This window comes from Glycine soja, chromosome 14 (assembly GCF_004193775.1).
Source record: "Glycine soja cultivar W05 chromosome 14, ASM419377v2, whole genome shotgun sequence".
NCBI lineage: Eukaryota > Viridiplantae > Streptophyta > Magnoliopsida > Fabales > Fabaceae > Glycine > Glycine soja.
In genome coordinates this window covers 19,081,863-19,153,951 of record NC_041015.1, presented here as the reverse complement: position 1 = coordinate 19,153,951, position 72,089 = coordinate 19,081,863, and positions in this window count along the sequence as shown.

Here is a 72,089-nt window from a genome sequence, read left to right as displayed (position 1 = left end):
TGATAGGCGGGTCCCAGGTATTAGTACCTTCGAGGGACTCGTCATCGGATCTGGCGTTTTAAAAAGTAAAGAAGTAAACATGCAAATGGATGAGAATGGGTAGAGACGTAGGAACAGATGAAGAAAGATCCTTGTATTATAAATTCAAAACAAAGGACACAAAGCCTTAACAAAAGAAAAACTCTAAAGCCTAGGCCCAACTATAGATTTTTTTAAGACCGTAAAGGTTTACATTATGCTCGTTGCATAAATTTCGGGGCGTTCCTCCACTCGCCAATTTCCCAGCTGGAAATCAGGAGGGCATGGTCGTACCAAATCCAATATACTCGGAACATCATCTTCGTATATCGCGACCACTTGACCTTCGTCCCCCAGACCCGCGCTTATAAAGCTCCTACTTATGTGGTAGGGCGGGCTTCCTTCACCTTCTTGTCTCAACCGCGAGCCTTGACTACCGCTCTTCCTTCCCGCGAGGCTTCTCTTTATATCTGCCTGAGTGGGCTTATAGCCTAACCCATACTTCCCACGATTTCCTTTGGCATTTATCAGGTTAGTTATGCCACCGTTGTCTTTGCCTAAACCCATTCCAGGTTCGTAACCGTTCCCCAACATAACCCGGGCCATCATTATTGCTGCATCGGACAGGCAAGGCTGCCCAGAGAAGGAGTCCATGGAGGAAATGCTTACCACCTCAAAAGACTGGAAAGCGGTTTCTAATGACTCCTCTGCGGCTTCCACATAAGGCATAGAGGATGGGCAGCTCACCAAGATGTCTTCCTCGCCTGATACGATGACCAGATGCCCTTCCACTACGAATTTCAACTTTTGGTGGAGTGTAGAGGGAACAACTCCCACTGAGTAGATCCACGGACGCCCCAACAGACAGCTGTAGGGGGGGTTAATATCCATTATTTGGAAGGTAACTTGATAGGTGTGAGGGCCTATCTGTACTGGGAGATCGATCTCCCCCCTTACCTCTTGGCGGTTGTCGTCGAAGGCACGAACCACCATTGAACTTGGCTTTAGGTGGGAAGCATTGAATGGTAACTTCTCCAAAGTGCTCTTAGGCATCACCTTTAAACTGGAACCATTATCGATGAGCATTTTGGCTACGATATGGTCCATACACTTGACTGATACGTGCAAAGCTTTATTATGCCCTCTCCCCTCGGCGGGGATTTCTTCTTCGGCGAAGGTGAGATAGTTGTTGGCAGTGATATTATTGACCAGCCCTCTGAAACCTTCTACCGAGATGTCTTGGGCCACATGGGCCTCGTTCAGAACTTTTACTAGCAGAGCCCGATGAGGCTCGGAGCTCATGAGTAACTCCAACAGCGAGACCCTGGCTGGAGTTTTGTTGAGCTGTTCAATAACCTTGAATTCGCTCTACTGAATTATACGGAGGAACTCACTGGCTTCCTCTAGCGACACCTCCTTTTTACCATCCCTTTTCTCCGGAAGACCTTTTGCCGAAATATCTTTATTCGAAGCGAGGGGTGCTTTGTCATCTTGTTTCTCCACCACTTTTCCTCTCCCCTTGACGTTCGCGGGTTGGACTGGTAGGTCTGGAGGTGCAAACACACGACCGCTACGGGTCACACCACTCAGTCCCGTGATATTTGTTACCTTAGCCGACAACGAGCTGACATCGGTGGCTTCTTCTTCCTTCTCCCTCGGAGGTGTATATCTCCATGGGACTGCGTGGCTATTTTGGTATGGGAAAGGAACAGGTTTAGCTGCTAAGGGGTGTCCGGGTTTTTGCGAAGCTGTGCCCTTGGTGAAGTATATCACCAAGGGTTTGGGCTTTGCAACACTGCTCCCATCTGTGGACTGCATGCATATATGCTGCTCTTCTCTTCCTTCACTGCCAACTTCCAGTCGACCTTGATCTATCATCCGCTGTAACAATTCCTCTACTCCCAAACACGTTTCCATGTCATGCAGCTCGCCGGAATGCAGCAAACAGGAATCCTCCTTACGCCCACTATGGGGAATCACACCTCCCTTTTGTAGGGCCTCAAAGATAAACCTCCTAGGGGTTGCCACATCCTTTAAAGGTTTAGACCTGCGCGGCCTATCGGACTCAACGGCGTTAACCGCTCCCCCTCCATGATTGGCGAGCGGGTTGGTTCTCACATTGGGCCGATCCTCTTGGAAAGTCAGCCATCCAGCATCTATCAAATGTTGGACCTTGTATTTAAGGGCCAAACATTTTTCAATGGAATGCCCCGGGACACCCCTATGGTACTTGCAAGTTGCGTTAGGGTCATACCACTTTGGGAAAGGGGGTTGGAGGACCTTTCTGGGAGTTACCACGGCCAAATGGTTGGCGATGAGGGACGGCAAGAGGTCTTCATACGTCATTGGGAGTGGGGTGAATTCTTGAAATGGCCTCGGAGGGAAGTTCCTTGTTGCGTTGGAATTACCGGCCGGGCGAGTTGTGTTCGGAGTTGGAACTTGGGGAGCTTCCCTCTGGGTGGGTGCCTTAGGCTGCACAGGTGCCGAACTAGAGGCGTTCCCGGTATGAGCCGAGAAGCTCGGGTGATGTTACGCGTACTGATGTGTACCATGAGGTGTCTGCGGGGGTTTGACCCACGCGGGTGTTGAAGAGACGGCATGGGCATCTCCTTCCTTCCTTTTTGCCCCCGTTGTCCCGATTCTTTTGGCATTCGCACTTGTGGAGGAAACGTAATCGAACTTTCCTCTTTTCAACCCTACCTCGATTCTTTCCCCGGTGAACACTAGGTCCGCGAAGCTAGACGGCATGTAACCTACTAGCTTCTCATAGTAGAACACTGGCAGAGTGTCTACCATCATGGTGATCATCTCTCTCTCAACCATGGGAGGAGCCACTTGTGCCGCCTGGTCTCTCCACCGCTATGCGTATTCTTTAAAGGTTTCGCCCTCTTTCTTGAACATATTCTGCAGCTGAGTGCGATCGGGAGCCATATCGGAATTATACTGATATTGCCTTAGGAAGGCAGTAATCAGATCCTTCCAAGTACGGATACGGAAAGCTTCCAAATTAGTGTACCAAACTACCGCGGCTCCGGCCAAGCTATCTTGAAAAAAGTGTATTAATAGCTTCTCATCCTTAGAGTGTGCGCCCATCTTGCGACAGTACATCTTGAGATGGTTTTTGGGACAAGTCGTCCCTTTATACTTGTCGAAGTCCGGCACTTTGAACTTTGGGGGGAAAACAACATCGAGTACTAAGCAAAGATCTGTCATGTCTGCGAACGGATAGTCCCCAAATCCTTCCACGGCTCTCAATCTTTCCTCGAGGAGATCGAGCTTCCTCCTTTCTTCAATTGCCGGGGGTGGTCCTTCCGTGGAAAAAACTATTGGTTGTGTCGCGATGTTGGGCTGAGGCAACATGCTGGGCGCCGGCCCTTCGGGGATCGGGGGATAGAACTCGACATCCCTTCAAGCATAGTCTTGAGGGTCTTTGTGGACCTCTTCGGGCTGTTGAGGAGGCTCTCTTTCAAGGACGGGAGAAGCAATATGGCCCGCATCGTCTTGCAAGACGGGTGGTGAGTAGTTGGGCGGCAATCCATAAGGGTAAGCCGCTCGATTGTATCCCAGATGAGGGTTGCCCTCGTGCCCCAGTGTGTCCCTTCCCCGTCCTACTATGTTTGAGGGAGGATGGTGCGCAGTTTCCAAGAGAGTTGGGTCTGCTTCGGCAGCCGAACTGACAGCGGCAGCAGTGGCCACGTTTTTCTCCATGAGCTGCCTCATTCCTAACATGGCCTCCATCATGGAAGCCATCTGTTCTTTCAAAGCCGACATGTCGGCTTTCATCTGTTCCTGTGTCTCCTCTTGATCACCCATCGTTCTAGATTTGGATCTGGTGCGATAGGGATGCCTTGTGGCGCGTTTAGTTATGGTGTTTTTTCCCTAAAAAACCAAACATGAGGAGTGGGTAAAGAAAGAAAGAATGCATGCTAGAGATAAAATGCAGGAGTGATTTGATTTGCACAAGCTTTTTTGGAGTAGAAACATGGGACCAACTCATTTTATTTCAAAAAGTCGTATCTAGTCAAGGTCTGAGAGACCATACAAGTTTCCTAGCGATTTCTAATTATGTGGGTCATTAAGTCTATCATATGCTGACAATAGCCGAGAAGCCCATGAATTTCTTCGGGGGCGGAGTAGGTGTCCGCCATCGCCTTGGCCTTGGCTAACAATCGGGGAAGTTCTTGACTCCCGTTCAAGGTAAGAGCAAACCGATCCATCCACATGGTTGCCTCTTGGTGTAAAGAGTCGATCACCCTTCCTCTAGCCTCTTTTTCCGCGTATACTTGGGCATACTCGTCCGCGATCCTATGCTCGTGGGCCGTGGCTAGACCTAACTCTTCTTGGTACTTGGCGATGATAGCTAGCATGTTGGTCTCCGTCTCGCATAAACACTGAGACAAGCTCCTTTTGGACCTTGAACAGGCAACTAACTCCTCTTTCAAGACCATGCTATGCACTCGCGATTGGTCCCTCTCTTTCCCTTCGCAGCTTGAGTTCATTGTTGCTACCCCACAGAGCTCCGCGAAATTTGTTACGGCCATACTCTTCCTTGCGAGCCCTCTTGGCTCTTGTTCAAGGGCTCTTGTGGTAGTTGCATTCTCTTCCCGTAATCCGGCACACTCCTTCCGGATGTGTGTAGCGGCCAACTTGAACTTCTCCTTGGCAAGTTTCGCCTTTCCTAACTTGCTTTTGAGAGCTTGGACTTCTTCGTCCTCTTCCGGTGCTTCAAAACTCTCTTCGCTGACGACTTTTAACTTGGCGAGCCAATCTAAACCTCGTATATGGACTTTCAGCCATTCATGGTAACCACCAATGATGCCATTACGAATGCCCCTAAGTTCTTGATCTTTCCTTAACGGGGTTTCCCATGCCTTATGGATTCTTTGTATAGCCTTGAAATTTTGTGCGCCGAAATCCCTCACAAGGAAAGGAGACATGCTTTCTTTCATCGGTGCTCCCCTCATGGGGTACCCTAGTTGTCTTATAGCGAGCGCGGGATTGTAGTTAATACAACCCCTCGTTCCTATTAGCGGAATGTTTGGGTACCCTCCACATGAGAAAAGGACTCCCTCCTTTCCTTCCTTCCATCGGGGGAACCAATTGATTGTTCTACCTCCTATCCCAGCCAAAAGCTGGTCCCAATCTATTCTCCTCTTTTCAGTACACGAGCGATGGCTCTGGAGCGGACATGGATGCCTCGTGTCTTGCTGGAACAAGTGTGAAACCAACCAAACACAGAGGGCGGGCAAGCAACAGATGATCTGTGCGCTACTCTTTTCACACCTTCGGTTAAATGTGTCAAATAAATCTACCAAGACAGCTACCACCGGACGTTCCTTGCTATGGTGGTATGCAAGGAAGGCGTCGATTGCTGCTAGGTCCACCAAACCATCTACGTTTGGAAAGAGGACGACCCCAAAAATTAGCAAAGCTAACACATCCATAAACGGGACCCAATCTCCTTGATTGGCCATACCCCTCGCCTTGTCTTCTAGGTACCTCCGTGGTAGGCCCGCTATGCCGTTCCGAGTCTGTTTTATGCGGTCCAAACCTCTTGCTGAATCCTTGACCACAGTTGCAATTCTGCTCAAAGAGGGGAGACACCCGGAGGAAAGGTATGGTTTTCTTCCCCCGAGAGGACATCCTAGAATTTCCTCAAATTCTTCAATGGTTGGTACCAACTGGAAGTCTCCGAACGTGAAGCATCTCAAAGGCTGGTCGTAGTATTGGGTGAGTGATGCAATGGCTTCTATGGATATCTCTGCTATGGTCAACTCTAAGATCTTTCCGTAAATCTTGCGGAAGGCTTGTATTTGGAGAGGTTCCATCAACCGCCCTAATTCCTTGATGCTGGTGGTATCTAGGCCTTTAACCTTGACTTGGTAAAACCTCTTGCCGGTTTGATTTGTCCCCATGCTTACTAAAGTGAGACAAAAAGTTGGTGCAAATCAAAACTCCGATATCTCATGGGTGGAATGGATGAATGCATGAAGGAATGCATATGACACAGATGTAATTTAAGAATGCGGGTGCCCGGGACATTGTCTCCTTCTTAGACACAACGTCTAGGGGTAGCAAAGTGCCCCAACGTATGTATTTAAAACGGTGACCCGGACCCTCCGTTGATTTGTCTATAGAAGGGATCAAGACAGAACCCATATGCGATGCATATGCAAAAGGCGCAATGCGGGAATGTACATAGTACGACAATATTCACTGAACATAAGCAAAAGGGTATATGATACTTATGCATGGCAGTGTGAAAAATGGCACGCAGCATATTTGCTCCATGCCCTTATTTAAGGGACCTATAAGGGAGAGAACTAACTAGGCATTTAGTGATAACCCCCAAGGTAGTCATATCTCTCTTGATGGTTTCTAGAGGTATTATCCCCTTCGTAGAACATACAGCAGCAGTAGGGACTACTAGCAACAATATGTTTTCAAAGAGGAAAACTCTAGATGAGGGTTCACTGTAATCAAGCAAGTCGGAGACCTAGCATGATCACAGATTCACCTCCACTCCTTATGTTCCTATGAACCCGGGTATAGGGCCCTTTTTTCAACTCACGGTGTGTGCAAATAGTGTTGGTGTTTGTGTGCATCAAATGAATAAATATTTACCTCATGCATACATTTTAAAGCGCACTAAAAGCAATAAAGAGTTTGTATACACAAGAACATAATGAAGGGAAACCAACAAAGGAGTAAGTCATGGTAAAGCATTGCACAAGATTAAATGGCCTAACTCTCTAAAAACTGTCCCCAGTGGAGTCGCCAACTGTCACAACCTACCCTTCAGCGGGAGGGCGACGCGTGACTCGTGGGATGCGTGTTCCACCAAAGGAATACGCGCGGAGTCGCCACCAACGTTTATTTGAGGAAAACGTCGGAAAAACCGGAAAAGACGTGATCTACGAACTTTTAAGTGAAAGGTTCGGGAGTTGTATTTACGCACGGGGAAGGTATTAGCACCCCACACGTCCGTCCCAAGGGACGGCAGCCTTTAATCGAATGTGCAAATATGACCTTGATTTTTATATTCCCTTTTTATGTCTTTATATCCTTTATACCCTTTTTATATTTTTTTCTCTTTTTGTGGTCGACAAGGGTGTTTCCCTTTGCTCCTACGTATTCCTCAATTGCGATGAGGAAATCAGACCTACGTAGTTCTTTTTTATCATGTGATTCTTTTTTACTTAAAAGGTGATCATTTTAAGGCGTTGGACCTTGAAAATGATCCATTTTACTTAGTAAGAAATTGAAATGACAAACTTCAAAAAACTATTTTTATGGACGAGCTTGACTAGGCGAGTTGATTTTAGCCTTAGTTTCACTTTAGTTATTAGTCAATTCAATTAAGAATGAGAAATCCCAAAGAGAAAACGTCCGATTGATTTTCCGCTTTATTTTACTAAAAGACGTTTTTTTTATTATTATATTATTATTTTACCTCTTTTTTTATTTCCAACGTGGTTACGGCACGACCGAACGGTCGGAATTCATTTTAACCGAAGTTAACAGATAATACAATTCAAACGATCGGTGGAAATTTATTTTATTTTTAGGTTAAGCGAGAAATGACTTAAATAAAATGGCTTAAGCACGTTAAAAGGGGGTATAAAAAGTAACTGAAACGAGAATAAAAATACACGAAACACAATGTGGACCACCACGGGTCCATAGAATGAATCGAAAAGCTTGGTTCGAGGTACTTACCCGTTGAAGATCGAAGAACGATGAAGAACGAATAAAGAACGTCGAAGAACGGTCGAAACCTTCGCGAAATTCCTCACGGAAACGTTACGGAAACGTTTCGGAAGCGCCTCGGCTTGGATTTTCTTCACGGAAACAATTTTTCCAAGCAAATTCGAAAGAGAGAGAAGTGCCTAAGGGGCTGAACCCTTTTTCACTTCACTTCTCCCCCTATTTATAGAAAATTGGGGGAGAAGCTTGCTACCTAGCTCGCCCAGGTGAGCTCAGCTCGCCCCGGCGAGCAGGGTTGCTTCCTCCAGAAGCAACAGCCTTCTGGAGGAATCTTCTAGAGGGCCCAAGTGGGCCTGGTTGCTATTTGCACCCCCATTTTTACTAAGTACACCCCCCTGCCTTTTTTTGGTGATTCTTTTTTCGTAAAGTTATGGAAACTTACGAATTTCGTAACGATACTTGTTTTCTTTCCGTAATGTTACGGAACCTTGCGGATTACATAACCATCCCCTTTTTGACTTACGGAATGTTACGGAACCTCACTAATTGTGCAACGATGCTTCCATTAGATTTCCGGTGTGTCACGGAACCTTACGGATTGTGCATCAATATTTTCTTTTGTTTTCCGGCATGTCCCGGAATTTCACAAATTGCCTAATGATGGGTGCCAAGCACCTCACAAGGACCAAACAAAAGTCGCATGTCATCAAGCAAAGGTCCCCGGACGAAATTAGGGTATGACACTAGGCCTATAAAAATACTCTTGCAGAATTTCTAAAGTCTTTTTCACACCAAAATGTCCCATCATTCCACCACCATGACTTTCTCTAACTAACATTTCATGCAAGGAACACTTAGACACACAATTTATTTTTCTGAAATAAGAAACCATCATGTTTATAACAATTCCCAAAAGCATGTTTAGAACAAGAATCCCATACTTTGCCAAAGCCGAAATTATTACCATACAAGTCCTTCACAAACTCAAAACCAAGCAATTTAGTTTACAAAGAAGTAAGCAAAGCATACCTTTTGGACACAACATCAACCATTATGTTTTCCTTACCATTCTTGAACTTGATCACATAAGGAAACCTCTCAATGAATTCCAACCACTTGGCATGTCTCTTTTGAAGCTTACCTTGAGATTTTAGAACCTTCAAACTTTGATGGCCAAAATGAATTATGAATTCCCTTGGCCACAAATAGTGTTGCCATGTCTGCAAAGCTCTTACCAAAGCATACAACTCTTTATCGTACGCGGAATAATTCAATGTTGCCCCATGAAGCTTTTCACTGAAGTATGCAACTGGTTTAGAGTCTTGCATTAGTACAGCCTCTATTCCAACACCAGAAGCATCACATTCAATTTCAAAAGCTTTATCAAAATTAGACAAACAAAGCAAAGGTGCATTGGTCAGCTTATCTTTCAATAAATTAAAAGCTTTCTCATGCACATTAGTCCACTTGAACACTACATTCTTTTTTACAAGTTCAATTAAAGGTGCAGCAAGTAAAACTAAAGTTCTTCACAAATCTTATATAAAAACTTGCTAAACCATGAAAACTTCTTGCCTCATTTTCATTCTTAGGTACAAGCCATTTCCTAATTGCCTTTACCTTTTCTTCATCCACACTTATTCCTTTTGAGCCAATGACAAAACCCAGAACACAACAGATTCGAGGCAAAAAAAATACTTTTTAAGATTGGCATATAATTTATTTTCTCTTATAACATTAAGAACAACATGTAAATGATCAATATGTTCCTCTAATGTTTTGACATAGATCAAAATATCATCAAAATACACCACAACAAATTTCCCAATGAAAACACGCAAAACATGGTTCATTAACCTTATGAAGGTGTTGGGTGCATTAGTTAAACCAAATGGCATCACCAATCACTCATATAAACCATATTTTGTTTTAAAAGTTGTTTTCCATTCATCACCGTTTTTCATACGGATTTTATAGTATCCACTCTTAAAATCTATTTTAGAAAACACACACGAACCATGCAATTCATCAAGCATATCATCCAATCTAGGGATATGATATCTATATACTTTAGAGTGATTTTATTTATGGCTCGACAGTCTGTACACATGTTCCATGACCCATCTTCTTTGGAACCAAGATCATAGGAATAGAACACGGGCTAAGACTTTCTCTATCCAATCCATTTTGCAAGAACTCATCAAGTTGCCTTTGAATCTCTTTTGCTTCTTCTGGATAGACATATAGGCAGGCCTGTTTGGAAGTGAAGCACCGGAAATGAAGTCAATTTGATGCTCAATACCTCTTAAAGGAGTTAATCCATAATTTCTTTTGGAAAAACATCAACAAATTCTTGTGACAATGAAACAACCTCACAAGGCAAAGAAGAGTTAAGATCGTTAGTAAAATAAACATCCTTGTACATGAGTAAAAGTAGTTGCTCTCTAGCCACCAAAGCACTCTCAACCTCTCTTTTCTTTGCAAATGCACTCACTTTCTTATTTTTCTCTTCTATTTTCTTTTTTATTCTTTTCTTTCTTTTGCTCACTCTCATTTTTCTTTTACCTTTTTTTCTTGAATGCTCCATTGTTCTTCTCTCAACTTACACTCTCTTACAATTCTGATTTGATCAGCATAGGCTTTAGCGGGCCGAAGAGGTGTTATCACAATGGTGTGATTGTTCAAAACAAGAGCATATCTATTTTTGTAACCATCATGAGTTGCCTTTCTATCAAATTTCCATGGACACCCTAGAAGTATATGCCCAACATGCATAGGTACCACATCGCAAAGAACTTCATCCTTGTATTTACCAATGGAAAAAGAAGTCAACTCTTGCTTGGTCACCCTTATGTCTCCACAATCATTCAGCCACTAAAGTCCATATGGATTAGGGTATTTTAATGTAGGCAAACCCAATTTCTCAACCAACAAGATGCTAACAACATTAGTACAACTTCCACTATCTATGATCAGATTGTATACTTTGTCATCTTATATGAAAAATATACTCAAGTTGCTCCTCGTCACCTCCTACCTTAGGTTGCATGTTAAGAGCATGGCTAATAACAAGCACATCTCCATTTATAGGTTCGATGACATCATCACTACAATCCTCCAATGGTGGTGTCGCAACGTGCCCTTCGCGGGCGAGTGAGGGCGAGGCTCACGGGTGCGCTTTCCAAAGGAGGAAAGATGCGCGGAGTCGCCACCAACGTTTATTTGTGGGAAACGTCGGAAAAACCGAAGGAAACCGGTCAAAATGAAAATTCTAAGTTCGGGAGTTGTATTTACGCTTGAGGAAGGTATTAGCACCTCTCACGTTTGTCTCAAAGGACAACAGTCTATTTTTTAGAATTGTGGAATTGTGTTATCTTAACTTTTATTTCTTTTTATTTTTTGAGGTCGACAAAAGCGGGGCTTTTGCTCCTACGTACCCTCCTTTGGAGAGGAAATCAGACCTACATAGTTCTTTCTTATGCGTGAATCAAGCGATTCTTTTTACTTGAGAGGTGATCATTTTAAGGCGTTGGACCTTAAAAATGATCCCTTTTACTTAGTAAGAAACTGAAATGATAAACTTTCAAAAAACCTATTTTTGTGGACGAGCTTGACTAGGCGAGTTTGATTTTAGCCTTAGTTTCACTTTAGTTATTAGTCAATTCAATTAAGAATGAGAAATCCCAAAGAGAAAATGTCCGATTGATCTTTCGCTTTTATTTTAGTAAAAGGTATTTTTTGATTATTATATTATTATTTTTACCTCTTTTTTGATTTCCAACGTGGTTACGACACGACCGAACGATCGGAATTCATTTTAACCAAAATTAACGGATGATACAATTCAAACGATCGGTGGAAATTTATTTTATTTTTAGATTAAGCGAGAAATAACTTAAATAAATGGCTTAAGCACGTCAAAAGGGGGTATAAAAAGCAAATGAAAACGAGAATAAAAATACATGAAACAAAATGTGGACCACCACGGGTACATAGAATGAATTGAAAAGCTTGGTTTGAGGTACTTACCCGTTGAAGACTGAAGAAAACGAAGAACGAACGATGAATCTTGAAGAACGATCGAGGATCTTCGCGTAATTACTCACGGAAACGTTACGGAAGCGCCTCGGCTTGGATTTTCTTCACGGAAATAATTTTCCTCGGCATTTTCGAGAGAGAGAGAAGTGCCTAAGAGGCTGAACCCTTTTCTTCTTCACCTCTCCCCCTATTTATAACAAAATAGGGGAGAAGCATGCCGCCCAGCTCGCCCAGGCAAGCAAGGTTGCTTCCTCCAGAAGCAACAGCCTTCTGGAGGAAGGGTCTGGAAGGCCCAAGTTGGCCAGATTGCTATTTGCACCCCCTATTTTACTAAATGCACCCCCCTTTCTATTTTTTTGGTAATTCTTTTTCCGTAACGTTACGAAACTTTACGAATTTCTTAACGATACTTATTTCCCTTCCGCAAGGTTACGAATCCTTATGGATTATGTATTTACTCTTTTTTAGCTTTCGAAGAAGTTACGGAAACTCACGGATCGCGCAAAAACACCTCTTTTCGACTTCCGCCACATTACAGAATTTCACGGATCGCGCAAGCCTACTTCCTTTTGATTTCCGAGACGTCTCGGGACTTCATTTATTGTGCAACAAAGGACGCCAAGTACCTCAAAGCGGCTAACCAAAGGTTGCATGTCATCAAGTAATAATCCCCGGACGAAATTAGGGTATGACAGTTGCCCCTCTTTACTTACCTCTCATCGGAGATAAGAGGAAAGCAAAGATAGGACACTGATTTCGTCCGTCCTGCCCTTTCCGTGATGACGACTCTCGTCTCTACTCCTTCTCTTTTTCTTCTGCACAAAACAAAATACAAACAACAACAAGAATAACGAATATAATATACATATACACACATACACATATACACATATTTGGCGAAGGAACCGATCCGGAAAACAACAGAATAATGTGTTTCCCAGTCACCAGAGGCTTCGCGCTTGACAACGGAGGACACATGAACAGCGCTAGGCAATAACATTCATGGGGCTCTGAAAACGGGTGAGAATGGAGGATTGCCTTGAGGGTCCTCACTTAGGCAATCATGAAACACAGCTCCAAACTCGAAAGTGGAGGACACATGAACAGCCCTAAGCAATAACATTCATGTGGCTCCGAAAAAGGGTGAGAATGGGGGATTGCCTTGAGGGTCCTCACTTAGGCAATCATGAAACACAACTCCAAACTCGAAAGTGGAGGACACATGAATAGCCCTAAGCAATAACATTCATGTGGCTCCGAAAAAGGGTGAGAATGGAGGATTGCCTTGAGGGTCCTCACTTAGGCAATCATGAAACACAACTCCAAACTCAAAAGTGGAGGACACATGAACAGCCCTAAGCAATAACATTCATGTGGCTCCGAAAAAGGGTGAGACTGAAGGATTGCCTTGAGGGTCCTCACTTAGGCAATCATGAAACACAGCTCCAAACTCGAAAGTGGAGGACACATGAGCAGCCCTAAGCAATAACATTCATGTGGCTCCAAAAAAAAGGGTGAGAATGGAGGATTGCCTTGAGGGTCCTCACTTAGGCAATCATGAAACACAGCTCCAAACTCGAAAGTGGAGGACACATGAGCAGCCCTAAGCAATAACATTCATGTGGCTCCAAAAAAAAGGGTGAGAATGGAGGATTGCCTTGAGGGTCCTCACTTAGGCAATCATGAAACTCAGCTCCAAACTCGAAAATGTAGGACACATGAACAGCCCTAAGCAATAACATTCATATGGCTCTGAAAAAGGGTGAGAATGGAGGATTTCCTTGAGGGTCATCACTTAGGCAATCATGAAACACAGCTCCAAACTCGAAAGTGGAGGACACATGAACAGCCCTAAGCAATAACATTCATGTGGCTCCGAAAAAGGGTGAGAATGGAGGATTGCCTTGAGGGTCCTCACTTAGGCAATCATGAAACACAGCTCCAAACTCGAAAATGGAGGACACATGAACAGCCCTAAGCAATAACATTCATGTGGCTCCGAAAAAGGGTGTTTGGCGGGACTGAACGGTTCACCGGGTTTTTCCACCTAAAAGGATAACATTCTTTTTGCAAAGAAAAATAAATCATTCGCGAGAGCACCACATCTTAGAGAAACAATATACTTGTGCCAAGGGTAATCTTCCTTGTAACCGAGAATGAAGGGTAGGATGTCAACTTCTAGCTTTCAAATGAACACGCAGGGGAAACATCGGGCTAAGCTGAAAATAAATCACTCATAGTGTATACAACTCACAAGGCAAGTGTTTTATCCTATTTCCAAACCATAACTGCACCATGACTCTATTTTGCACGCGACTTCCTATCGAATCAAAGATCAAACGTACGATCACGGACCAATAGGATTTTCTCTAGGTCAACATTTTTGGAGAGGAAGCTGGGTGTTTCGGTCCTTTCCTCTTTGTTCATGTGGGGTGGAATATTGCCAGTCAAGAATGATTCTGAGTGGCAATTCTAGCTTTGGAGACTTTCTATCCTCTTTCTTTCATTGATCAAGAATTGCTTCTTTTCCCTTTTCACTTCTTTTCGATCTTTGATCGGGAATCCTTCTTTCCTTTCTTTTGTTCTTTTCTTTATTTTCATCTTTTTCTTTTTCTTTCTTTCCATTTCTTCCTTTTCTTTCTTTTCACTTTTCCTTCCCCATCCCTTTCTTTGGGAAATCGGGTTTTAGCATTCTATTTGCTCTCCCTTGAGGAGATTCCACTGTCCTTTGCTTCGGGGGAAGGAATGAGGATTCCTTTTTTACAGGCCAAGGTTCAAAAAGGTCTAAGGTGGTGTTTCAATGGGGTCTTTTATCGTGGAAACCCAATCTTGATATCTGGGGCGAAACAAATTTGGGTGTCAAGGTGTCGCTCTCAGCCCGAACTTCCATATTTTTCCATAAGGCACGCGTGACAATGATGATTTGAAAACAACGTGCAAAATTAGTCATGGCTACAGCCAAGTGGGCACTCAAGCATCCCGTTTATGGCATTGTGATACTACGGTTGGGAATTTACACAGACAGACCCAACGTTTCCAAGTTATGTTCTTTCATCAGTTCAATGAATTCATCCATCCTTATCTCGGTTCATTCCGGAAAATAAACTCTTAGCATCAGTCCCTTGTTTCCAGAAGATGTGTTTGCTCTTTACGAATGATTTATACTTCTTAACTATAACATGTCGACCTTCGCGGTCTTTCTTTCTCTTTACTTTTTTGTTTTATTTTTATATACATTCACTACAACTATACACCTGTGGTCCTTTATGAGGAAAACCTTCTTTGTACATCTACATTCTTATACATGACAAACTTTTTCTGTACACGCATTAGAACTCTTCTTTTTACGTCACACGGTCTATATACAAACCCTATTTACATTCAAAGATTTTTCATTTTTCCCCACACACACTTATGGTTCATACAAAAGTTTCTTCATATACACTCGTTGCTCACACACACAAGAATTCCTTTCCACACATCATTTACACACAAAGACCTTCTATACACATTTTCCTTTTACATACATGTATAGATAAAAACTTTTTTCTTTTCTTTATGAACATGACTTTTATTCACAACGCTTCTTTATTTTTCTTAGGATTTTTGGTTCATTTTATTTTTAGGACGACGTTCCTAAATGAAAAACTCTACACGGTTCCGAAATTTGAACAAACACTATTGACAACAACGAAACAAGTACCGACGTAACAACTCAAATGATATGTATGTACAAAACAAAAGTCAAAACATGAAACAAACGTTAGTCCCTTAGTCAAACAATAAGATGATATGTAACAGAAAAAACAAATGGAAACAAAAAGAAATATGGATCGAGAGATCTCCCAATCATGTGGCCCCGCTCCCTCCTAAGAAATCCAGTAAATCGGTCATCTCCTCGTCCTCACGGGCCTCATCTGCCTCGTCGGGAGCCTTTGCTGGTGCCTCTCCTGCCCGGGCCTCAGGCCAATCTCCAGGCCATGCGACCTCTGCCCTGAATTGGTCCAGAGTAGGGCACGGAAAAGAAGTAAAACCCTGGCTCTGCAGGCTGAGACTTATCTGATAAAGACAATCATGGGTCTGTACATGTGCCCGGTGGTTGGCCGCCTGCTAGCGAACCAAATGCCGCAAATATTGCTCCGTGTAAAATGATCCAACTGGACCAACCTGATGTGGTGGCGGCGCGTCCACGGCCTGTGGTGCATCACCCTGGACCTGTCTCTGCGTGCAGTACTTCTCAATAAAAGCTCGGGTGATGGGCGGCCGAATCACCTTGCTAGGTGCGACGGGGATGCCGAACGAATGACAGAGTCCTGTGATCAAGGCGGGAAATCCCAGGGCCCTGTTGGACTTATCCGGGTCCAGAGGGTGCCTAGTAGGCTCCATACCTGCAAATATATAGATGGCATCAGCGATTAACTGAGCCACATGAATGCTCATCCGTGTCAGGATGGCGTACACCAGCTGACACTTCGGCAGGGGGAGGTCGGAATTATGATCGCTGGGCAGGATGTTGCTGAGTAGCAAAGTCATCCATATCTGAGTCAGGGTGGTCATGTTGGTGCGCATGATCCGCACCCGTCTCCCGGCAGCAGTCCGGGCAAAATCTTGCCCCGGTATACATAGCAACTGGGCGATGACCTCCTCATCGAACCCATCGGACCGGTTCCTCCTCTGGCCATACTCGCACTCCTGGCCCTCTTCCAGCACTAAAGGATATCCCAGGAGCTGGCCGATAGCATCTGCATCAAACGGGATCCACTGACCCCTCACCCAGGACCTCATATCACGCACGCCCTCCTCTGTTGGCCAAGCATTAGCATAAAATTCGAGGACTATGTCTGGATCGAACTTGGCCATGGGGGTGACCAGCGATGCCCACCGCCGGCGAACTATCTCCTCCTGGAAATCGGTGTACTCGTCGTCCCTAAGCTGGACGCGTCGCTCCCAGAGAAATGACCATCCCTTGATGGCCTCGAAGCGCTGCTGGTGTTCAGCGCTCCTAAAGCGGTGACTATCATACTCGGGAGCGGAACTAGTTCCTTCGGCTGCTTTATCCTTCCTAGATCTCTTTGAGGCAAGTTTCCTCGGGGCCATTTCCTGCGAGAACAAACATTCAGAAGTTAGCTTTACAACATAACGCTTATCTTAATGCAAAAAGGTCGTGCTAATCCCTCTAATTTAGACCAAACTTATGTAATCCATTTATGCACACGCGCATGTGTAGAATATCCTACTATTTATATCAACATAGAGGCCATCCAACACATTCTAATTGTCATGCATATGTATGCATTTTGAAAAGAACACACATTCTCACGCTTAAGGCATTGCGTCAAAATTTACACTTAACTATGTCCTAAACATTTGCTATCACAAACTACCTACACACACTCAAAATATATATACCATACAAACTTTCATTGTTTCACTCACACTTATGCATATTGGCAAGATATTTAACATTATGCACATACTTGCATTGAAAAGGGAATCTCGTGCTATCATACATTCATTTAGGAAGTGACCTCAATATTCCTTCACCCTTTGCAAAGAATTTCATGCCCTTTATATTTACACATATATCTACACACCATTGAAAAGCATTTCCCATGTTACTTAGGTGCAAAGTACCAATCATGGGGCAGCCCAAATTCTTACAAACAAGTCCCTATTTTCATGCTTTTCTAATCCTAAAACCAAATTTTGGATTCCAAGCCATAAGCATGTTTCCTTGCATTGAAGCTACAAGTTTAGGCTCCTAAGCTTGGGATTGCATTTGGGCATCTATTTTGACTTTCCTATGCTGTCTCTACCTACATAAAACAGCCCCACCATCCCAATTCATATTTATATATCATTGGGGCATTTCAATGAGCACTTGGTGGGCGCACGTTTAGACATAAATTGCAAGAGAATGGGAGCAATGTGGCATGCCCCATTGCTTCAGAATACAACCTATGCCTAAGGCCTTTTCATTCAAATCCTCAATTCAAGAAAACAAGCACCAAAGCAAACCAAAACTGCCTCACAAATATAAGCATGTTCTCACAATTTAAGGCACCAAAAGATGAAGAAAACACATCAATGGGAAGCAAAAACATCAAGGATGGAATACTTACTTGTTGGAGTGAATTGAAACACCAAAAACGAAAGCAAAACGCGATTAAAAGTGGCTTAGGGGAGCAAGAAACCGCAAGCCTTCGTGTTCTTTATCTTTTGAATGAGGGGGGGGGAATTTTTTGGATGCCAAAACGTTTCCCTCCCTCGTTTTTTATAATTTGGGTGCAGGGGTTGCTCGCCCAGGCAAGCTAACCTGCCACTTTTTTTTTTTTTTTGAGGGGAACATTAACCATGTCCCCTCCTCCCTTACGGGCTAGCGTTTGCCTACTTGAACCTACTTAAACTAGAATTAGGTGTCGATTACTTATTTAAAACAAAACAATAGTAAAAGAAACTGCGAACGCAAAGGATACTGGGCTGCCTTGCAGCGACGTCCTCTGCTTGTTTAGCGCCGGGAAGGGGTGGCGCTTGGTCGGTCGTGACCCTATCCCCACTTGCATCCGTCCCCATGTACCTGCAAGTAGGAAACAAAATTCGTGGCCAATCGTGCCCGGTCATCGTCTTACCTTGGTTGATTTCCGCAGCCAACTTGTCTTGACTTCTAACTGTGACCTGAGACGATTCTGCTCCTTGCTATCACAAGATATGCATGTGCATGTGTATGTATGAATGTTTCTAATGCGATGATTTTATTTTAGTGAAGGCTGGTTAGGTTCAATTTTAAATAAGCGTTTGGGGCACCCCATACACCGAGCGAAGAGGGCTCATGCTTATAACAAATCTAAAACACAAAGTTTGAAACCAAAGGGAGGACTAAAACCTTGCCTATCTTTTCCTCTTTTTAAAAGAACAAGACAAATACAGAGGAAGGGAATCCCTGGAGGAAACCAGGAAGAACAAAAACTCAGAATTAAAAGAACATGCAACGGTCCTCTCGATTGCCCCAGATTTCAAGCGTAATATCGTTTAACTACATCGGAGTTCACGGGCGAGGGAAACTCCTCGCCATCCATGTGGGTGAGTATCAGAGCACCCCCAGAAAAAGCTCTTTTCACCACGAAAGGTCCTTCATAATTCGGGGCCCACTTGCCTCGATTATCTTTAACAGCGTGGGACATCTTCTTCAGCACGAGGTCCCCCTCGTTGAACTTGCGCGGGCGTACCTTCTTGTCGAATGCATTCTTTATCCTTCGTTGATACAAACGCCCATGGCTCATGGCGGCCAAACGCTTACCTTCAATAAGGTTAAGCTGGTCGTAGCATGCTTGAGCCCATTCTGACTCTTCTAGGCCTGACTCCGCCATTATCCTCTGAACCTCTACCTCAAATGGGAGCACTGCTTCCATCCCATAAACCAAGGAATACGGCGTTGCCCCAGTAGAAGTTCGCACCGAGGTTCTGTACCCGTGTAGGGCAAAAGGCAACATCTCATGCCAATCTTTGTATGACACTGTCATCTTTTGAACAATCTTCTTGATATTCTTATTCGCAGCCTCTACAGCCCCATTCATCTTTGGCCGATAAGGGGTAGAGTTATGATGCTGGATCTTGAAGTCTTCGCACATCTCCTGCATCATCTTATTGTTCAGATTGGTGCCATTGTCGGTAATGATCTTCCTGGGGAGTCCGTATCGACAAATCAACTCCTTCTTTATGAATCTAACTACCACATTCCTTGTGACATTAGTATAAGAAGCTGCTTCGACCCATTTGGTGAAGTAATCTATCGCCACAAGAATGAAGCGGTGACCATTTGACGCTTTGGGTTCTATGGCCCCAATGACGTCTATTCCCCACATGGAAAAGGGCCAAGGGGCGGACATAACATTCAGAGGATGTGGCGGAACATTCACATTGTCCGCGTATGCCTGACATTTATGACATTTCCTTACATGAGTGCAGCAATCGCTTTCCATGGTGAGCCAATAATAACCGGCCCTAAGGATTTTTCTGGCCATAGCATGCCCATTGGCATGTGTCCCAAAGGAACCCTCGTGGATCTCCTCAATCATGAAGTTCTCCTCTTTGGCATCTACACATCATAGGAGGGTCATGTCGTGGTTTCGTTTGTATAGGATAGTACCACTTACAAAGAAACCAGTAGCCAATCTCCTCAACGTCCTTTTGTCATTGTTAGAAATCCCTGGTGGGTATTCTTTGTTCTCGACATACTGCTTGATGTCGAAATACCACGGTTTCCCATCCCGCTCTTCCTCTATTGCATAACAATATGTCGGCCTGCCTTGAGATTTGAATTCGATGTACGGCAGATCCCCGTGTGGGGCGAGTTGAAACATGGATGCCAGGGTGGCTAGTGCATCAGCCATTTGATTCTCTTCCCGAGGTATGTGGTGGAAGGAAATGTCGTCAAAGTACTTGGCTAATCTCAAGATGTGAGTTTGATAGGGTATCAACTTCGGATCCCTAGTTTCCCATTCTCCTTTCAACTGGCGTATTACCAAAGCTGAGTCACCATACACCTTGAGTAATTTTACATCAAAATCAACGGCCGCCTGAACCCTGAGGGCGCATGCTTCGTACTCGGCCATATTGTTGGTACAATCAAAACCTAGTCTAGCTGTGAAAGGAATACACTGATCATCTGGGGATACAAGGACTGCCCCTACTCCGTGGCCCAAAGCATTGGATGCCCCATCGAAGCAAACAATCCATTTGTCTATGTCCTCGTGCGTCCGCTTCTCTTCAAAAAGGGCCATGATATCTTCATATGGGAACTCGGGGTGCATCGGCCGATAATCCTGGAGGGGTTGCTGGGCCAAATAATCCGCTAAGGCACTTCCCTTTACCGCCTTTTGGGTGACGTAAACGATATTGAATTCAGATAACAGTACCTGCCACCTAGCGATTCGTCCCGGGAGGGCCGGTTTCTCAAAGATGTATTTCACGGGATCCATTTTGGAAATAAGCCACGTGGTATGGCTGAGCATGTACTGCCTAAGTCGATGTGATGCCCATAGTAGAGCGCAACATGTCCTTTCCAGCATTGAGTAATTCATCTCACATGCGGTAAACTTCTTGCTCAGATAGTAGATGGCTTGCTCCTTTTTCCCAAAATCATCATGCTGACCCAACACGCACCCCATTGACTCGTCCAACTCGGTCATGTATAGGAAAAGAGGTCTTCCTGTTACAGGTGGCATGAGCACCGGGGGATTTGCGAGACTCTGTTTGATCTTCTCAAAGGCCTCTTGGCAGTCACTGTTCCATAGGACCGCCTGGTTCTTACGTAACAGCTTAAAAATGGGCTCACAGGTAGGGGTGAGTTGCGAGATAAATCTCGCGATATAATTCAACCTGCCCAAAAATCCCCGAACCTGCTTCTCCGTGTGTGGTTCTGGCATTTCAAGGATGGCCTTTACTTTCTCGGGATCTATCTCTATCCCTTTCTGACTTACGATAAATCCTAGCAGCTTCCCCGACTTCACCCCAAAGGTGCATTTTGTTGGGTTTAGTTTTAATTGGTATTTCCGCAACCTTCCAAACAGCTTACGCAGATTGACAAGGTGTTCGTCCTCAGTCCGAGACTTGGCAATCATGTCATCTACGTAGACCTCTATTTCCTTATGCATCATGTCATGGAACAACGCCACCATGGCACGCTGATAGGTTGCCCCAGCATTTTTCAGCCCGAAGGTCATCACTTTATAGCAGAATTTCCCCCATAGGGTGACGAAAGTGGTCTTCTCTACATCTTCGGGTGCCATCTTTATTTGATTATACCCCGAGAAACCATCCATAAATGAGAAAAGGGCGAATTTAGCTGTATTATCTACCAATATGTCAATGTGTGGCAGGGGAAAATTGTCTTTTGGACTGGCCCGGTTCAAGTCCCGGTAGTCTACACATATTCGAACCTTGCCGTCCTTTTTCGGGACTGGACAATGTTGGCCACCCACTCCGGGTACTGCACCACAGCTAAAAATCCTGCATCAAACTGCTTCCTTACTTATTCTTTAATTTTTAAAGACATCTCGGGTTTCATTCTTCGTAACTTCTGCTTAACCGGGGAAGACCCAGGATTCAAAGGCAACTTATGTTGCACAATGTCGGAATCTAGACCGGGCATGTCTTGATATGACCACACGAAGACATCTTGATACTCTTCAAGAAGGGTTATCAAGCCTTGGCGGATAGGCGCAGTCATACCGATTCCTACCTTCACTTCTTTCTTTTCCCCTGTGGTCCCCAAGTTTACCAATTTGGTTTCTTCTTGGTGAGGCTTCATTTCACGTTCTTCCTGAGCGACCAACCTCTCCAACTCTGGCGACAGGACGTCCTCTTCCTCTTCCTCGTTTATCGTTTGGCTTATATCTCGATCGAAATCGATTGTCAAACCCTCGTTGTTAGGTTCCTCAAAGAATCGACCCTCACATCTATACCAAACAAGACAAAAGAAACAAAAACATGCAAAATGATATGAGAAAGGGTGGTACTGCAAGAACAGATGAAACAAGATCTCTTTGTTTATTTAATAAGGTAGGTTTCACAAAACAAAAGAGAACGGAAATCTATAGGCTCTAATTACATTGAATCAGCGGTATAGACTTCTGACTGGCTTATCACGTGCCAGTTCCCCACTTGGGAATCGGGGTGGCATGGTTGCACAAAACTTGGTGGGTCTTGAGGGAACTCCTCTTCTATTGCTGCCACCTCCTCCTCGGACACCATTCCAGCGCTGGTGAAACACTGGCTAATATGGCTGGGCCATACCCTATCTGCCCGAAATCTTGACAGCACGTTCCTCCTCCCCGGCATCCCGGGTTCATACCCTAATCCATACTTGTATGGATTTCCCTTGATATCGACCACGTCGGCATTCCCGAGGCAGTCCTTGCCTAGACCCATTCCGGGCTCAAATCCGTTCCTGAGCATAACACGCACCACCATTATGGCCGCGTTGGAGAGAGAAGGTAGCGACGGGCTTGGTTCCACAGAGGCGCAGCTCACCACCTCAAAGGATTGGAAAGCCGTTTCCAATGATTCTTCCGCCGCTTCTACGTACGGTGCGGAGGAGGGGCAGCTCACTAACATATCCTCTTCACCCGACACTATCACTAAAAGTCCACCTACCGCGAACTTCAATTTCTGGTGAAGCGTTGAAGGGACCACTCCCAGAGCATGAATCCACGGTCTTCCCAAGAGGCAGCTATAGGCGGGATTTATATCCATTACTTGAAACACCACATTGCAAGTGTGGGGGCCTATCTGAATGGGAATGTCGATTTCCCCCATTACTTCCCGCCGAGTACCATCAAAGGCTCGCACCACCATCGAGCTCGGTTTTAAACGTGACGCACTAAAAGGAAGCTTTTCCAAAGTGGTCTTCGGCATTACATTTAAACTTGATCCATTATCGATAAGTACTTTTGCGACAACGTGGTCCATACATCTCACCGACACATGTAGAGCCTTGTTGTGTCCTCTTCCCTCAACGGGAATCTCTTCTTCCGCAAACGCGATGTAGTTGTTGGTGGTTATATGATTAATGATGCCTTCGAAACCCTCCACTGAGATATCATGTGCTACATGGGCATCGTTAAGGACCTTCATCAACAGCGCACGATGAGGCTCGGAGTTTATGAGTAGTTCAAGCAAAGAGATCCTTGCTGGGGTTTTATTCAGTTGCTCGACTACCTTAAACTCGCTTTGTTGGATGAGGCGGAGGAACTCTTGGGCCTCTTCCAAGGTCACTGTTTTTCCTTGAAGTCCTTCTTTCTTTTCGGCCCCTCTTACTACTGGAGGATCTACTTCTTTCGAGGGGGTGGCTATGTCTGTGGGCTCTTGGACCATGGGCGCTTTCCCTTTGGAGGGCAATTCCGCCGGGTGAGGGGAAGCGAACACCCGACCACTGCGGGTTACGCCACTGAGGCTGGTGATGTTGGTTACCTTAGCTGATAGGGAGTCAACTTCAGTTGCAACTCTTTCGCTGGACGCGGGAGGGGTATACTTCCACGGAACGGCCTTATTACTTTGATATGCAAATGGCATTGGCTTGGGCGCCGCCCGGGGGTATATGGGTGTGGAGCCGGTCCCTTTCCTAGTAAAACATATCACTAGGGCCTTGGGGGTTAGAGGAACCCTTTTCTCTTCCGACTGCATGCAAACTTGTGGTTCTTCCCCCCCCTCTATGGACACTTCAAGCTGCCCGCAATCCATGAGCCGGTGAAGCAATTCTTCTACCGCGGGACAGGTTTCCATGTCATGCGACTCCCCGAGGTGAAACAAACATTCATCACTCTCGCCTCCACCACTGGAGACCATGCACGCCGCTTGCAGTGATTGATAGATGAAGCGTCTAGAAGTAGCTACCCCTCCTAACTTTTTTGTCCGTGGTGACCCATCCTCTTTGACGGCGTTCACGCTAGCTCCTCCATGACTAGCTAGCGGGTTGGTTTTAATATTTGGGCCTTCCTCCTGAAACGATAGCCAGCCGGCACTAATCAGGTGCTGCACCTTATACTTGAACGGGATGCTGGAGTCAATATTGTGTCCGGGAACTCCACTATGGTACACACACTTGGCACCCGGGTCATACCACTTTGGGTAGGGTGGCTGGAGAACCTTCCCGGGTATGGCCACCACCAAATGATTCTCCAATAATGAAGGCCATAGCTCGGAGTATGCCATGGGAATAGGAGGGAAGTTGTCTTTCGGGTGCTGTGCATATTTATAGGTCGCGCTGGGGGTTGTATTATTAACTGGTCGGGGTGCGGCTGGAGCTGTGCGTTGGGCCGACGCTCTTTCTGATGCGGGTGGTCCTTTTACTTGAGTCGGGAGAGAGTTCCCGGCTCGGATTAAAAAATTTGGGGGATTGGGCTGATATGAGCTTTGGATATTTTGGGGTGCTTTCATCCATGTTGGGGCGGTGGTGACTGCGTGGGCATCTCCTTCCTTTTTCCTCGCGCCCACTACTGGGGCTCTTCTCTTGTTGTTGGGGGCCATATTGGCAGCATATTCGAACTTGCCTTTTCGTAGCCCGGATTCAATCCTTTCGCCGGCGAAGACGAGATCCGCAAAGTTAGCTGGCATGTAGCCTATCAGCTTTTCATAGTGGAATGTGGGTAACGTATCTACCATAATTGTGATCATCTCCCTCTCCATCATGGGCGGTACGACTTGAGCTGCAAAATCTCTCCATCTTTGGGCATATTCCTTAATGGACTCATGCTCTCGTTTAGTCATACCCTGAAGCTGGTTCCGATCGGGAGCCATGTCCGTATTGTACTGGTACTGCCTAATGAAGGCAGTTGCCAAGTCCTTCCATGATCAGATCTGGGAAGCTTCCAGATTGGTATACCATGCTACAGCTGCTCCGGCCAAGCTGTCTTGAAAGAAATGGACCAACAATTTCTCGTCCGCAGAATACGCCCCCATCTTTCGGCAATACATCCGAAGATGCCCCTTCGAACATGTCGTACCTTTGCTTATCAAAGTCCGGTACTTTGAACATGGGAGGGATGACGATGTTGGGCACGAGACATAAATCCGCTAAATCCAAGAATGGGTAATTGTCGAGGCCCTCGACTGCTCTCAACCTCTCTTCAAGCGCCTCAATCTTTCCCTTATCTTCCGCAAAGGGAACAGATTCTTTTACGGGTGTGGGTGAGGCCGGGGTATGACGGACTATGTTTGGTTGGGGTAGTTCATGTGGGGATGGATCTTTGAGGTGGAGCAGGGGGCCAAGATGGGTATCTCCTTCCCCATCGTCTTGCCCGAGATAGTCTTCATAAGGTGGAAGTTGCCCCTCAAAAGTAGGGGCTTGGCTTAAACCTTCCGGGGTGGCACGGGGGGCGAAGTCCGGAGGCAGGCCATAAGGATAAGCTTGCGGACTATACCTTCGACCGAACACGGCCGTGTTTCTGTCTAGGCCCGGATTCAAGGCGGGCTGTAGCACCGGCTCCGCTTCCCTAACTGTACTGGAGGCGGTTGCGGTGGCTTTCTCCTCTATGGTTTTCTGGAGTTTTAACATGACCTCCGAGATGGAAGCCATTTGATCTTTTGAGGCCGATAGATCGGCCTTCATCTGTTCCTGCACGCCCTCTTCATTATCTATTTTTCTGGATCGAGTGTTATAGGGGTGCCTTGGTGTTTTCTTAGTTATGATGAAATTCCTAAAGAAATAAACAACGGTGAGTATGCCACCAAAACATGAGTATGCAAATGGATGATCGGAGCACTTGGATCCACCCCAAGATTTTTAGATAACACAATGAGTCCAGAACTTCTCATTTTATAAAAAGAACAAAGCTTTCATCTAGCCAAGATTATACAAAGGTGTTACAAAAGAACCTAACGATTCCTAATTATATGGGCCATCAAATCTACCATGTGCTGACAGTAATTGATTAGCCCATGAATCTCCTCGGGGGCAGTACACACTTCGGCCATGGCTTTTGCTTTGGCTAACAGACGCGGGAGGTCTTGACTTCCATTCAAGGTCAAGGCGAACCTATCCATCCACATAGTCGCTTCTTGATGCAACGCATCAATCACCCTCCCTCTTGCTTCTTTTTCGGCATACACTTGTGCAAAATCCTCCACTAGCTTTTGTTCATGGGCCATGGACTGGTTCAATTCTTCCTTGTATTGCCCTATGATAGCTAGCATGCTTTGCTCCGTGGCTTCCAAGTGTTGAGCCAAACTCCTTTTGGACCTTGCGCAAGCAACTAACTCTTCTTTTAAGATCATGCCATGCACCCGTGACTGATCTCTCTCCTCTCTTCGGAGCTTGAGCTCATTGTTGCTACCCCACAATGCTCCTCGGAATTTCTCTCGGCCATATTCCTCCTTGCGGGCCCTTTTGGTTTCTTGTTCAAGGGCTTTTGCAGTGGCCACGTTTTCCTCTTGTAACTCGGTGCACTCCTTCCGGATGTGTGTAGCAGCTGACTTGAACTTCTCCTTGGCGAGTCTTGCCTTCCCTAACTCTAACTTTAGAGTTCGTACTTCTTCATCTTCCTCCGGAGCTTCGAAGTTCTCCTCATCGATAACTTTCAATTTGGAGAGCCAATCTAACCCTCGCGCATGAATTCTTAGCCATCCATGATAACCTCCGATGACGCCATTACGGATGCCCCTAAGCTCCTTGTCTTTCCTCAACGGACTTCTCCACGCCTTGTGGATTCTTTCTATCGCCTTGAGACTTTGTGCGCCTAGATTCCTCACAAGGAAAGGCGAGAGACTTTCTTCGGTTGGCGCTCCCCTCATGGGGTACCCTAGTTGTCTTATGGCGAGTGCGGGATTATAATTAATACAACCCCTAGTCCCTATCAGTGGAACATTAGGATAGTCCCCACACGAGAAAAGAACTCCTTCCTTGCCTTCCTTCCAACGAGGAAACCAATTGATCGCGTTGTCCCCTATCCCAGCCAAATGTTGGTCCCAATCGACTCTTCCTTTTTCGGCGCATGAGCGATAGCTTTGAAGCGGACACGGGTGTCTCGTGTCTTGTTGGAATAGGTGTGAAATCAACCATACACAGAGAGTGGGTAAACAACAGACAATCCGTGCACTATTTTTCTCACACCTCCGGTCAAAGGTGTCAAAAAAATCTGCCAAGATAGCCACCACTGGACTTTCCTTGCTATGGTGATATGCGAGGAAAGCATCAATGGCGGCTAAGTCTATGATGTGCCATCATTTTCTTCTATTTTCTTAACCCTTTTTGCACCATTTTAATTATTGATTGGTCTTAATTGTCAATTAATTAGGCAGTTTTATTATTTGGGCTCATTTAGCTAATTTGATGTTTTTAATCTAATTTCAGGAATTAATGAAACATTGGGCTTAATCCGGATTTTGGTTGTGGACTTGAAGAGGGCAAATAAAGCAGCGCTTACCTTAGTTAATTTCTAATTAGGAAATTTCGCAATTTTATTTTATGTTGTTCAGTGTTTATTTCGTTTTGGGCCACAGTATTGTAATAGGGCCCAGTGACTTTGAGTGACTCTTTTTAAATAGCTGCCTTGGGATTCGTGCAGGGCATTCTATTCGGCTATGCTATTTTCATTATTCAGAGCTTTGGTTTTAGGTTTTCATGTTTTTTTGTTCCCTTGTTACAGTTTTCGTTCTTAATGCAAATTTCCGTTTTCTGTTTCTAATTACGAGTTCATTCTTGCTTCTTCTTCTACTTTCATTTACGTTTCTGTTCATTTACGTTTCTGTTCATTTACGCTCTTATTCATTTACGTTCCTGCTTCATGTTTCATTTGCGTTTTCTGTTTAAATCCATGGAAGGCTAGATTTTCTGGTGTTGTTTCCTTTTGAGGACGAAGCCCAACTCTCTTTGAGGTTTCGTTTGTAATGTGGTTTCCTGGCAGTTTTCCCTTCACCAGTTATCCCAAATTTCATGAATATTAATCAGTGCACGCTTCGTGTTTGATTAATTGCCTCTGAGCCTAACTTGCGTTCATGCTTAATGGACGAAGGGATAACTGGTGTATGTGGTGCCTAATCACGTATTGAAAACCCTAAGTTGATTTTCGCTTAGTAAATTGAAATAGGGTTGGATTAAGTGGTTGACTGTTAGGGACGAATTCTCCATAACCCAGGATAAGAGAGTGGCTTCTGAATCAGAGGAAACAACCCGTTTTTAATATTAGTAGTTTCGTATTCCATTTTATTTGTTCTGCTCTTTAATTACCAAACAACCAAACCCCCCCCCCCCCATCGTTACTGTTACTGCAAGTATATTATGAACATTTGGCTTGTCACTGCTCGTTGGGAAACGACCTAGGATCACTTCCTAGTTACTGCATTTTCATGTTTATTTGATTCGGGTACGGCCTCGATCATTCTACCAAACCGTCAACGTTCGGAAAGAGGACAACCCCAAAAATCAGCAAAGCTAAAATATCCGCAAACGGGCCCCACTTCTCTTGGCTCGCCATATCCCTTGCCTTGCCTTCAAAGTATTTTCGTGGCAGGCCCACTATTCCATTGCGAGTTTGTTTCATGCGATCCAACTCTTTTGCCGAATCTCAAATCACAACTGCAATCTTGCTCAAGGAAGGAAGAAAGCCGGAGAAAAGATACGGTTTTCTCCCCCCAAGAGGGCATCCTAATATCTCTTCAAACTCTTCAATAGTTGGCACCATTTGGAAGTCCCCTAACGTGAAACACCTCAACGACTGGTCATAGTATTGGGCGAGGGATACAACAGCTTCCGTAAATACCTCCGCTACGGTCAAATCTAGAATCTTCCCGTAAACTTTGCGGAAGGCTTGCCTTTGGAGGGGTCCCATCAATCGTCCCAATTCCTTGAGGCTAGTGACATCTAGACCTTTAACCTTGACTTGATAAAACCTTTTGCCGTTTTGATTTGTCCCCATCATTTACCTAAAAAAGGGGTGGATCAAGACTCCGACATGAATGATGCGATGCGTATGCATGAAACGGAAAGAAAACAAGACAAAAGGGTAATTCACACATACGAGACCGCATAGAGCCAATTTTAATGCTATGTTCGGGCATGATGGCGCCTTGACGTAGCATTAAAAAGGTGACCTATTACTCTAAAGAAACCAAACACCACTAGCAAAAAACTATAAACTAGTGCTATTTATCAAAAGATGCATGAGAACAAATGGCACGGAGCGTGTTTGCTCTCTTTGCCCCTATTTGGGAACCTATGGGATAATATCTAGGGGTCGCTAATAACTACTTCCCAACAATTTACAACTCACACGGTCGTTCTCTAGAGGTATCATCACTCAAGATAATAATATTGTGGTGGTATGGAATACCAGCGACAACACATTATAAAGAGAGGAAGCTCTAGACGAGGTTTCACTATTATCAAGAAAGTTGGAGACCTAGCATGATGATAGATTCACCTCCACACATTAAATTCCCATGATCCCGGGTGTAGGGCCTCTTTTTTTACTCAAACACGTGGGTGCTTAGAATGCAGTGTCAAGAATGCGAAATAGACAACAGTTATTTACATTTTACACAGTTCAACAAATGCACACACGAAGTTTCACAAATCCACAATTCCTTGAAATAGGCCTAACTCACAAAAAAGATCCCCAGTGGAGTCGCCAACTGTCGCAATGTGCCCTTCGCGGGCGAGCGAGGGCGAGGCTCACGGGTGCGCTTTCCAAAGGAGGAAAGATGCGCGGAGTCGCCACCAACGTTTATTTGTTGGAAACGTCGGAAAAACCGAAGGAAACCGGTCAAAATGAAAATTCTAAGTTCGGGAGTTGTATTTACGCTTGAGGAAGGTATTAGCACCTCTCACGTTTGTCTCAAAGGACAACAGTCTATTTTTTAGAATTGTGGAATTGTGTTATCTTAACTTTTTTTTCTTTTTATTTTTTGAGGTCGACAAAAGCGGGGCTTTTGCTCCTACGTACCCTCCTTTGGAGAGGAAATCAGACCTACGTAGTTCTTTCTTATGCGTGAATCAAGCGATTCTTTTTACTTGAGCAGTGATCATTTTAAGGCGTTGGACCTTAAAAATGATATTTTTTACTTAGTAAGAAACTGAAATGATAAACTTTCAAAAAACCTATTTTTGTGGACGAGCTTGACTAGGCGAGTTTGATTTTAGCCTTAGTTTCACTTTAGTTATTAGTCAATTCAATTAAGAATGAGAAATCCCAAAGAGAAAACGTTCGATTGATCTTTCGCTTTTATTTTACTAAAAGGTATTTTTTGATTATTATATTATTATTTTTACCTCTTTTTTGATTTCCAACGTGGTTACGGCACGACCGAACGGTCGGAATTCATTTTAACCAAAATTAACGGATGATACAATTCAAACGATCGGTGGAAATTTATTTTATTTTTAGATTAAGCGAGAAATGACTTAAATAAATGGCTTAAGCACGTCAAAAGGGGGTATAAAAAGCAAATGAAAACGAGAATAAAAATACATGAAACAAAATGTGGACCACCACGGGTACATAGAATGAATTGAAAAGCTTGGTTTGAGGTACTTACCCGTTGAAGACTGAAGAAAACGAAGAACGAACGATGAATCTTGAAGAACGGTCGAGGATCTTCACGTAATTACTCACGGAAACGTTACGAAAGCGCCTCGGCTAGGATTTTCTTCACGGAAATAATTTTCCTCAGCAATTTCGAGAGAGAGAGAAGTGCCTAAGAGGCTGAACCCTTTTCTTCTTCACTTCTCCCCCTATTTATAGCAAAATAGAGGAGAAGGTTGCCGCCCAGCTCGCCCAGGCGAGCAAGGTTGCTTCCTCCAGAAGCAACAGCCTTCTGGAGGAAGGGTCTGGAAGGCCCAAGTGGGCCAGATTGCTATTTGCACCCTCTTTTTTACTAAATGCACCCCCTTCTATTTTTTTGGTAATTCTTTTTCCGTAACGTTACGAAACTTTACGAATTTCATAACGATACTTATTTCCCTTCCGCAAGGTTACGAATCCTTACGGATTATGTATTTACTCTTTTTTAGCTTTCGAAGAAGTTACGGAAACTCACGGATTGCGCAAAAACACCTCTTTTTGACTTCCGCCACATTACGGAATTTCACGGATCGCGCAAGCCTGCTTCCTTTTGATTTCCGAGACGTCTCGGGACTTCATTTATTGTGCAACAAAGGACACCAAGTACCTCAAAGCGGCTAACCAAAGGTTGCATGTCATCAAGTAATAATCCCCGGACGAAATTAGGGTATGACAGGTGGCATTTCATCACCACTTGAGCTCTCACTCTTTATGTCTCCATTATCTAGCAATATCATGGCTCTTTAATTTGGACATTGGGAAGCAATATGTCCAACTCCTTGACACTTGAAACATTTGATATCACATGATCTAGAAGATGAATTCATTTCCGTTTTACCTTTAGGTGCAACAAATGAATTTTTGGACTTAGCTTCATCTTTTGACTTTGTCATAGATTTGTTGTTTTGCTAATTTGACTTCCATGAAGAAGTGGAAGCAAATTTGCAAGTATTCTTAGCTTTCAATTGCCATTCCACTTGAATAGATTTGTGCAGCAAGTCCTCCATCTCCATATAATGTTGCAATTCTACCACGTCAACTATCTATTTCTTTAGACCTCCAATGAATCTGGCCATAATTGCCTCATAGTCTTCTTCAACATTGGCTCTAATACTAGGTATTTCCATCTCCTTATAGTAGTCCTCCCACTCATGAAACCTTGAGTTAGAGTTTTCAATTTTCTATGCAAATCCCTATGATAGTGGCAAGGTACAAATCTCTTTCTCATGACAATCTTCATCTCATCCCATCTACTAATAGACCTTTCACCATTCTTACACCTATTAGTCATAAGTTGATCCCACCAAATACTAGCATAATCGGTGAATTCAACAACAACTAGTTTAACCTTTTTTTCCTCAGAATAATTATGGCAATCAAACACATGTTTAACCTTTCTCCCCCACTCCAAATACAACTCAGGATCATTTTTACCTTGAAACATAGGGATTGCCATCTTAATGCTCCCCATATTATTATCTCTTATTAGTTCACCTCTTCGCCTTCTTCCGTGACTTCTTGCATCTGAATACTCACCCTCTTCTTCTTCTTTTGAAGTTGATTGTCTATGATTTCTAGATCTGAATGGACATTGCAAACCATCCAATCTCAAGTTTAAAGCTTGAAATTGTTCATTAACAACTTTAACAAACAACTTGATCTCCACTCATTCTTCTCCACTCATGATTATAATTGTTGCAATAATTGTGTTAGAAATGATCTTAAATGGACAAATAAATATTCTCACACAAACACTCTCTCATGTGTTTACACTCAATAATTTTTTTCACTCGTGTTTCACTCCTTTTGGCCTTTTCCCTCTAATAGTTTCACCACTCTTGTCTTTTGCCACTCAACATCTCCTTATGAGCTCTTAAGTAAGAACCTTTGGGGTTGATTATACATGACAAGACATAAGGGATCAATGAGAACTTAGTGAACAAGAACAAACAAAGGACAAGGAACAAGGGATTTAAGAAAAGTGGTTGCTTTTTTAAGGAGAGTAAAACCAAAGGAAGATTGATAGAACAAGAAGAAAATAATACCAATAATCATACTTTGTTTTTTTTTTTGGATTTTTTTTTCAAATTGTAAACAAATTTAAAAACTACTCAGATTTTTCTTCATTTTTTTCTACTTTCTTTTTTTCTTTTTGCACAATTCTTTTTTATATATAAAAAAAGAGAAGGCAAATAGATATTGATACTAGATAGATTTCAGAAAAGAAAGATAGACTCAAAGAAAATAGAACAAAGGAATATAAAATAATAATAGAGTTAAACAAAAGGGAAAGAACAAACAAATGAGGAAGAACACAAGAGAAAGAAAACACATAAGATAGATAACACCTGATTTTGAGAGTTGAAGCATTGATACCAAATGATTAGAGAACACTTAGGATTTTCATGAAAACTAGAATAAAAGAAAGGAACTTGAGCCTAACCGTGACTTGCCAGTAGAATCAAAGTTATCATAAGGTGCGTGACCCTAACCGCAACCTACTGGTAGAACCAACACTATCAAGTTCTTACACCAAGAACAAAGGAAAAGTTCTCACAAAAGAGAAACTCTCAAATTTCATTAATCTTCAAATTTTGCCTTTTGAGAGTACAAGAGTTCCCTATTTATAGGCTAATCATGAATTGTTATAATAAATTTCCACTAACATGAATTTACCAAATGCATTGATGATTGCATGCCAATAAATGAAAATAAATGACAATAAACATGAAAATAAATTCCCACTAGCCACTAAATGACTTGGAGCATTCTAGAGATCATTTATTAAGACTAAGAGAAAATGAAAAGTCACCAGAAAATTCAGCCAAAAAATAGTATGAAAATTACAAATAAAATGAAAGAAATTTGACTTAGTTATTATCTAATCAGCCCAATATTCATAGTCCACCAAAATTTATCAACTCAGTCCATGAATGCTTCTTCTCAAGTAAATTGGGCTTCCCAAAGTAATTCTTCAAGTTGGCCTCAAAGCATCTTCATCAATTTGTGGGAAAATGGCATAATTAGGTGCATCCCTTAATTCACATTGGTCTTCTTTCTCTTTGATCTTTAGAATCAGGCCTTGCAATGCTTGCTTCATCCTCTTAGTCTTGGACCTTGTCATAGGACCTCTAATCCCAAGTAACGGATCATTAGACGGTCTAATTGCACCTCTATCAGGGTGGCTATGGAGACGGAGACCAGTAAGGAGCTTGAAGAGGAGCTGATAATGTATATGAAGGAGGTTGTGGAACAACATGAAAAAGGCTTTCAAAAGGTCGTCAGTCAGGTCGGGTTCTTCACCAAGGACCTTGACTTAGTTCTTTTTGACCCTTTCAAGGATGTGATGGACGATGTTCTGCTTGACAAGGAAGATATTGCAGTTGAGGAGGAGGTTGTCGAGGAGCAGGATGCTGATGCTACCAATGTTTAGGTTGTTTTATATTTATTTTCTTCTTTTCATGATTATTGGATTTTGGCCGCTTAGTCCTTGTAATGATGACAATTATTTTTTTTTCAATGCACATGCTTTTCCTTTGAATTTTGCCCTGTGTGTATGTTATGTATGTTGCCTTTGTCTATGCAATGTTCTGTTACTTGTGGTAGTATGAATAAGCCGTTGTGGTGAGAGTGGAAACTTTGACGGTGTAGGAAACAAGACCCTGGTGATGTAGGAAGCAAGGCCTTGGTGATGTAGGAAGGAAGGCCTTGGTGGTCATGTGTGAAGTAAAGAGGTAGATGAAATCATCTGATTAAAGGTCTTGTCACTCATGCAGTGGTGCTTCCATTTTCGCTTTGTGGAGCTTCTCCTTTGATTTTTGTGAGGAGTTATTGTAATTTGCCCCTGGTTTAAGGTCTTGTCAACCAACCTGGTGATAGTTCGTCTTATGGAACCTAGACCTTTGACTGTGGTCATTGTGGTTCTTGAGGAGTAAGCTGACCGAATGGGTGCCTTGGGTTTTGAAAGAATGTGTACCAAGGGTGGACCTTAGGTTTTTGATATTCTTATATTCCTGCATAGATGAAAGTTAGGAATAGAAAAGATTGTCAAGGGTAGACCTTACGTACCTTGAGTTCCTGTTGAAATGGAACTTAGCAAAATAGGGGCTCACAAAGGGTAAACCTTGGGTTTAACGAGCCTTGGACCAAGCACATGTTTGCCATGGGTTTTAACAAGCATGTAGAGCTACATCAAGGCTTACCAAGGATGGGTCTTGGGTCTAATGAACCTGTGAGACTCACCAAGAGTGGATCTTGGGTTTGACGAGCTTTTACATTTATGATACATCTCTATGCTTTCTCTTCATCTCAAATTCATTTTCCCTTCTCCTTCTCCCAAAATCTTCTTTTTTTCCCACATACACTTAAATAAATGATGCAATCCTACCCCCCAAGGGCATTGGATAGAAGACTCTAAGAAGATTGGGCCGGAGATGCAAGAGAAGGCCTTAGGGTTCTCATGAGCCTTAAGGTAGATTTTGGGCCTATGGGTAAGTATGAGTCCACTTATCTTTGTGCATATTAGATTATGGTTTCATTATTTTTGGGCCTTGTATTTAGGGCTCCATAGTGTAGGGAGGGTACCCTAGCAATGTAGGATTTTTCAGCCTTTGTATTTTAGGGCACCTGGACTAGTTTTTGTATTAGGGGTAGTTTTGTAATTTCACATGCATTAAGTGCACTATTTAATGTGTGTGTTGGGAGAGAAATTTAATTGAATTGGGAGAAGCCCAATCCAATTAAATTTTGGACCAGACTAAGGGGGAGGTGAGCATTTGCTTGCCCTATTGCCACATCATATAGTCACACTTTGTGCATGTCTTTCATGCTTTACATGCCTCATAACACCTAAGCATACTTAGTGGAGAATCTTGGACTTGATCTTGGATTATAGGGCTGAACCATAGCTGAAATTCACTAATCATAATTAGTGAAATTTTGGCTCCAAATTTGGCTCCATAAATTCAAATTCAAGTGAAATTTGAATAGAAATTCAAATTTCCCTCCAATTTTGTGTGACACTTAAGCTATAAATAGAGGCCTTGTGTGTGTATTTTTCAACTTTGATCATTTGAGAATTACACTTCAAATTTCAGACCTTATTTCAGACATAAATTTCATGCCTCCCCTCTCTCCCTCTCCTTCCACTCATCTTTTCCTACCTTCAAGCTCTTATCCATGGCTTCCTATGGTGGTGAGCTTGTTCTTGACTCATCTTCTCCTTGAAGTGGCGTCTCCAATCACCTTTCCACCTATTTCATTTTGCTGCCATTGATCTTCAAGAAGCAAAGGACTCCATTGATGAAGAAGATACAAGGCCTACAAGCTTTATATGGAGCTACATCATGTGGTATCAAGAGCATCTTCATCTAGGTGATGTTTTTTTGCTTCCTCTATCTTTTGTTTGGTCAATTCACTTTAAATCCTTATTCTTCATTGTCTTCTTCATGTATCTCCTTCACTGTCTTGTGGTTTGGTACTATTTAGAGTAGATTAAAAAAAATCGATTAAATCTTAGATGTACACTTGTTCTTGCATTTCTATGGTTCAAATTTTATAGATCTACTCTTGAATCATGTTTTTGGGTTCATTTTAGGTTCTATCTTTTTTCAGTCATAATCTTCTTGTGCTGAACATTTAGATATCAATTTTCTTACAAAATATTGATTAGAAAAGAAAACACAAAAATCTACGTGTAAATCACTTCATTCATGTTGTCTTAGAGTCATGTTTAGTCATAATAATTGTCACATTATGTTCTAAGTTTGTGTTGAATTTTGATCTTGTTGATTGAATTCTAGATACATTTGTTCATGTATTCTTGCAATTCTTAGCCTATCATTTGAATTTTGAGTGTAATTCATGCATGTTATTTAATTCATAACATGTTCTAAATCAATTCTTATAAGTAGTCTTGTTGTTGAAGGTTTTTTTTTTTGTTTTCTAAGTTTCCTATATGATGCCTATGAAGAAATTGAGTTGTGGTGTTGAGTTGTTGCTGGAATTGTGAATCAAAATAAGTCTTAATCTCTCTTGAATTGTGTTATCCAAGACAATTGAGCATAAGCAAACACAAATTGTAACTATCTAAGTCTTAAGCAACATAAACACTACTCTTGATTTCTAGGTTGAAATTCTGGTTGTTGTCAGTTTTGGCACATTGTCTTCTTAACTTCGCTATGGCTTGAATACTTCGATTTTTGAGCTGAAATTTTAACTGGATAAAATAGACATATGGAAGAAAACAATGGAAAAGGAATGAACAAAAACGAAAAAGAAATGAGCAAGAAAGGTGATAAAGATTAACATTAAAATACACGTCCAAAACAGCAAAAAAAAATGTGTATGCTTGATTTGCTTGAAAATTGTTCATTATTTTGAGTTGTATTACAAGCCCATTTGACTTTTTGGAGTTGTTCATCTTTTAGATGCGTTGTCAAATTGACATAACTAGAGTTTTTCTTTAAGTCTTGTTTTTAATTTTTCAATCTAATCTAGTGTCATTCTAGGACTTCCTTTGTGTTCCACCTTGGCTTGTGGTGTTGTCCTTTTGCTTTATTTTTCCTTGAATCTCATTGAATTAATGTCATGTTAAATTTCCTTTTGGTTTAGCTTTCATTTCTTCTTTTGGTTTCTTGCTTGTCTTCTTCTTTTTGTGTGTGCGTGTTTATGTGTTGCCAACAATAAGGTTTGGGAGAGGAAATTTGTGCATTGCTTGAAGGAAGATTTTTAAGTCTTGGAGGTTAACCATCCTATGAGCATTGAAGACAAATTTTAAGACCTAAATTTCTTTAAATTTGTTGTAATAGAACAATTGAGTGCTGAATTTTTTCTATTGCTATCCCTTATATTTGGACATTCTTCAGGGGTATATTGGAAGTCTCCAAAAGACCACCCAAACCTCTATTTGTGGTAATAGCTTAGTGTAAACCATGTAGACTAAGTGAAGAGCCAATTGGGACCTCCAAAGGGTCATCCAAGCCTTCACATAGGAAACCACCTAGCTTGCTTTAAATTTCCTTTACATTCCATTATCAAACCACCTAGATAGCTTGCTTTTTAACAATTAGTTTTTACCTTATCTCTCACACCTCTTTTAGTGTTTATTTTGGCTAGTTTCAACCATAGTTTCTTTTACCTTTTGTTTTCAAACCCCAAACAAGAAAGAACCACAACTTAGGAACCAACATGAGTCTTCATTCTTCATCTAGTGTTAATAGTGAGGGTTCTACTCCTAAGGACCCCTTGTATAGGATATTAGATGAGTTGAGATCCCTTAAATTGTGGAAAGAAAAACAAGAGAAAAAAGAAAAAGGAAAAAAAAGTGGAGGAAATAAGTCAAGATAAAAGAGAGAAAATAAGAGAGGCAGAAAGAAGAAAAATAATGAAAGAAATGAAAAGAGAAAAACATGTCTCCTATAGTAGTCATGAATCTTGCAAGAGTTCAAGGGAAGAACTTAGCAACAATTATGGAGGATGACATAGGTCACATACTAAACATCGCTCCCAAATAAGAGAAAAGGATAGAAGGCCTCAAGAGGTTAACATTAGCCTCCCATATTTCCATGGAAAAGATAATGTTGAGGCCTACCTAGATTGGGAAATGAAGGTTGAACAACTGTTTGTTTGTCATCATATTAGTGAAGAGAGAAAAGTTCCATTGGCCACCCTAAGCTTTCCTGGGCATGCCCTCTATTGGTGGACTTTCCTTGTTAGGAAAAGAAGGATTCATGGGGATCCTCTAGTAGAGTATTAGAATGATCTTAAGAGTGCCCTTAGGAAAATACACATTCCCTACTACTATAAAAGGGAGCTTATGGACAAGCTCCAAAGGCTTAGACAAGGGAGTATGAGTGTTGAAGAATATAGACAACAAATGGAACTACTCATTTTAAGAGCTGGACTTAGGGAGGAGGAAAGAACAAGTGTAGCTAGGTTCCTTAGTGGACTTAATATGAAAGTGAGGGATAAGGTTGAACTCCTTCCATATAGGGACCTAGATGAGCTAGTCCAACTTTGTATAAGAGTGGGGCAACAACTTACAAGAAAGCCTTCTTCAAAATCTTATGGCTTTCACTCTTATCCAAGGAAGGACCAAACCCAAGGAATTTTGGGGACTGCAGCTTCAAAACCCAAGGAAGATAAAGGTAAGACCATAGAGAAATTCACCCCTAAGACTAGTTCCCAAGCAAGGACTAGCAACATTAAATGCTTCAAATGTCTTGGGAGAGGTCACATTGCCTCTCAATGCCCCACAAAGAAAAACATGATTATGAGGGGTCAAGACATTTATAGTAGTCAAGAGGAGACTACTTCTTTCGCTTCCTCTAGTGGAAGTGAAGATGAAGTAAGGGGTGAAGACTCTAGTCAGGAAGTCTACCCCCAAGAAGAAGGAGACCTCCTAATGGTTAGAAGGTTCCTTGGAGGCCAATCTTGTGATCTATCCCAATCCCAAAGAGAGAACATCTTTCATACAAGATGCAAAATTTTAGATAAATCTTGTTCTCTCATTGTGGATAGTGGATCTTGTTGCAATTATTGTAGCACAAGATTAGTTTCCAAGTTGAACCTCACTATCATTCCCCTCCCAAAACCTTATAAACTTTAATGGCTCAATGAAGGGGAAATGATAGTTAACCAACAAGTGAAGGTACCTTTCTCCATTAGGACATATAAGGATGAAGTTTATTGTGATATAGTTCCCATGAAGGTAGGGCATATTCTTTTAGGAAGACCATGGAAATTTGATAGAAAGATCATTTACAATGGCCTAACTAATGATATTACCCTCACCCATCTTGGCACTAAATATGTGTTGCATCCTCAAACACCTTCACAGGTAGCTAAGGATCAAGTACAAATAAAACTCAAATGGGAAAATGAAAAGAATAGAAAAAGAAAAGAAGAATAACCATTAATGGTTAAGGAGGTAAGTGTTTCCTCCAATAGGTTAGCTAAGAAGGAAAGTCATTTTGAAATAAAGACAAACATTAAAGAAACATCCCTTCTTAGACAACCTCCACATCTTTTCCTTTGTAAAAGAATACTTGTTAGTACTGCCATACCTTTTGAGCTTGAGGTTATTCCTCAAGTAAAGGAGTTGTTGGATTAGGATTTGGTTCGTAAGAGCTTAAATCCTTGTGCTTTGTTGGTGCCTAAAATAGGTATTACGAGGCACCAAATCCCTATGATAGGTGGTATGATGAATGTGTTGAGTAGTGCAACCCTCTTTTGTAAAATCACCCATGCATCCAACATCTTTATGATTCGTATACATAGAGACTCATTAGGTAGGTTTGTTCTTATTTTTGGTTTCAATACAAACCAAGGTGCTCACATGGGACACCTTAGGTTTGTTTTACTTTTTGGTAGGAGTAATCAACATGAAAATATAGAAAAGGTATGTTATATTGGATTACTTTCCTTAATTTTTTAAATAGTGATCAAGGGGTTCCCGCGGACCCTAAGAGAATAAAGGTCATTCCAAAGTGGCCCACTCCACCAAGTATAAGGGAAATTTGGGGCTTCCATGACACAAACTTTTACAAAAGGTTTGTCCCATATTTTTCTATACTTGTAGCACCACTCATTGAGTTGGTGAGGAACCATTTTCTATCATGGGAAGATGCCCAACAAAGGAGTTTTCAGACCTTACCCTACTCTAACATACCCCATACCACTAATATATATGTTTTTATTCTTTTTACAGGTATTGAGGGAAGAAGCCCTGAGTTTCAAGAACCTTTGGATTTGAGGTCAAATCCTTTTCAAGGGGGAGGGGATGATGTAATCATACCCCCCAAGGGCATTGGATAAAAGACTCTAAAATGATTGGGTCAAAGATGCAGGAGAAGGCCTTAGGGTTCTCATGAGCCTTAGGGTAGATTTTTGGCCCATGGGCTAAGTATGAGCCCACTTATCTTTGTGCATATTAGATTATGGTTTCATTATTTTTTAGCCTTGTATTTAGGGCTCCATAGTGAAGGGAGGGTACCCTAGTAATGTAGAATTTTTCAGCCCTTGTATTTTAGGGCACCTAGACTAGTTTTTGTATTACGGGTAGTTTTGTAATTTCATATGCATTAAGTGCACTATTTAATGTGTGTGTTGGGAGATAAATTTAATTGAATTGGGAGAAGCCCAATCTAATTAAATTTTGGACCAACCTAAGGGAGAGGTGAGTATTTGCTTGCTACACTCTATTGTCACATCATATAGTCACACTTTGTGCATGTCTTTCATGCTTTATATGTCTCATGACACCTAAGCACACTTAGTTGAGAATCTTGGACTTGATCTTGGATTAGTGGGTTGAGCTATAGATGAAATTCACTAATCATAATTAGTTAAATTTTGGCTCCAAATTTGGCTCCAAATATTCAAATTCAAATTCATGTGAAATTTGAATAGATATTCAAATTTCCCTCTAATTTTGTGTGACACTTAGGCTATAAATAGTGACCTTGTGTGTGCATTTTTTCAACTTTCATCATTTGAGAAATTACACTTCAAAGTTCAGACCTTATTTAAGGCATAAATTTCGTGCCTCCCCTCTCTCCCTCTCCTTCCACTCATCTTCTCCTACCTTCAAGCTCTTATCCATGGCTTCCTATGGTGGTAAGCTTGTTCTTGACTCATCTTCTCCTTGAAGTGGCATTTCCAATCACCTTTCCTCCTTCTCCATTACATTTCCATTGATCTTCAAGAAGCAAAGGACTCCATTGATGAAGAAGATTCAAAGCGTACAACCTCTACATTGAGCTACATCAATATGTCCCAATAAAACTATGATTTCAAACTCATTAACTGTTAGATCTTTGTGAAATTTTAACACCAAGTTCGAAACTCATTTTCTCTCATCCCCACCATTGGAATTTGTAAAATATTGTCTATGGTGATAGAAATATCCCTCACACGAAGCTCTCTTTTTCCCACATACACTTAAATCCATCCTAGTAAAACTATGATCTCAGAATCTTTAACCGTTGGATAGTCATGAAATTTCAATACCAGGTTTGAAACTCATTTTGTCACATACCCACCATTGGGATTTGCCAAATAATGTCGGTAGTAAGAGAAATGTCTCTCACACGGAGACAGTGAAATGGAGGCTCTAATCTCTTCTGTTTCTCTCTAACGCTTGGAAATCATTTTAATTAAAGTCCACATTTTTATATGTTTTTCTTATTTATATGTATGTTAGGGTAGAGGGTGTCACAAAGAGAAGACCTCGGATTTTGTGAGCCTTTTGGAGAACTGACCAGGGACTTTTCTGTCCTGGGTTTTGGAGAGACTCACCAAGGGCAAACGTTGGATTTGACGAGCATTTGGAGAATCGACTTGTAGGACTCACTAAGGGAGGACCTTGGGTTTTGAGAGCCATTTGGAGAATCAACTAGGGAATTATCTATCCTGGGTTTTGGAGAGAGTTGCCAAGGGCAGACCTTGGGTTTAACGAGCCTTTGAGAACCAACCTGTAGGACTCACCAAGGACGGGCCTTGGGTTTTGTGAGCCCTTTGGAGAATTAACCATGGAATTGCTCGTCCTGGGTTTTGGAAAGACTCACCAAGGGTGGACCTTAGGTTTGACGAGCCTTTGGAGAATCAACCTGTAGGACTCACCAAGGGTGGACCTTGGATTTTGCGAGCCCTTTGGAGAAATGACCAATGACGTGTCCATCCTGGATTTTAGCAAGACTCACTAAGGGAGAACCTGTCTTGAAGACACAAGAAAATTATAAAATGAAGGGATGCAAAGTTTTATTCAATGTATTTGATTGAGTATAAATTTCCTTTGTTGTCCCTGATGTGCTTTGTTAAAACCTCTCAAGCCAAAACCCTGATTTTTGTCTTTTGGGACAAAAGACTTTAGTAGGAGAAATAGTACGACATCTGGTCTTGCATTTGGTCAACTGAAGTAGAACTTCAGGTGGGTGGCGTTCCATGTTCTTTGTATTGCTTTGCCATCCAATTCCTGTAGCTTGTACACTCCATTGTCTAGGCTAATGTGACCCTGAATGGGCCTTCCCAGTTAGGACCAAGCTTTCCTACTCGAGGGTCTTTTCTGGCTTTGCCTCAGACTCACTACACGAGGTCATCGAATTGAAAGGCTTAATTTTTAACCATTGTATTGTATCTCCTTGCTACTCGGAGATTGGTAGCTTCTTCCCTGATCCTGGACATTTCTTGGACTTCGTTTGTTGTCTCAAGTTCTACCCTCATGTTCTTTTTTCATTTTGTTGTTCCTAGAACAACAATCTCCTTGTCGATGGTTCCCCGATTTCAATAGAAATCATGGTGTCTATGCCATATGTGAGTCGGTAAGGAGTTTCATTAGTCATTGTCTGGGGTGAACAATGGTAGGCCCAGAGTATACTGGGGAGTTTCTCTTTTCATAGGCCCTTAGACTTGTCAAGTCTAGTGTGCAAGGCCCTGAGGATTACTCTGTTGGCTACCTCTGCCTGGTCGTTGGTCTAAGGATGTTCAACAAAGGTGACGAGGTACTTGACACCTAGCCTCGTCAGGAAGTCTTCATAGATCTGAGCTTTGAATTAGGTGTGATTGTCGATGACAATGGTGTATGGGAGGCCATACCTACATATGAGATGTTTCCAAGTGAACTTCTTTACCTCATTGGCCGTAATTTCTCACAAAGGTCTTGCCTTGATCCATTTGGTGAAGTAATTGATAGCCATTAGTAGGTATTTGACTACTCTTAGGGCTTTTAGTAGTGATCCCAATATGTCCGTTCCCCACATGGCAAAGGACCAAAGGGAGCTCAGGCTGTGGAGATTGTTAGAAGGGGTGCATGGAATGTTTGCTAACTTTTGGCTTCGTCTACATCTCTTTGTGAAGTCAAGGGCATTTGCCTTGAGTGTTGGTGATGCAAGCTCCATTGGAGCTTGTAGGCCTAGGATCTTCTTCATCAATGGATTCCTTTGCTTCTTGGAAGATAAATGGCAGCGGAATGGAGAAGGAAGAGAGAGAGGAGACACCACTTCAAAGAGAAGATGAGTCTAGAAGAAGCTCACCACCATAGGAGGCCATGGATAAGAGCTTGGAGGAAGAAGGAGATGAATGAAGGGAGAGGGAGAGAAGAGCACGAAATTTTGTGCTCTAAATGAGCTTTGGAATCTGAAGTTTAATATTCAAATCATCAAAGTTGAAAAAAATGCACACACATGACCTCTATTTATAGCCTAAGTGTCACACAAAATTGGAGGGAAATTCAAATTTCACTTGAATTTGAAATTGAATTTGTGGAGCCAAACTTTGGAGCCAAAATTTCACTAATTATGATTAGTGAATTTTAGTTATGGTTCAGCCCACTAATCCAAGATCAATTCCAAGATTCTCCACTAAGTGTGCTTAGGTGTCATGAGGCATGAAGGACATGCACAAAGTGTGACTATATGATGTGGCAATGGGGTGTAGTAAGCAAATGCTCACCTCCCCCTCTAAAATTTAATTGGATTGGGCTTCTACCAATTCAATTAAATTTATTTCCAACCACACACATCAAATATCCACTTAGTGCATGTGAAATTACAAAACTACCCCTAATACAAAAACTAGTCTAGGTGCCCTAAAATACAAGGGCTGAAAAATCCTATATTTCTAGGGTACCCTACCTACATTATGGAGCCCTAAATACAAGGCCCAAAAATAATGAAACCTTAATCTAATATTTACAAAGATAAGCGGGCTCGTACTTAGCCCATGGGCCCGAAATCTACCCTAAGGCTCATAAGAACCCTAGGGCCTTCTCTTGCATCTCTGGCCCAATCTACTTGGAGTTTTTCTATCCAATGCCCTTGCGGAGTAGGATTGCATCATTCCCTCCCCCTTGAAAAGGATTTGACCTCAAATCCTGAGGTTCTTGATACTCTGGGCTCCTTCCCTTAACACCTGTAAAAAGAACAAAAACATATGTATTAGTGGTGTTTAGTATGTTGAAGTAAGGTAAGGTTTGAAAACTCATTTCCTGGGCATCTTCCCATGAAGGAACATGGTTCCTCACCAACTCAATGAGTGGTGCTACAAGTATAGAAAAATATGGGGCAAACCTTTTGTAAAAGTTTGTTAAGTCTTGGAAGCCCCAAATTTTTCTTACACTTGGTGGAGCGGGCCACTCAGGAATGACCTTTATTCTCTTAGGGTTCATGGGAACCCTTTGATCACAATTTAAAAAATTAAGAAAAGTAAAGCAATAGAACATACCTTTTTCTGTATTTTCATGTTGATTATTCCTACCAAAAAGTATGACAAACCTAAGGTGTCCCATATGAGTGCCTAAGTTTGTATTGAAACTAAAAATAAGAAGAAACCTACCTAATGAGTCCCTATGTACACAAATCATGAAGATGTTGGGTGCATGAGTAATTTTACAAAAGAGTGTTGCACCACCCAAAGCATTCATCACACCACCTATTTTAGGGATTTGGTGCCTAATAATACCTATTTTGGGCACCAACAAAGCACAAGGATTTAATCTCTTGCGAACCAAACCCTCATCCAACAACTCCTTTACTTGAGGAATAAACTCAAGCCTAAGAGATGTGGCAATGCTAACAAGTGTCTTTTTACAAAGGAGAAAATGTGGAGGTTGTCTAAGAAGGGAAATTTCTTTAATATTTGTCTTTATTTCACAATGTCTTTCCTTCTTAGCTAACCTCTTGGAGGAGACACTTACCTCCTTACACTCCTCCTTAACCATTAAAGGTTGTCCTTCTTCTTGGGGGTAGATCTCTTCACTAGATTCTTCCCCTTTTGCTTCTTCACTTTTACTAGAGGAAGGTGAAGTAGTAGCCTCATCTTGGCTACTATAAATGTCTTGGCCCCTAATAATCATGGTTTTCTTGGTGGGGCATTGAGAAGTAATGTGTCCTCTTCCAAGACATTTAAAGCACTTCATGGAGCTAGTCTTCTCTTGCATACTAGCCTTAAGGGGTTGCTTTTCTATTGTCTTCCCCTTATCATCTTTGGGCTTAGAAGGTCTCACCCCTAAGATTCCTTGACCTTGGTCTTTCTTTGGATAAGAGTGAGAGCCATAAGATTTTGAAGTAGACTTCCTTTTAAGTTGTTGCTCTACCCTTATTTCCCAATCTAAATTGGCCTCTACATTGTCCTTCCCATGGAAGTATGGGAGTTTAATGTTAACCTCTTGAGGCTTTCTTTCATTTTCTCTCCTATGGGAGTGAGGTCTAAGATGTGACCTATGCCTTCCTTCATAATAGTCACGAAGTTCTTCACTTAGGCTCTTGCAAGAGTTATGACTACTATAGGAGACATGTTTTTCTCTTTTCATTTCTTTCATTATTTTTCTTCTTTCTTCCTCTCTTATTTTCTTTCTTTCATCTTGACTTATTTCTTCCACTCTTTTTTTACCTTTTTCTTTTCTCTCTTGTTTTTCTTTCCACAACTTAAGGGATCTCAACTCATCTAATATCTTATACAAGGGGTCCTTAGGAGTAGAACCCTCACCATTAACACTAGATGAAGAATGAAGACTCATGTTGGTTCCTAAGTTATGGTTCTTTCTTGTTGGGGGTTTGAAAACAAAAGGTAAAATAAACTATGGTTGAAACTAGCCAAAATAAACACTAAAAGAGGTGTGAAAGATAAGGTAAAAACTAATTAGTAAAAGGCAAGCTATCTAGGCAGTTTGACAATGGAGGGTAAAGGAAATAAGCTATGAAAATAAGCAAGAAATTAAAGTGCAAGAAATGCAAACTAGGCGGATCCTAAGAGTGTTTGGATGACCTCATTTAAGGTTCCCAACAAAACACTCACTATCCTAAGGGGAAATTGCCTAAAATTATTACACACAAATGGAAGTAGGGTGACCTAGCGGAGGCTCCCAACTTACTTCCAATGAAAGGCCTTTTTGTTACAAAATTTGAAAGCAAAGCAAATTGCCAATTACAAAATTACAAAGAAAAAAGTCCTCAATTGTGGTGGCTATTCTCTCTTTAGTGTTTCACTCAATTTGGAGTGCTTCTTAGTCCAATAGCTCTTAAGGTGGTTGGCCCCTTGCTTCTTGACTCAAATTCTTCAAGATATGGCACCAATCCTCCTTTCCAATTCCCTATATGGCAACTCACAAGCAAGGAAACAAAGAGACAAGCAATAACCAAAGACAAAAAAAAAAATGAAATGAAAGCTAAACCAATAGAGTTTTAACAAGACAAATTTCCAAGGATTATTCAACAATTAAAGCAATGGAAAGCACAAAAAAGCAAGCTAGGACTCAAAGAGAAACCTAGAATGGCTCTAGAGTAGAGTAGAAAAACTAAAAAAAAAAAACGACTCAAGAAACCTCTAGTTTTGGCACTTGTTTTCTCAATAATTTTCAATTGAAATTTCAGAACTAGGATTGGTATAAAATAGGCACCAATTATAGAACAAATTTTGAGCCAAAACAACAAGCACACTTTCCTTTCACTTTTTTTTTCCTGGACACTGATTTTTCTGCCAACTTGTGCGATTTTTATTATTTTTTCCTTTAATCCAAATCGCTTGGTTCTTTTTTTATATTTTTTGTACAGATGTTTAGAAAATTAATTAAAAATTTCAGCTCAAAAATCGTAGTGACCAATTCCCAGTAATTTATACATTTTTGTAAGTTCAAGCTGCCTGCACCAGCGATTTCAACCTAGAAATCAAGAGTAGTGTTTATGTTGCTTAAGGCTTGGATAGTTACAATTTGTGTTTGCTTATGCTCAATTATCTTGAATAACACAATTCAAGAGAGCTTAAGACTTATTTGATTCACAAATCCAGCCACAACTCAACACCACATCTCAACTTCATCATAGGCATCATGTAGGAATCTTAGAAAACAAAAAAGAGTTCAACAACAAGACTACTTCTAGGAATTGATTTAGAACATGTTATGAACTAAATAACATGCATGAATTAGACTCAAAATTCAAAAGATAGGCTAAGAATGACAAGAATACATGAACAAATATATCTAGAATTCAAAAAACAAAATAAAAATTCAACACAAACTTAGAGCATAATGTGACAATTACTATGACTAAACATGACTCTAAGACAACATGGATTAAGTGATTTACACTTAGATTTTTGTGTTTTTTTTTCTAATCAATATTTTGGAACAAAATTTAGATCTAAAGGTTCAGCACAAGAATATTATGAATGAAAATTGATAGAACCTAAAATCAACACAAGAACAAGATTCAAGAGTAGATCTACAAAATTTGAACCATAGAAATGCAAGAACAAGTGTAGATCTAAGATTTAATCGGTTTATTTATTTTTTGAATCTACTCTAAACAGCACCAAACCACAAGACAATGGAGGATATACATGGAGAATAAGATGAAGAACAATGAATTAAAGAGAATTCACCGAACAAAAAGATAGAGGAAGCAAAAGAACATCACCTAGATGAAGATGCTCTTGATACCACATGATGCAGCTCCATTGGAGCTTGTAGGCCTAGGATCTTCTTCATCAATGGATTCCTTTGCTTCTTGGAAGATAAATGGCAGCGGAATGGAGAAGGAAGAGAGAGAGGAGACACCACTTCAAAGAGAAGATGAGTCTAGAAGAAGCTCACCACCATAGGAGGCCATGGATAAGAGCTTGGAGGAAGAAGGAGATGAATGAAGGGAGAGGGAGAGAAGAGCACGAAATTTTGTGCTCTAAATGAGCTTTGGAATCTGAAGTTTAATATTCAAATCATCAAAGTTGAAAAAAATGCACACACATGACCTCTATTTATAGCCTAAGTGTCACACAAAATTGGAGGGAAATTCAAATTTCACTTGAATTTGAAATTGAATTTGTGGAGCCAAACTTTGGAGCCAAAATTTCACTAATTATGATTAGTGAATTTTAGTTATGGTTCAGCCCACTAATCCAAGATCAATTCCAAGATTCTCCACTAAGTGTGCTTAGGTGTCATGAGGCATGAAGGACATGCACAAAGTGTGACTATATGATGTGGCAATGGGGTGTAGTAAGCAAATGCTCACCTCCCCCTCTAAAATTTAATTGGATTGGGCTTCTACCAATTCAATTAAATTTATTTCCAACCACACACATCAAATATCCACTTAGTGCATGTGAAATTACAAAACTACCCCTAATACAAAAACTAGTCTAGGTGCCCTAAAATACAAGGGCTGAAAAATCCTATATTTCTAGGGTACCCTACCTACATTATGGAGCCCTAAATACAAGGCCCAAAAATAATGAAACCTTAATCTAATATTTACAAAGATAAGCGGGCTCGTACTTAGCCCATGGGCCCGAAATCTACCCTAAGGCTCATAAGAACCCTAGGGCCTTCTCTTGCATCTCTGGCCCAATCTACTTGGAGTTTTTCTATCCAATGCCCTTGCGGAGTAGGATTGCATCAGTTGGTCAGTAGTAGCCAGCACATACCACCTTTGTTGTAAGGGATCGTCCCCCTATGTGGAGATCACATATCCCTTCATGGAGTTCTCTCATGACATAATCTTCTTATTAGGTGTTTAGGCATTTTAACAAGGGTGTTGTCAATCCTCTTTTGAATAGCTCATCATCAAGGATGTCATAGTAGCTGGCCTTCCATTTTAGGTGTTGGACTTTATTCTCGTTTGATGGCAACACCCCCCGAATTAGGAAATTCTTGTAGGGGGTCATTCAATTTAGTTCCTCCTTTTCTTCAACCATAACTTCTTCAGTGTCTATGGTAGGAGTTTAGAGCGTCTCCTAGATAATAGTCTTATGGCGCCTGGTCTTTTTGGTGTTGGCCAGCTTGCAAGGCAGGAATGCCCTGGTGTTGCTCTCCCAAGGTATGTAGTACATCTCAAAATATTTGAAATTGTCAATGAGAGTTTTGGCAATGTGGTATTCCTTGAGCAACATTGTTTCCTTAGTCTCGTATCTGTTAGCAACCTGCCTTAGACAAGCTATGAGTTTGTGTAGCATCGTAGCTTCTTGGCCTCGACTTCTCTTGCTAGTTTTAGACCTGCAATAAGTGCCTCATACTCAGCCTGATTATTTGAGGCCTTGAAGTTGAGCTTGAGGGCTTGCTCTAGAGTGACATTGTCAGGGCCTTCGAGGATGATTTTTTCCCTACTCCCCTTCACGTTGGATGCGCTGTCAATGTCGAGGCTCCACCAATTTGAGGTGGTTTGGTCATTCCCAATGAATCCTGCCAGGAAGTTAGCCATGAATGTGTCATCGTGGGGCTGTGGGGTTCATGCTGAATATTGAACTTTGAAAGTTCTACGGATTAGGTCACCATCCTCCCTGTCAGTTCTGGCTTTTGCAAAACTTGTTGGATGGGGTAGTTCATCTTGACTACCACTTGATGACTCTAAAAGTAAGGCTCGACGAGGTAATGAGTGCTAGCACCACCTTCTCTATCATCTTGGCATCATGGAGTATGCTGCTGGTGAAGTAGATAGGTAACTAGTTCCTCTTATATGAGGGTTGAGCTAACGGATTTGTTGGCTACTGAGAGATATAGGAGTAGGGTACTCCTGGCTTGGGTTGACTCAGGATTGGCGATGTGACAATGGTCTTCTTGAAGGCTAAGAAGGCTTGTTTGTAGGTTTCATCCCAAAGTAATGACTCAGTTTTCTTGAGCAATTTGTAGAACAGCTTCTCTTTTTTGGCAAACTTAGGGAGAAACTTGGATAAGGATGCTAGTCTTCCATGTTAGGGTAGAGCAATAAGAAGAGAAAGGAATCAGGAAAAGAGAGAAAACACAAAGTTTAATGTGGTTCAGCACACAATGTGTGTGCCTACGTCCACGGCTACACTAAGAGAACTTTTTATTACTTGCACATATAAAAGCTTACAAGGTGTCTCTATATATAACACTAATGAAACTCAAGTTTTTACAAACCAAGCGATGTGGGACAAAGGATCTAAGACAACAAACTCTAACAATTCTCCCACTTGGGGTCTAATTATACTTGAAGGCCAACTGAGGCAATGCAAAGCCTCAGCTTGTCAGTTGTAACAGCTTTAGTCAACATATCTGTTGGATTCTCTGATCCTAAGATCTTCAACAAAGATAAGTCTCCATCATTTATCAACTCCCTAATAAAATGGTATCTTAATTGAATATGCTTGCATCTAGAATGGAAGACTGGATTCTTAGCAAGACATATAGCACTTTGACTGTCACTAAACATTGAAGCATTATCTTGTTTTTTCCCTAATTCATTGAGAAAATTCTTTAGCCAAATCATCTCCTTAGCTGCTTCTGAGATAGCTATGTACTCGGCTTCCGTGGTTGAGAGAGCAACTCTATTTTGAAGTTTAGACTTCCAACTCATAACAGTACCTCCCAAAGTAAAAATGTAGGCTGTGGTGCTTTTCTTGATATCAAAATCTCCTCCCAAGTATGCATCTGAAAATCCCTATAAAGTGAGATTGCTTTTTCTGAAGCACAAACACATCTTTGAAGTACGCTTCAGATATCTGAGTATCCACTTTATGCCTTCCCAATGCTCATTTGCTAGATTTGATAGGAACCTACTAACAACTCCCACTGCATGTGCTATGTTAGGTCTAGTACACACCATAGCATACATCAAACTCCAGACTGCTGATGCATATGGTACTCTTGACATGTAACATTTTTCATCATCTGTCTGCAAAGATTGCTTCTTTGAAAACTTCAAATGAGATCCCAAAGGAGTATTCCTGGTCTTAGAATCTTCAAGGTAAAACCTGTCAACCAACTTGTGCATATATTTCTCCTGAGACAGCTTCAAAATTCCTTTTGATCTGTTTCTAAGAATTCTCATACCAAAGATCTTTTTTAGTTGGACTAAGATCCTTCATTTCAAAGTTTTCTGCCAACTGCTGCTTCAACCTGTTAATTTCTGCCATACTAGATCCTGCAATCAACATGTCATCAACATACACGACAAGGATAACATAACTATTAGTATATTTCTTAAAATAGCAACAATGGTCCATGTCACATCTGTTGAATCCTAAGTTGCTCATAAACTCATTAAACTTCTTGTACCACTGTCTCAGTGCTTGTTTCAAGCCATATAAACTTTTATGAAGCTTGCACACAAGATTCTCCTTGCCTGGCACTTCAAAACCTTCTGGTTGGGTCATATAGATGTCTTCCTCTAAATCCCTATGCAAGAATGCAGTTTTAACATCTAACTACACCAAGTGAAGATTCTCTACAGCTACAATACTCAGAATAACTCTGATGGTAGTCATCTTTACAACTGGAGAGAAGATCTCTGTGAAATCAATTCCTTGTTTCTGTTGAAACCCTTTCACCACAAGTCTCGCCTTGTATCTTCTTCTACCGTCAGATTCTTCCTTTATCCTATAGACCCACCTATTCTGTAATGCTTTCATTCCTTCTGGCAATTTAGTTAGAGACCACATGTTATTCTTTTGATACCAGCATCAGTTAACAACAAATAACGCAATGAAGGGGAATACCTATCTGGTGGTACTGAAATTCTGCTAGATTTTCTTGGAGGAGTTGATGGTTCTGGTTTTGACTCAACCTCTACGCCTATACTCTGGTTTCTGTTGGCTACATTACTTTCTGAAATTTCTTTAAGTGTTGCTTTCTAAAAAATTTCTGACAGTTTACCTACACATGTAGATTCTGCAGAAAATTTGTCCTTATAATATAAGTTCTCATTAAAAGTAACATTCCTGCTTCTGATAACTTTCTTGGTATGGTCATCCCAAAACCTATAGCCATACATGACAGATCCATAACCAATAAAATAACACTTCCTCGCCTTCGGATTCAATTTATCTCTACTATTAGAGTCTCAGTATATATGAAACACAACCAAAAATTCTCAAATGTGAAAGTTTTACCTCCTTTCTAGACCATACTTCTTCGGGAAATTGATAATTCAAAGGAACTGATGGTCCTCTATTGATGACATATGTTGTTGTGTTTATTGCTTCTGCCCAGAATGCTTTAGGCAAGCCAAATTGGATCCGCATACACCTCGCTTCCTCGTTCAAGGTTCTATTCATCCTTTCTACAACACCATTTTGCTTAGGTGTTCCTGTTATTGTCTTGATCATTCTGATCCCATGTTCTAAACAGAAGTCTTTAAACTCCTAACTATCATACTCCCTGCCATTGTCAAATTTCAGACTTTTAACCTTTTGACCTGTCTGATTTTCAACTTCTGTTTTCCACCTTTTAAACACAAAAAACACATTAGATTTATTTTTAAGAAAATAAACATATACCTTTCTAGTAAAGTCATCGATAAAGGTGACATAATAGCATGAGTTTCTAATAGATTTCACTGGGGCTGGCCCCCAAACATCTGTATGCACCAATTCTAGCCTTTCAACTTTAGGAGTCTTCCCTGCCCTTGAGAAGCTGAACTTTTTTTGCTTTCCAAGGATACAATGTTCACAAACACCAACATCAACATGCTTCAGGCTTGGTAGCTTACCCTTTGCCACCATAAGCTTCATTCCCTTTTCACTCATGTGTCCAAGTCTTTGATGCCACATGGTTGAATTATTGATAGCCTTAGTAACTGCTACCATATCCTCATTTGCAATCATGTAAAGAGATCCTCGTTTCTTTCCACAAGCCACAACAAGATTGCCTTTTGTTACCTTCCAAGCTCCATCTCCAAAAGTGGTGTGATGCCCCTCATCATCCAACTGCCCTATAGATATTAAATTTCTCTTTAAGGAAGAAATATGTTTGACATTGTGCAATGTCCATAGGAATCCACTGGAGGTCTTTATGTCAATATCACCTCTTCTGACAATGTCCAGAGATTTTCCATCTACAAGGTAAACTTTCCCAAATCTTCCAGAAATATAGTTAGACAATAAATCTTTATAAGGAGTGGTATGGAACGATGCACCTAAGTCCATGATCCATGAATCAACAGGACTATCCAAACTGCAAATTAATGCATCATCAAATTCATCAGTTGCTGCATTGGCGGATTCATCATCATCACACTTCTTGTTTTTGTGAGACTTGTTCTTCTTTGGTGCCTTGCACTGATTGCTAAAGTAACCTCTCTTGTCACAATTCCAGCAAGTAATGTTACTTTGAAATTTTGTCTAACCTTTCCCTCTTGACTTTGATCTGCCTCGACCATTCTGACCCTTCTGGGTAGTCCTTCCCCTCCCTTTAGTATTCAATGCTGAATTGGAAACATGACTGGAAGATTCTCCTGGATCTCTCTTGCGAACATCTTCACTTAAGATCAAGTCACGGATCTCACTAAGCTTTAATGTGTTCTCCTTTATAGAACTACTAACTGCAACAACAGTTGTAGCCCAACTATGGAAGCAATGCCTTCCAAGATTATTTTGATGATGCCAAAGAATCAAGAGTTAAGAAAATTCCAAAGATTCAAGAATCAAGTTTCAAGAATCAAGATTCAAGAATCAAGAATCAAGTTTCAAGAATCAAGATTCAAGAATAATCAAGATCAAGATTCAAGAATCAAGAGTAGACTTAATCAAGATAAGTACTAAAAAAGTTTTTCAAAACATTGAGTAGCACAAGAAGTTTTCACAAAATCATTACCAAAGAGTTTTACTCTCTGGTAATCGATTGCCAGAAGGTAGTAATCGATTACCAATGTTTTAAAACGTTAAGATTTCAAATTTTAAGTTACAACTTATGTTTAAACAGTTTTAAATCATTTTAAACTTGTGTAATCGATTACACAATACTTATAATCGATTACCAGAGCTTCTAAACGTTTTAATTTTCAAAATTCAAAATGAAGAGTCACATCTGTTGATGCCAGTGATTGATTTCGAAAAATACATTTCCAAAAGTCACAATTCTTCAAGTGACTTGTTTCTGAAGATATTTTTAAAAGTCACAACTTTTTAAGTGACTGGTTTTAAAGAAATTGCCAAGAGTCACAAGCTTTGACTTGAGTCATCAAGAGATTATAAATATGTGACCATGGCATGAGTTTCAAAAATGATCAATCATCTTTGAATCATCTATCTTTCAATCTTTTTTCAATATCATATCTCAAACATCTTTCAATCAATCTTTCAATATCATTCTACAAAATTTTCTGATTCATTTCTCTTCATCTTTCTAAAAGTTTTTTATCAACACTTTCTCTTCCAAGAAAAGTTCTTTGTTCAAAAACTTGTGCTATTCATCTTTTTCATTCTCCTCTTCCTTTGCCAAAAGAACAAAGGACTAACCGCCTGAATTCTTTTGTGTCTCTCTTCTCCCTTACAAAAGATTCAAAGGACTAACCGCCTGAGAATTCTTTTGATTCTTCCCTTTCCCTTAAGCAAAAGATTTCAAAGGACTAACCGCCTAAAAATTCTTTGTCCCAACACATTGGAGGGTACATCCTTTGTGGTACAAGTAGAGGGTACATCTACTTGGGGATTGTTATACTGAGAAGAAGAGAGGGTACATCTCTTGTGGATTAGTTCAAGTGGAGGGTACATCCACTTGGTTATTCAAAGAGAACAAGGGAGGGTACATCCCTTATGGATCTTTGGCTTGTAAAGGTTTTTACAAGGTTGAAAGAAATCTCAAGAACCGCAGGTTGCTTGGGGACTGGATGTAGGCACGGTTTGTGGCTGAACCAGTATAAATCTTGTGTTTGTCTTCTTTTTCCTTACACTCTTTAAATTTTGTTGTGTACTTTTAATTATCGCTTTTACTTTTGGTTAAGTTTTTATTTTTGTTCTTTACTTTCTTAACTTAGTAGTAAAAGCCTAATTGAATCAAGTAACATTAAGAAGGATATATTTTTAATTAGTCAAGACAAGTTCATAATTAATTCAACCCCCCCCCCCCCCGGTTCTTAATTATTCTGAGGCCACTTGATCTGCCTCGACCATTCTGACCCTTCTGGGTAGTCCTTCCCCTGCCTTTAGTATTCAATGCTGAATTGGAAACATGATTGGAAGATTCTCTTAAATCTCTCTTGCGAACATCTTCGCTTAAGATCAAGTCACGGATGTCACTAAGCTTTAATGTGTTCTCCTTTGTAGAACTACTAACTGCAGTAACAGTTGCAGCCCAACTATCCGGTAGTGATGACAATAGAATCAATGCCTTCACCTCATCCTCAAATTTAATCTACACTGATTCCAACTGGGCAAGAATAGTATTAAATTCATTAATATGATCAGTTACAGAGATACCTTCTCCCATCTTGAGGTTGAACAACCTACGCATCAAGTATACTTTGTTGGTTGCCAATGGCTTCTCGTACATATCTAATAATGCCTTCATTAAGCCTACAGCAGTCTTCTCGTTTATGATGTTGAACGCGACGTTCTTGGCTAATGTCAATCTGATCACGCTAAGAGCCTAAGAGCCTATCGATCTAGCAAGTTCCATTCTTCTTGCTTCATGTCGTATGGCTTAACCCCTGATAAGGGCTGATACAACTTCTTCTAATATAGATAATCCTCTATTTGCATCTTCCAAAAGCTGAAATCTCTGCCATCGAACTTCTCGATCTTCACCTTCCCCTCTTCTAATGCCATTGCTCCCATTGCCTCCTCTAAACTGAGAAGACTCCCACTAATTCCGTTAAACTAAGGAAATCCCATGGAGTAACCAAAAGCTCTTAATATCAGTTGTTAGGGTAAAGCAATAAGAAGAGAAAGGAATAACGAGAAGAGAGCAAACACAAAGTTTAACGTGGTTCAGCACACAATGTATGTGCCTACGTTCATGGCTACACTAAGAGAACTTTTTATTACTTGCACATATAAAAGCTTACAAGGTGTCTCTATATATAACACTAATGAGACACAAGTTTTTACAAACCAAGCGATGTGGGACAAAGGAACTAAGACCACAAACTCTAACATTCCATTCATTTTCTGGACTTCCTAGACTTTAGTAGGACTGTGGATCTCCAAAATAGCAGTGTGTTTGCCGAGGTTGGCTTCTATTCCCCGATGCGTGATCATAAAGCCCAAGAACTTGCCTTCGTCAACCTCGAAAGTACATTTTCCAGGTCTACCATGTGTTAAGATGTGCTTTAAGACTTGACAACCATGACATCAACATAAACCTCGACATTTAGTCTTATCTGCTGATTGAAAATATGGTCCATCAATCTTTGGTATGTAGCGCCTGCATTTTAAAGGCCAAAGCGCATGACCTTGTAGCAAAAGTTGGCATCTTTAGTAATGAATGTCGTTTTTCCTTGTCCAAAGAATGCATCTGGATCCGGTTGTATCCTCTTACGGTGCCAATTCTCGTGTGGGAATCCCTTTTGTGGGTTGCACATGGTTTGTCCTCCATGGCAAGCTTAGTCCAAAATCCTTTCTTGCCTCGTTCGTACCTTAATTTGTGCATGTTTATGGTGTATCACCTTCCCCATTTCACCATTTTTCTCGTTCACATTCTAAAATTTGTGTTTTAAGATTTTTAATCCAAATTAAAACTGTAAACCAAATAGAAATCATTTTTTGAAAGTTTTTGGTTTCAAAATATTTATGTTCGGTGTCAAAAATAGTACCAAACAATCAGGTCTTGACTTGGGTCGTAACCATATCTGGAACAACTATTCAAAGGTCAAAGATGATGAAAATGTAGGTTGTCATAATGGTTTATACGTCATATGAAGCAAAAGTAATTGCTTATAGCGAAGTGGTGTAGTGACATGTTGTTTAATGTTTGGGTGGGACTACGTTTGAATTGGCTTAAATTTTACCACCCTTCCAACAACAAATTACAACATAGAATCAATGTAGGACTCATATCTACTTACCTTATATGTTTAATTGTACTTTCAAATAATTATGAATTATTTGGTAAGTTTTAGTTAATTATTTATTTTGTTAAATTATATGTTTAAAATTTATTTCAGCATGCAACATTATATCAAATATTTAACATTCATTAAAATTAATGATTTTAAGTTATTATTTATTGAATGATTTTGTGTAAATTTTTCAATTAAAAAATTATGCATACATTTTTTTTGACAAGTACCTAAGTACCCAACACTACCTATACCCACACATATAACAGCAACAACAACAACAACATAAGAGATAAATCATGTTCTTTAAGTTTTAACAAAAAGTTCATATTTTTTCATCCTTATTTGATAATAGATAGATCACATTCCTTAATTCACACAAAGAAAAGGACCATGCTCCTTAATTCACCAATAAAAATCATAATCCTTATTTGCTAAAAGATATTTTGTAAAAAAATCTTTGAATTAAAATTTAATTTAATTGCTATCGTATTTTAATCAATATTATTTATTTTTCCCTTCATTTTTTATTAAAAATATAACATTCCAACCCTACCCAAGTATTAAAGGGCAGGAGTATTAAAGTTACTACTCATGCATATATGGATTCATGTACCATGATTTCATAAAAGTGAAAGTATAGGGACAAGTACTATAGGACTCTACCGAGATTCCACTCAATATCATTCCAATTGGGTCATAGTATCTAAGAGTGAAAGCGAGTGACACCGAATCCAAGTCAATTACATTTTTGTGGGTTGGGTTGAGTTTATTTTTAGTGAACCCAATTAAAAATGGGTTGTGTAATGGTTTTAGGATTTTGAACCTGACCAAACTCAAGCCAACCTACATATTAAGTAACATATAACAAAATTACTATTTGTCTTTCTAGTATATACTATTATAGAAAATCCTAAAGGTCCAAAGTAAACTCTCATACCTCAATCAGTCTCACTCACGAAATTGAACATGTATTAAGTATTATGCTATTTGGAACCATGTTTTATGATTTGTTTATTCTTATCATTGACTTCAATATTATTAGTTGTAAAATAATATTATGATTTATAAATATTGTGAGTTGTTAAACAGGTTACATATTTATATTTTATCATTATGAATGAGTTATTTAAACAAGTCATAAGTGTATGATTTACTTAAACACATGATACTTTTGAAAATATCCCTTACTATTTTTAAGTTTTACTTTGAGGTATGTTTTTAATGACTCAACTCGATGGTTCAACCTGAACCCAACCTTGTGTTGTGTTGGAAAAAAAAATAACCCAATTTTAATTGGGTAGGATTGAAAAATTAGCTAAATTCAACCCAACCTAGATCACTTACACCCTTAAATGCTAATAGTATCTACACCTTTTTCTTGATTAGGTTTTCTTCATCTCAGCATCAATAAGAGTATCTTCACTTCAATTTCAATCAGGGTATCTTTAATGCAGACCTAACCAGAGTATCTTTACCATACACTTAGCCTTAATCGGAGTATCGTTAACTCAACCTCAACCATAGTAATTTGACCTATGAATTTTCTAAAGAAATGTGACTTTTATCTAAGCTATAACACATTCCCCTTTATAAAAAAAACATACCAATAAGGTTATTATCTTGTACACTACTACTGATGTAATCCTTACTAGGAGCGGATCGCTTGATACATGTCACAGAGTTTTGATGACGCCACTTCCAGAGAGGGAAGATAAGTCAGGGTAGACGCCATAAAGATTACCTTAATAAGTTCGAGATTGGTTCAACAAGGAACCGAGAGAAGCCCTCACAAAATATTCACAAAATGCCAAAAGTCCCTTCTATTGAAAGCGAGTTCAATACATATAGTGTATCTGAGGTACAATTGAAAAGGCACCAATTTTGTTTAATTAAAATGACAACGAAAAATAGAAATAGGCATGGGCCTTCAAATTAGTTTGGGCCAAAATGACAATGAAAAAATAGAAATAGAAAAAAAAATATTTGGCATGGGCCTTCAAATTAGTCTAGGCCTTCAACAACAATTAAGATTATTGGTAGTGCCTCTGCCTCTGCCTCTAGGCCTTCATCCTTCTCCACTTGGGCCTTTTAAGTATGTCTGATACCATTTGTTGGAGGGTATCCACTGATTGTTTGGTCCTACTCCTGGTTAAAGGTCCCTATATTAGGACAATTTTAGGATTCTCATCATTCCCTCCTTCTTGGAAAGCATTTCCCTCAAATCTTCAAAATCACCACCTGCAACAAATGGAGTCAAGTCAGCAACATTAAATGAAGAACTTACTCCATACTCACTTGGAATGTTGATCTTGTAAGCATTGTCATTAATTTTCTCTAGTACTTGGAAAGGTCCGTCTCCTCTAGGTTGAAGTTTGGAGTTCCTTTGTTTAAGGAACCTCTCCTTCCTCATGTGTACCCAAACCCAATCACCTGGTTCAAGTACCACTTTTTTCCTATTCTTGTTGGCTTGCTTGGCATAACTTTCATTCTTCTTTGCAATTTGAGCCTTCACTTGCTCATGCAATCTTTTCACATACTCAACTTTAGCATGTGCATCCTTATGCTTAAAATTGGAAATGTTAGGCAATGGTAACAACTCAAGAGGAGTCAAGGGATTAAAAGCATACACTACTTCAAATGGAGAGTGTTGTGTAGTGCTATGTACAGCCCTATTGTATGCAAATTCAACATGAGGTAGACATTCTTCCCAACTCTTTATATTCTTTTTAATCACAACTCTAAGAAGAGAAGACAAAGTTCTATTTACTACCTCAGTTTGGCCATCGGTTTAAGGATGGCATGTGGTGGAAAAGAGAAGCTTTGTTCCAACCTTACCCCACAATGTTCTCCTAAAATGACTAAGGAACTTGGTGTCTCGGTCTGAAATGATGCTTCTTGGTAGTCCGTGGAGACGCACCACTTCCTTGAAAAATAAATCAGCAACATGGCACGCATCATCATTTTTCTTACATGGTATGAAATGTGCCATTTTTGAGAACCTGTCAACCACAACAAAAATAGAGTCCATACCATTCCTTGTTCGAGGCAAACCTAAAACGAAATCTATAGATAAATTAGTCTAAGGATATTCAGGAACAGGCAAAGGAGAATAAAGTCCATGAGGCATGACCCTAGACTTTGAGTGCTCACAAACAATGCACTGTTCACGAAACTTATGCACATCATGTTTCATATGTGGCTAATAGAAATGCTCCTATAACATGTCTAAAGTCTTTTGAACCCCAAAATGCCCCATTAATCCCCCGCATGGGCTTCTTTCACAAGCAATCTTCTCATGGATCCTTTAGGCACACATAATCATTTTTCTTTGAATAAATAGTCATTATGCCGAAAGAACCCATTTTGAGCAGTATGTACACATGCAGAATATTTAGAAGCAAAATTTGGATCATGGTTATACAATTCTTTAATGTGCTCAAACCCAATGAATTTAGTCTCAAGAGTAAAGAATAAAGCATACCTTTTTGAAACTGCATCAGCAACTACATTGAACTTACCTTTCTTGTACTTGATGACATATTGGAATTGTACACATGCAGAATATTTAGAAGCAAAATCTGGATCATGGTCATACAATTATTGAGTCTCAAGAGTAAAGAATAAAGCATACCTTTTTGAAAGTGCATTAGCAACTACATTGGACTTACCTTTCTTGTACTTGATGACATATTGGAATTGTTCAAGAAACTCCACCCACCTGGCATGTCTCTTGCTCAGTTTGCTTTAACCCTTAAGATGCTTCAAGGATTCATGGTCACTATGTATGACAAATTGTTTTGGTAGAAGGTAATGCTGCCAATTTTGTAATGCCCTTACCAATGCATACAACTTCTTGTCATATGTCGAATAATTAAGGACAGCCCCATTCATTTTTTCACTAAAGTAGGCAATGGGATGTCCCTCTTGCATTAAAATGGCCCCTATCCCAACCCCAAATGCATCACACTCAATTTCAAAGGATTTTTCAAAATTAGGTAATTCAAGAATTGGTGCATGCATCAATTTTTCTTTGAGTGCAGTGAATGCATGTTCTTGTTCCCCCCTCCCCCCATTTAAATCCTACATTTTTCTTGGAAATCTCAGTAAGAGGTGTTGTCACAATACTAAAATCCCTAACAAATCTCCTGTAGAAACTTGCCAAACAATGAAAGCTTCTTACCTCACCAACAGTTTTGGGGGGTTAGCCATTCTTGAATGGCTTTCACCTTTTCTTGATCAACTTGTACTCCCTGTAAGCTAACAACAAAACCAAGGAAAACTACATGGTCCAAACAGAACACACATTTATCCATGTTAGCATACAAGCTCTCACGCCTAAAGGCCTCTAAAACTCTTCTCAGATGCACAAGATGTTCATCATGGAATTTGCTGTAAATCAAGATATCATCAAAATAACCACAACAAATTTTCCTAGAAATTCCCTTAACACATGGTTCATTAATCTTATGAAAGTGTTAGGAGCATTGGTTAGCACAAAGGGCATAACAAGCGATTCATACAGCCCATACTTAGTTTTGAAAGTTGTTTTTCATTCATCCCCCTCTCTAATCCTAATTTGATGGTACCCACCTTTCAAATCAATTTTAGAGAAAACACAGGCTCCATGCAATTCATCCAACATATCGTCTAGCCTAGGAATGGGATGTCTATATTTACCGTGATGTTGTTGATGGCTCTTGATGGAAGCTTGCTTGTGGAGCTTCTATGGAGGTTGGATCTTTGAGCTTCAATGAGGTCCTTCAATGGTGATTTCCCACCATGGAGATGCAGCAGAAGACAAAGAAGAAGAGGTGAGAGGAGGCGCAATCCACTAGGGAATAAGCCATGGAAGAAGGAGCTTCGCCACCAAGAATGTGCCTTGGATAAGAAGCTTGGAGAGGATGCTTTGTTAGTGCTTAGCTTTACTTAGTTTTAAAAGATTGGCTAAAATTTTGTTAAAACATAAGCACTTAGACAATGAAGGAAAGCTGGAGTTGCTGCACATGATGTCTAACATTATGTCAAGGAATCAGATTGGGCTGCACAATGCACAAGGCAAGATAAAATGTCAAATGAAGAATTGAAGCTGCAGGATCCACGATGTCGGATACAATGTCCAGGACATCCTGCCCGAAAATACTGGACACATAAATCTGTTATATCTTTAACAGATTAATGTGCAGTCAGCAACAGATTAGGAGCTCTATCTTTAGGAACGAATTAAAAGATAATTAAAGATTGAATTACAAACTTGAATAGTTTCGTTCAGGGATTAGAGATTGAAGATAAAAACTAAAAGATAAAACTTTGTCTTTTAGATCTTTAAGTGCAGATTTTTCAGGAGAATGATAGAGCCTATCCAGCGCAAGTTGTTGCAGCCCAGATACGTACACTGCTATATAAACATGAAGGCTGCACGGGTTTTTAATCAAGTCAGAGATTGAAGAGTTATTTTGTGAGTTTTGTGACTTGAGTGTTTTGTGAGCCACCTTGATGCTACCCTAACATCAAGTGTTGGACCTGAGTGTGTAGAGTTGATCTCTATTGTTCAGAGAGCAATCTCTGGTGTGTCTTTGATTTGTTTGTAAACACGGGTGAGTGATTGAGAGGGAGTGAGAGGGGTTCTCATATCTAAGAGTGGCTCTTAGGTAGAAGTTGCATGGGTAGTGGTTAGGTGAGAAGGTTGTATACAGTGGCTGTTAGATCTTCGAACTAATACTATTTTAGTGGATTTCCTCCCTGGCTTGGTAGCCCCCAGATGTAGGTGACGTTGCACCGAACTGGGTTAACAATTCTCTTGTGTTATTTACTTGTTTAATCTGTTCATACTGTCATATACAATCTGCATGTTCTGAAGCGTGATGTCGTGACATCCTGTACGACATCTGTCCTCAGTATCAGAATTTCAATTGGTATCAGAGCAGGCACTCTAAATCACTGAGTGAGATCTAGGGAGATAAATTCTGATGAACATGGAGAAAGAAGGAGGACCAGTGAACAGACCACCAATTCTGGATGGAACCAACTATGAATACTGGAAAGCAAGGATGGTGGCCTTCCTCAAATCACTGGATAGCAGAACCTGGAAAGCTGTCATCAAAGGCTGGGAACATCCCAAGATGCTGGACACAGAAGGAAAGCCCACTGATGAATTGAAGCCAGAAGAAGACTGGACAAAAGAAGAAGACGAATTGGCACTTGGAAACTCCAAAGCCTTGAATGCCCTATTCAATGGAGTTGACAAGAATATCTTCAGATTGATCAACACATGCACAGTTGCCAAGGCAGCATGGGAGATTCTGAAAACCACTCATGAAGGAACCTCCAAAGTGAAGATGTCCAGATTGCAACTATTGGCTACAAAATTCGAAAATCTGAAGATGAAGGAGGAAGAATGCATTCATGACTTCCACATGAACATTCTTGAAATTGCCAATGCTTGCACTGCCTTGGGAGAAAGGATGACAGATGAAAAGCTCGTGAGAAAGATCCTCAGATCTTTGCCTAAGAGATTTGACATGAAAGTCACTGCAATAGAGGAGGCCCAAGACATTTGCAACATGAGAGTAAATGAACTCATTGGTTCCCTTCAAACCTTTGAGCTAGGACTCTCGGATAGGACTGAAAAGAAGAGCAAGAACCTGGCGTTCGTGTCCAATGATGAAGGAGAAGAAGATGAGTATGACCTGGATACTGATGAAGGTCTGACTAACGCAGTTGTGCTCCTTGGAAAACAGTTCAACAAAGTGCTGAAAAGAATGGACAGGAGGCAGAAACCACATGTCCGGAACATCCCTTTCGACATCAGGAAAGGTAGTGAATACCAGAAGAAGTCAGATGAAAAGCCCAGTCACAGCAAAGGAATTCAATGCCATGGGTGTGAAGGCTATGGACACATCAAAGCTGAATGTCCCACCCATCTCAAGAAGCAGAGGAAAGGACTTTCTGTATGTAGGTCTGATGATACAGAGAGTGAACAAGAAAGTGATTCTGACAGAGATGTGAATGCACTCACTGGGAGATTTGAATCTGATGAAGATTCAAGTGATATTGATATTGAAATCACTTTTGATGAGCTTGCTATATCCTATAGAGAACTATGCATCAAAAGTGAGAAGATTCTTCAGCAAGAAGCTCAACTGAAGAAGATCATTGCAAATCTGGAGGCTGAGAAGGAGGCACATGAAGAGGAGATCTCTGAGCTTAAAGGAGAAATTGGTTTTCTGAACTCTAAACTGGAAAACATGACAAAATCAATAAAGATGTTGAATAAAGGCTCAGATATGCTTGATGAGGTGCTACAGCTTGGGAAGAATGTTGGAAACCAGAGAGGACTTGGATTTAATCATAAATCTGTTGGCAGAACAACCATGACAGGATTTGTTCCTGCCAAAAACAGCACTGGAGCCACGATGTCACAACATCGGTCTCGACATCATGGAACGCAGCAGAAAAAGAGCAAAAGAAAGAAGTGGAGGTGTCACTACTGTGGCAAGTATGGTCACATAAAGCCCTTTTGCTATCATCTACATGGCCATCCACATCATGGAACTCAAAGTAGCAGCAGCGGAAGGAAGATGATGTGGGTTCCAAAACACAAGATTGTTAGTCTTGTTGTTCATACTTCACTTAGAGCATCAGCTAAGGAAGATTGGTACCTAGATAGCGGCTGTTCCAGACACATGACAGGAGTTAAAGAATTCCTGGTGAACATTGAACCTTGCTCCACTAGCTATGTGACATTTGGAGATGGCTCTAAAGGAAAGATCACTGGAATGGGAAAGCTAGTCCATGATGGACTTCCTAGTCTGAACAAAGTACTGCTGGTGAAGGGACTGACTGCAAACTTGATCAGCATCAGTCAGTTGTGTGATGAAGGATTCAATGTAAACTTCACAAAGTCAGAATGCTTGGTGACAAATGAGAAGAGTGAAGTTCTAATGAAGGGCAGCAGATCAAAGGACAACTGTTACCTATGGACACCTCAAGAAACCAGTTACTCCTCCACATGTCTATCCTCCAAAGAAGATGAAGTCAAAATATGGCATCAAAGATTTGGACATCTGCACTTAAGAGGCATGAAGAAAATCATTGACAAAGGTGTTGTTAGAGGCATTCCCAATCTGAAAATAGAAGAAGGCAGAATCTGTGGTGAATGTCAGATTGGAAAGCAAGTCAAGATGTCCCACCAGAAGCTTCAACATCAGACCACTTCCAGGGTGCTGGAACTACTTCACATGGACTTGATGGGGCCTATGCAAGTTGAAAGCCTTGGAGGAAAGAGGTATGCCTATGTTGTTGTAGATGATTTCTCCAGATTTACCTGGGTCAACTTTATCAGAGAGAAATCAGACACCTTTGAAGTATTCAAAGAGTTGAGTCTAAGACTTCAAAGAGAAAAAGACTGTGTCATCAAGAGAATTAGGAGTGACCATGGCAGAGAGTTTGAAAACAGCAAGTTTACTGAATTCTGCACATCTGAAGGCATCACTCATGAGTTCTCTGCAGCCATCACACCACAACAAAATGGCATAGTTGAAAGGAAAAACAGGACTTTGCAAGAAGCTGCTAGGGTCATGCTTCATGCCAAAGAACTTCCCTATAATCTCTGGGCTGAAGCCATGAACACAGCATGCTATATCCACAACAGAGTCACACTTAGAAGAGGGACTCCAACCACACTGTATGAAATCTGGAAAGGGAGGAAGCCAACTGTCAAGCACTTCCACATCTTTGGAAGTCCATGTTACATTTTGGCAGATAGAGAGCAAAGGAGAAAGATGGATCCCAAGAGTGATGCAGGAATATTCTTGGGATACTCTACAAACAGCAGAGCATATAGAGTATTCAATTCCAGAACCAGAACTGTGATGGAATCCATCAATGTGGTTGTTGATGATCTAACTCCAGCAAGAAAGAAGGATGTCGAAGACGATGTCAGAACATCGGGAGACAATGTAGCAGATACAGCTAAAAGTGCAGAAAATGCAGAAAATGCAGAAAACTCTGATTCTGCTACAGATGAACCAAACATCAATCAACCTGACAAGAGTCCCTCCATTAGAATCCAGAAGATGCACCCCAAGGAGCTGATTATATGAGATCCAAACAGAGGAGTCACTACAAGATCAAGGGAGATTGAGATTGTCTCCAATTCATGCTTTGTCTCCAAAACTGAGCCAAAGAATGTGAAAGAGGCACTGACTGATGAGTTCTGGATCAATGCTATGCAAGAAGAATTGGAGCAATTCAAAAGGAATGAAGTTTGGGAGCTAGTTCCTAGACCCGAGGGAACTAATGTGATTGGCACCAAGTGGATCTTCAAGAACAAAACCAATGAAGAAGGTGTTATAACCAGAAACAAGGCCAGACTTGTTGCTCAAGGCTACACTTAGATTGAAGGTGTAGACTTTGATGAAACTTTCGCCCCTGTTGCTAGACTTGAGTCCATCAGATTGTTACTTGGTGTAGCTTGCATCCTCAAATTCAAGCTGTACCAGATGGATGTGAAGAGCGCGTTTCTGAATGGATACCTGAATGAAGAAGTCTATGTGGAGCAGCCAAAGGGATTTGTAGATCCAACTCATCCAGATCATGTATACAGGCTCAAGAAGGCTCTCTATGGATTGAAGCAAGCTCCAAGAGCTTGGTATGAAAGGCTAACAGAGTTCCTTACTCAGCAAGGGTATAGGAAGGGAGGAATTGACAAGACTCTCTTTGTCAAACAAGATGCTGAAAACTTGATGATAGCACAGATATATGTTGATGACATTGTGTTTGGAGGGATGTCGAATGAGATGCTTCGACATTTTGTCCAACAGATGCAATCTGAATTTGAGATGAGTCTTGTTGGAGAGCTGACTTATTTTCTGGGACTCCAAGTGAAGCAGATGGAAGACTCCATATTCCTCTCACAAAGCAAGTATGCAAAGAACATTGTCAAGAAGTTTGGGATGGAAAATGCCAGCCATAAAAGAACACCTGCACCTACTCACTTGAAGCTGTCAAAGGATGAAGCTGGCACCAGTGTTGATCAAAGTCTGTACAGAAGCATGATTGGGAGCTTACTATATTTAACAGCAAGCAGACCTGACATCACCTTTGCAGTAGGTGTTTGTGCAAGATATCAAGCCAATCCTAAGATAAGTCACTTGAATCAAGTAAAGAGAATTCTGAAATATGTAAATGGCACCAGTGACTATGGGATTATGTACTGTCATTGTTCAGTTTCAATGCTGGTTGGATATTGTGATGCTGATTGGGCTGGAAGTGCAGATGACAGAAAAAGCACTTCTGGTGGATGTTTCTATTTGGGAAACAATCTTATTTCATGGTTCAGCAAGAAGCAGAACTGTGTGTCCCTATCTACTGCAGAAGCAGAGTATATTGCAGCAGGAAGCAGCTGTTCACAACTAGTTTGGATGAAGCAGATGCTGAAGGAGTACAATGTCGAACAAGATGTCATGACATTGTACTGTGACAACATGAGTGCTATTAATATTTCTAAAAATCCTGTTCAACACAGCAGAACCAAGCACATTGACATTAGACATCACTATATTAGAGATCTTGTTGATGATAAAGTTATCACACTGGAGCATGTTGCCACTGAGGAACAAGTAGCAGATATTTTCACAAAGGCATTGGATGCAAATCAGTTTGAAAAACTGAGGGGCAAGCTGGGCATTTGTCTGCTAGAGGAGTTATAGCAGTTACTTCTATCTGAACGTGCTCAAACTTCTCACTCAACATTAATAGCACGTTCACTACTGGGCCAAAACAAATTCAACCTCCGTTTCACACGTTCTCCTACATTCCTCATTCAAACTTACATTTTCGTGGCAATCTCGTTTTCATCAGCATTCCCCAACACTTCTCAGATATTCACGAAACCACTCCCAAAGCTCTGCTTCTCCATGGCTACCTCACCAAAAGAAACCTCATCCCCTGTTTCACCCTCTGTACCATCATCTCCATCATCCTCCAAAACTCCATCAAACCAGGAACAACCTGCACTCAATATCCAATCCATACAAATGATTCCTGGTCCAGGCCCTGTTCCTGAGAAACTGGTCCCTAAAAGACAACAGGGAGTGAAGATTTCTGAAAACCCTAGCTTTGCAACAAGCCCTAGGGAAGAAGACACTGAGATGGATAAGAAGATCCGCAGTTTTGTGAATAGCATTTTGAAAAATGCTTTTGTCCCTGATGCTGATAAAGATGTCCCAACATCTTCCACCCCAAATGCTGAAGTCCTCTTTTCATCCAGTGAAGAGAAATCAACAGAGGAAGAGGATCAAGCCACAGAGGAGACCCCTGCACCAAGGGCACCAGAACCTGCTCCAGGTGACTTCATTGACCTAGAAGAAGTAGAATCTGATGAGGAACCCATTGCCAAAAAGTTGGCACCTGGCATTGCAGAAAGATTACAAAGCAGAAAGGGAAAAACCCCCATTACTAGGTCTGGACGAATCAAAACTACTGCACAGAAGAAGAGCACACCAATCACTCCTACCACATCCAGATGGAGCAAAGTTGCAATCCCTTCCAAGAAGAGGAAAGAAATTTCCTCATCTGATTCTGATGATGATGTCGAACTAGATGTTCCCGACATCAAGAGAGCCAAGAAATCAGGGAAAAAGGTGCCTGGAAATGTCCCTGATGCCCCATTGGACAACATTTCATTCCACTCCATTGGCAATGTTGAAAGGTGGAAATTTGTATATCAACGCAGACTTGCTTTAGAAAGAGAACTGGGAAGAGATGCCTTGGATTGCAAGGAGATCATGGACCTCATCAAGGCTGCTGGACTGCTGAAAACTATCACCAAGTTGGGAGATTTTTATGAAAGTCTAGTCAGGGAATTCATTGTCAACATTCCCTCTGACATAACAAACAGAAAGAGTGATGAGTATCAGAAAGTGTTTGTCAGAGGAAAATGTATTAGATTCTCCCCTGCTGTAATCAACAAGTACATGGGTAGACCAACTGAAGGAGTGGTGGATATTGCTGTTTCTGAGCATCAAATTGCCAAGGAAATCACTGCCAAGCAAGTCCAGCATTGGCCAAAGAAAGGGAAGCTTTCTGTAGGGAAGCTAAGTGTGAAGTATGCAATCCTGCATAGGATTGGCACTGCCAACTGGGTACCCACCAATCATACTTCCACTGTTGCCACAGGTTTGGGTAAATTTCTGTATGCTGTTGGAACCAAGTCCAAATTTAATTTTGGAAACTATATTTTTGATCAAACTATTAAGCATTCAGAATCTTTTGCTGTCAAATTACCCATTGCCTTCCCAACTGTATTGTGTGGCATTATGTTGAGTCAACATCCCAATATTTTAAACAACATTGACTCTGTGAAGAAGAGAGAATCTCCTCTATCCCTGCATTACAAACTGTTTGAGGGGACACATGTCCCAGACATTGTCTCGACATCAGGGAAAGCTGCTGCTTCAGGTGCTGTGTCCAAGGATGATTTGATTGCTGAACTCAAGGACACATGCAAGGTGCTGGAGGCAACCATCAAAGCCAACACAGAGAAGAAAATGGAGCTGGAACGTCTGATCAAAAGACTCTCAGACAATGGCGTTGATGATGGAGAAGCAGCTGAGGAAGAAGAAGATGCAGTAGAAGATACAGAATCAGATGATGATGATTCTGATGCCACCCCATGACTAGCTATTGGGGCATGTCCCTTTGAACAATTGATTGTTATTGGTCTGTAATATTTGCACATTAATTTCATGCATTCTACTTTTGCCAAATTCTGTCTAAAAAGGGGGAGTAGGAGGATATTATGCATGATTTATGATTTTGAGGGGGAGTAGTATTTATACTGCTGCTGCTGATGATGATTGATGTAAGCTACTGAAACTAGTAGCTGATAGAAGATGCTGCAGTGAACTGCTGCCTAGCAGAATATTCACTTCACAGCAGCAAGAGCATGGAGACAGGGGGAGCAGAAAGCTGATGTCACGTGAGATGTCTTGACATCCTGGAAAAGACTTGTAGATTTGCAACTTGTAGAATTTTGCTGTCACCACTACAGATACTGCTGTGCTTGATTACTCTGATAATGAAAGTTGCTGATCCCACTTGCATGACTGCTCGTACCTGCTCAGGAAGTGTCTAAGTATGTTTTAGACAAAATTTGCCAAAGGGGGAGATTGTTAGTGCTTAGCTTTACTTAGTTTTAAAAGATTGGCTAAAATTTTGTTAAAACATAAGCACTTAGACAATGAAGGAAAGCTGGAGTTACTGCACATGATGTCTAACATTATGTCAAGGAATCAGATTGGGCTGCACAATGCACAAGGCAAGATAAAATGTCAAATGAAGAATTGAAGCTGCAGGATCCACGATGTCGGATACAATGTCCAGGACATCCTGCCCGAAAATACTGGACACATAAATCTGTTATATCTTTAACAGATTAATGTGCAGTCAGCAACAAATTAGGAGCTCTATCTTTAGGAACGAATTAAAAGATAATTAAAGATTGAATTACAAACTTGAATAGTTTCGTTCAGGGATTAGAGATTGAAGATAAAAACTAAAAGATAAAACTTTATCTTTTAGATCTTTAAGTGCAGATTTTTCAGGAGAATGATAGAGCCTATCCAGCGCAAGTTGTTGCAGCCCAGATACGTACACTGCTATATAAACATGAAGGCTGCACGGGTTTTTAATCAAGTCAGAGATTGAAGAGTTATTTTGTGAGTTTTGTGACTTGAGTGTTTTGTGAGCCACCTTGATGCTACCCTAACATCAAGTGTTGGACCTGAGTGTGTAGAGTTGATCTCTATTGTTCAGAGAGCAATCTCTGGTGTGTCTTTGATTTGTTTGTAAACACGGGTGAGTGATTGAGAGGGAGTGAGAGGGGTTCTCATATCTAAGAGTGGCTCTTAGGTAGAAGTTGCATGGGTAGTGGTTAGGTGAGAAGGTTGTATACAGTGGCTGTTAGATCTTCGAACTAATACTATTTTAGTGGATTTCCTCCCTGGCTTGGTAGCCCCCAGATGTAGGTGACGTTGCACCGAACTGGGTTAACAATTCTCTTGTGTTATTTACTTGTTTAATCTGTTCATACTGTCATATACAATCTGCATGTTCTGAAGCGCGATGTCGTGACATCCTGTACGACATCTGTCCTCAGTATCAGAATTTCATGCTTCAATGGAGGAAAAGAAAAAGAGAGAGAAAGAGAGGGGGAAGCACAAAACTAAAGGAGGAAAAGGGGGAGAGAAGTTGAACTTTGAGTTGTGTCTCACAAGACTCTCATTCATCAAAGTTACAACAAGTGTTACACATGTTTCTATTTATAGACTAGGTAGCTTCCTTGAGAAGCTTTTTTGAGAAAACTTCCTTGAGAAGCTTCTTTGAGAAAACTTCCTTGAAAAGCAAGAGCTTAGCTACACACACCCCTCTAATAACTAAGCTCACCTCCTTGAGAAGATTCCTAAAGAAGCTAGAGCTTAGCTACACACACCTCTCTAATAGCTAAGCTCACCTCCTTGAGATGAGAAGCTAGAGCTTAGCT